The sequence below is a fragment of the Spinacia oleracea genome, chromosome 4, assembly GCF_020520425.1.
Source record: "Spinacia oleracea cultivar Varoflay chromosome 4, BTI_SOV_V1, whole genome shotgun sequence".
NCBI lineage: Eukaryota > Viridiplantae > Streptophyta > Magnoliopsida > Caryophyllales > Amaranthaceae > Spinacia > Spinacia oleracea.
In genome coordinates, this window is record NC_079490.1 from 160,608,246 (window position 1) to 160,664,820 (window position 56,575).

Genomic DNA, 56,575 nt, shown 5'->3' on the forward strand with positions numbered 1-56,575 from the left:
TTATGGCACTTAAAGTTTGGTTGAAGTTATCTGCATTATCCTGTACTCTACTCCAGCTTCTGAGAGTGACAAGTCATAGCAGATTGACAAAATTCAGGAAGCAAGTTGTCTATGCAGCCTTAGCAGCAGCAGTGTACTTCATTTGGCAAAGTAGAAATAGCAGTTTCTGGAATGCTTCTGTCCCAACTGTGCAGCATGTGGTTGAAGGAAATAATGCCCTTGGTCCAAGTATGCATTCTATGTTAAGTCTAATAAATGCGGTTCAGTATTAATTAACAAGTTAATAATTCAGTGAGATCAAGTGAGCTGAATGCCTAGCTAGAGGCCGCTTCAGTTCAAGTGGAATTAATGATATTAATCCACAGCTTACTCTTCACTAGTGGAAAAACAATCATTTGCATCACCACATTTGCCTCGCACATTTAAACATGTGACGCAATTGACAGTTTTAAGCATTAAAATTAGTCATTTGCGTCGCAGAATTACTAATCTGCGACGCAGATGACTCTAAGATGATCTTAGAGTCATTTGCGTCGCAGATTAGTAATAATGCGACGCAAAATATTACCTCATTTGCGTCGCAGATTAGTAATTCTGCGACGCAAATGAGGTAAAAAAAATTCGGACGTGTCAATGGGTTTCTACCTCTCTCCTCAAACACACTCTCTCCTAATTCTACCTCTCTCCTCAAATACTCTCTCTCTCCTAAACTCCCTGCTTCTTCCTCTCTCCTCAAACCCGATCCAGTTTCTGCCTCTCTCTCCTCAACCTCACCGCTCAAATTTTCCTCCGGCAAGGTTCTTGCAAAAAAATTCGGTTTGTAAATGAGGTAAGTCTTCCATCTCTTTCCTCCTTTCTTCAATTCTTTTAGGTTTTAGAACTTTCACTTTTGTTTAAGTTTTTGATTCTTCAATTCTTTATGATAGGTTTCGACAACGGAAGAGGGAGAATCGGGGTCGTAGAAGAGGTGGAGGAGGGTGTCGGAGGTGGAAGCGTCATTGAAACCGCCGGCGTCGCACCCTTGCTACTGTCGCAATCGAAGCATCTATTTCGAAATCCTTGGAAAGGGAAGCTTGACGGCGGAGGTTTCTGGAGAAACTAAATTGACGGCGGCGAGGTGGAGGAAGGAGGCGGGACTGTTAGTCGGAGGTGAGAATTTTGTAATGCTTCCATCTGTCTCCTTCATTCTTCATTTAGTTAGGGTTTTGAACTTCAGTTTATGTAATTTTGGATTTTCGATTGAATTCTATTGAGTTTGCTCATTTTACTTTTTGATTAATGTTCTTGATTCTGTTTTATTGTGATTGAACTTGACTTTGAGTGGAAATTGAACTGGATTTATGATGAATGGTTGACGATTGTGTCTCCATTTTCGTTCTTAAGACTAAATAGCTTGATTTATGTAAACATGGTGGAAGTTTGATTGGTGTTCCTGTTTCTGTGGAAAAATTGATTTTTCTAGGGGTTATTTTGAGCTGAGGTCCAACCTTATGAGATATGAGATACCAGACATCCAATTTATGTTATTTCTTTAATAATCGTCTGCCATGGCATGTATATCCTGATGATTGTAGTTTCTTAGTTGGAATGATTTGCTTGCTTTATATGGAAATTTCCATACAAGCACTTTGTCTTGCTGAATTGCAGTTTGTCTTGCTGCTTTATACTTCAGCACCCATGTAACTTGATGATCATTAGATTTTGACTTGCGTTTATGTAAAATTCCCAACAACATATATCAGATGATTGATTGTTTTTCCATTTAACTTGTGATTGTATTGATGGAGGTGGCAGTTCTCCTTGTTTGGATCATTGGCTAATGTGGGAGCAATGGTTGGTGCAATTGCTAGTGGTCAGATTTCTAAATACATTGGGCGCAAAGGGGTATGAAATTTTATCCCTTTCCTGCAATTTATTGATGGTTTTTAACATATAGAATTTGTGTCATTGTCACCCATTGTTGTCTCTTAAAAAGGGTCCTACTTGATATGAACATTAACAGATGTTCATAAGTCATAACAATGTCTGTTGTACTGTATTTTTTTTTTAATTATGATTTCCTGTTTTTAATTAATTGCAGTCACTGATGATTGCTTCAATCCCAAATATCATTGGATGGTTGGTCGTATCATTTTCGAGAGTAAGTGAGCTATATAAACGAGCATTGTGCTATTTGTTTATCTTCAATCCCAAATATTATTGATTGGTTGGCTGGTCGTATCATTTCTGTATTGTTGAACCATCTATAGGATACCTCATTTCTGTACATGGGGCGATTGGTTGGTTGGTTTTGGTGGTTTAGTTATGCTGTTCATTGAAATCATCAATAAGTAAGCTCTCTACTTGCTAGAAAAGTTTGTTTTCTGACCGTGTTGGATGTTTGAATTTCCATGATAATTCACAGCATATTTAAGTTTGGAGTTTGCCATCATATTTAGGTATCTCTATTTTTTGAGAAGGGAAACAACCAAATCACCGTCAATACAATCCAGGATCTAATGGAATTAATTACTACAGAGATGCAAAGTGATAATGCGGCAACAGATTCTGCTGCTGAAGCTTTCTTTGCAAGCACATTGCGGTACATCCAATTCCAGAAACAAAAAGGTGGCGCAGTTAGTGAGAAATATGAACCTAATGTTAGTTTTTTTGTTGATCTGGGTAGGTTTGAATCATTTCTTGAGACTGAAAACAAGCTGTTCAGATAATTAATGAATTTCTAAATTTTTATTGTAGGAGAACTGAAAAGTTAAAACTTGAGAAAGGGAAACAAACTCGGTAACAATTGCTCTTCAATCCGCTAAACTTGTGAGAATTGTCGCCTTTGATCTTGCTCTTGGGACTCTTGAATGGTTCCCTCATTTGTCTTTGAATACGCTGACGCTGACGCTGCGTGCTACGTGTGTCATGGGAAGTTGCTTATCCAAGCATGATCTCAACTCTCAAATTGATTTGGTAATTGAAATTTTGAAGCGTCCAGGAGAAGTCCTCCCTGTTTGTCTTAGTGTCGCACGAACGCTGTAAATTCATAATTTAGTGTGCTTCAATTTTAATTTCTCGGCTTTTTTTTTCTCGGTTCAAATTTTTATTTTTATTTCATATTGTAATTTGTTTGATTTTGGTCTGACAATGGAGTTTTTTTCATCTGCTTGAATGATATCTTGGGCCTCATTCGTTTATGGTTCACTTAAACTTTTATGTTAAAAGTGTAGTTAGGTTATCAACATGTTGGGTGATCTATGGTGAATTTGCCTTTTATTGGGTTGTAACTAAAATATTAAAAAACGAATTTTTTTTTTAAAAAAAAAGTCATTTGCAACGCACATTTAGCTAATGTGCGTGGCAAATGACTTTTTTTTTTCGCCTAAAAGTCATTTGCGTCGCACATTTAGCTAATGTGCGTTGCAAATGACTTTTTAGGCATGGTGCTGAAAAGTCATTTGCGTCGCACATTTAGCTAATGTGCGTTGCAAATAACTTTTCAGGCATGGTGCTGAAAAGTCATTTGCAACGCACATTTGCTAAATGTGCGACGCAAATAAGGTTCATTTGCGTCGCACAAATGTGCGACGCAAATGACTTTTAGTCATTTGCGTCGAGAGCTTTTGCCACGCACGATGTGCGACGCAAATGTGCTTAAAAGTGCGATGCAAATGAACCTTTTTCCACTAGTGCTTGACTGAACCCGTAGGGTCACACAAATAGTACGTGAACGGATCAAGTATTTAATGGCTATAAATACTCCATCTATGGATATTCGGAATCGACGGATCTTGGTTTCAGTGGGAGCTGAGATCGTCACAGGCAAGAAATGAATACTCCGGAAACGATGATATTGCCGGAAACGGAAATATGGATCGTATCGGAAATATAAATATTATCCAAGTCGTAGATGTTGCCGGAAACGGAAACATGGTACGTATCGGAATATATTATCGGAAATGGAAATATTGCCGGAATCGGAAATATTGCCGGAAACGGAAATATTGTCAGAATCGAAAATATTATCGGAATCGGAAAATAATTCCGGAAACGGAAATATTAAATATTTGTTCGAAACGGAAATTGATTCCGGAATCGGAAATATTAAATATTGTTCTTATCGGAAATGAATTCCGGAACCGGGAATTTAATCGGAAGCGTATCGTACGAATAAGCATCGGACGAGGCCTGCCGGACGAGGGCCCAGCACGAAGCCAGGCCATCGCCCAGCAAGCCACACGCATCCAACAACACGCCAATGCCTCGACCAGGCCCAGCGCAAGGCCAGTCCCAGCCAAGGCTGGCGCGCGCGCACAAATGGGCTGCGGGCAGTGGGCCTGTGCGCCGTGCGCACAGCGTGGGCCGCAAGGCTTGCGCATGGGCGTACGATGCTCGTGCGGTGCGTGTGTACGTGCTATACGAATCCTAAAGCTATTGGGATTCATGCATAGATTAAATCCTAATCCTAAAAGATTAAATTAATTATTTAGAGTTCTAATAGGATTCTAATTAATTAATTAGTATTCTAACAGGATTCGAAATCCTTTCCAAAGTTCTATAAATATATGCCTAGGGTCATAAATTTATACACAAGTTTTCAAGTATTCAAAGCTAGGATTTTTAAGCAGAAAAATCAGCCATAACTCTTGCCCATTTAGCCGAAAATAAGTAGTACCTTAAGGGCGATTCTAGTTGGTCAATCTTAAGGCGGATCCGGACGTGCTGTGGATTATCTACGGAGGGACGACACTTGGAGTCCTAAAGACTTGTTCTTGTTCGGTTCGGGCGCAGCTAGGGAAGGCACGCAACAAAGAGTATGCATCTAAACTATGCTAAATGATTATGTGTAAATAATATGTTTTCTTGGCTTTATGGTTTTTCCGCATGATTTATGAATTGTCATATGTATCATAACCTAACAGTGGTATCAAGAGCCTCTTATTATTTTCATAATCTAAATTGCATGAACATGGTTAAATATTACAAATTTGCAAGAATTAAAAGGGGTGATTAATTTTCGTAATTGTTAATTAATTGCAAATTGCGTTTATTTAATTATACGTACGCAGTTTTTCGGCAGTTTCTTCGTTACTCATCCAAATCGAGTGATTTTTGTGTCAATTCCGCATGTAAAAGGCATTCTAAAATTTTGACAAAATTAGTATTTTTCGGCCGAACCCAGAATTCTCAAATTCGAAGCCTAACTATGACTTTTCGGAGGTTTTAGTTTTTCGAATGCAAAATTTCGTAAATTTAAGATGTTAAATTAAATATTTGCGATTCTTGTTGATAAATCTTGAATTTTTGATTGACCTACTGTATATGTTTAACAAGTTTGAATGCCTAACCTTGTTAATTATGCAATCTAATTTGTCATTATGATTAATTTGTTGAAAATTGGAATAATTTAGAATTAATTTGATTTTCATAATTAATTATAATTTAATTAGATACCTATGATTAAAAACCACCATAAAAATTGTAAATTTATGTTAAATTTTAAATTTTTATGACCTAGACTTGAATCCATGTTAATCGGAAATCAATTGAATAATAAATTTTCGATTTTTCGCCCTAAAATTATGAAATTAATATTATTTATTAATTTGTCATTAATTTTGAATATAAATTTTAAATTTTTATGTGATTCGCTCATATAACTTGCACGCACAAAGCAATGGACGCTACGTGTTACCCTTAAGGGGTGTTGTATAGTGCGGGCATGTGACGACGAGCAAGGGAGCTCGTCGCCCATGCGGTACGAATGCAATGAGCAAGGCCATGGTGCACGAGCACAAGGCAGCAGCCCTGCCTTGTGTCGTGGGCTGTGTGCATTGGGCGAATGGGCGAGGGCGAGAGCAAGGCACGAGCAGTCGCGTGTGGGCAGCAAGCGAGCTGCGCCACAACGCACACTGCCTCGCGCAAGCGTGCGGAGCCTCGCGCGCAGCGAGCGTAAGCTCGCGTGCCACGAGTGCTGCGCCAAGCATCGACCGCTCGCGCGCAGCGAGCGCTATTGTGCGTGCGACAAGCGCTGCGCCCAGCGATGGCGTGTGAGTGCTTGTTGTGCGTGCGACAAGCGCTGCGCCCAGCGATGTCGTGCGGGTGCGTGTTGCGACGTGCGACGAGCGCTGCGCCCAGCGATGGGCTGCGGCAGCATGCTCGTGCGTCGAGCGCTGGCGCGCGCAGCGAGCACCATGCGTGATGCCTTGCGATGGTGAGCAGCAGCGATGCGAGGCAGCGCATGGGCTGCGCGCACATGGCCAACGATGGCTATGTGCGTGTGGCCCATGGGCGTGCGTTGCGTGGGATTGTTGCGTTGCGATTAGATCGTTTTGAAATTTTAATTTGAAATTTTCAGTTTACGTAATTTTAATTAATTTTAAAATTAATAATTTAAATTATTTTCTTGGATTTTAATTTTGAATATTGTAATTATAATAAATTTTATTTATTCTAATTATTTTACTAAAATTAAAATCATGAATTAATTTAAATACGACTGAAATTAAATTAAACTTTTTGGATTCAATTATAAATTTATATGAGCTTTAAATTTTAATTAAATTTGTATGTTTCCGGTTAGACTAGAAATACATTTTTATGTTTAAAATTAGTAAAGCATATGAATTTATTGGTTTAAGTGGGAGCCCTTTTAGTCATATACTCTTGATTAGGTCTACAAATCCTTAAGGTTAAAACAACTTGATTAGAATTAATAAGGACTGAATAATTTGTAGATTATTGGTGCCCTTGATTAATTGCTGCAAATGTTTATGTAATGCATAATGTGTTTTACTAACCAGCTCTGTGGGCCATTCATGATAATGAATGGGTGAATGGTATATATTGTATATGTACTGTTTTGCAGGTTATGAAGTGACTAGTATGGCCCAAATAGGATAGAAAATATGGTCTGCGTACCATTAATTTGAATGTAATTGGTCTAAAGTACCAAAGTTGTTTTTCAATTCAAATATGGTCTGCGTACCATCAAATAGTTGTAATTAGTTTTAAATATAGCTTATTCTATTTGAAGAAAATGGTGCCTCCCACGGAGATTTTCAAGACGGACTTTGAAGTTAAAGCTTCAAGATGAAGTCGGGCCATACTAGATCACATTTATCTTATGCATGTTTTAAGTTATTTATTGTTTTTAAATATGTCTTAAAATGCATGAGATCAAAAGCTTGATTATGTTGCATGATTAAGGATTTTAGTTCACTTAAAATCTAACCAACATAGTAAGAGCCTTAAGTTCCAAACTTAAAAAAAAATTGAGTTAAAAGGTGCCATGCCAAAATATACACTTGCTTGGATATCCTTTACATCAATCTAGTAATAGTTTTCGCTCAGCGAGGTGTTACTTATTGGTCCTAAAGGGGCAAGGTACACAAATAATTGTGAGTACATGTTAGTTTTGGTAAAACTCAACGATATAAGTAAGGAGTCCTTTTATGTCGTGGAAAAATCGATAGGTTTACCTAATAAGTTCTTAGACGTACCTATCAACCAAGAATAGTTTCTAGACTATTAGCAAAAGGCTTTTCCTTACCTAAGATGTTTTAGGATTAAGTCGACAAACTGTGCTTAGTTCTTCAATGATTTTAGGATCTTGGAATCATTTTATTCACACCTGCCGGAACACATAACTTGAATAAAATGCTTAATAAACATTGAATTATGCATGTATGCTAGAATTTAAGTTTATTAAGAGAAACTGTGAATGGTTATTTATTTGTTTATTCTTTTCAATTGTAGTTTTAAATATGGCAAACAACAATTCATTCAACATTCGATCAATTCTCGAAAAGGAGAAGTTGAACGGGAAAAACTTCCTTGACTGGCAAAGGAACTTGCAAATAGTTCTTATGCAGGAAGGAAAGGAGTATGTCCTTGAAGAGGCAATGCCCGAAGCCACAGGCGACGGGGTCACTCAGGCAGCCCTCAATCGTTGGATTGATGCCAACAAGGATGTGAAATGTCTAATGCTCGCCACCATGAGTGCAGATCTGCAGAAAACGTTCATTAACTCAGATGCTTTCACAATCATCAGTGAGTTGAAGAACATGTTCCAAGATCTGGCTCGAGTCGAAAGATTCGAGACTCATAGGCAAATTCTTGAGACCAAGCTTAAGAAAGGCGAGCCCGTAAGTCCACATGTTCTCAAAATGATTGGACTCATTGAGAATATGAGTCGGCTGGATCAGCAATTTTCTCAGGAAATGGCTATAGACACCATCCTCCATTCTCTTCATAGCGGTTATGATCAGTTCAAACTGAACTACAGTATGAATAGTCTGGACAAAGCGCTCACTGAGCTTCACGGTATGCTGAAGACCGCTGAAAAGACGCTCAAAAGTGATAAGCAGGATGTGCTTATGGTGCGTGGGGGCAAGTTCAAGAAATCTGGAAAGAAGAGGAATGCTAAGAAAGGTGGCAACAAGGCCAGCCCAACTAAGCAAACTGGTGCCAAATCTGTAAAGAGGAAGGTCAGTCAACCCACTTCTGAATCCGAATGCTTCTACTGCAAGAAGAAGGGGCATTGGAAGAGAGATTGCTTGAAGCTAAAGGAAGATCAGAAGAACGAAACAGTCGTTCCATCTTCAGGTATTTTCGTTATAGACTGTATACTTGCTAATTCAACTTCTTGGGTATTAGATACAGGTTGTGGCTCACACTTATGTTCCAATCCACAGGGACTAAGAAGAAGTAGAAAGTTAAGCAAGGGTGAAGTCGACCTACGAGTGGGAAATGGAGCACGGATTGCTGCATTAGCTGTAGGAACTTATTATTTGTCGTTGCCCTCCGGGCTAGTTTTGGAACTGGAAGAATGTTTCCATGTTCCAAGTCTTACTAAAAACATCATTTCAGTTTCTTGCTTAGATGCTAAGGGATTTTCCTTTTTAATAAAAGACAATAGTTGTTCGTTTTATTTTAAAGAGATGTTTTATGGATCTGCTAGATTAGTCAGTGGACTTTATTTATTAGATCACGACAAACAAGTTTATAACATAAATACCAAAAGGGCCAAAAAGGATGATTCAGATCTCACCTATCTGTGGCATTGTCGATTAGGCCATATAAACTTGAAACGCTTAGAAAGACTTCAAAAGGAAGGAATTCTAGAACCATTTGACTTAGAGGATTATGGTAAATGCGAATCATGTTTACTTGGCAAAATGACAAAGCAACCTTTCTCTAAAGTTGGAGAAAGAGCAAATGAACTATTGGGTTTAATCCATACAGATGTATGTGGACTAATGAGTACAAATTCTAGAGGTGGTTTCAGCTACTTTATCACTTTCACTGATGACTTCAGTAGATATGGTTATGTCTACCTAATGAAGCATAAGTCTGAATCCTTTGACAAATTCAAGGAATTTCAGAGTGAAGTAGAGAATCAATTAGGCAAGAAGATTAAGGCACTACGGTCTGATAGAGGCGGTGAATATCTGAGCTATGAATTTGATGACCATCTGAAAGAATGTGGAATTCTATCAGAATTGACTCCTCCTGGAACACCACAATGGAACGGTGTGTCGGAACGGAGGAACAGAACCTTGCTAGACATGGTCAGGTCAATGATGGGTCAGGCCAAACTTCCATTAGAATTTTGGGGACATGCACTAAATACAGCTGCACTCACTATAAATAGAGCTCCGTCTAAAGCTGTCGAAAAGACTCCATATGAATTATGGTTTGGAAAGCCTCCAAATGTGTCTTTTCTGAAGATTTGGGGATGTGAGGTATACGTCAAACGATTAATTTCAGACAAACTTCATCCAAAATCTGACAAATGTATCCTTGTGGGCTATCCAAAGGAAACAAAGGGGTATTACTTCTACATACATCTGAGAACAAGGTGTTTGTTGCTCGAGATGGTGTCTTTTTGGAGAAAGATCACATTTCCAAAATGACAAGTGGGAGAAAAGTAGACCTCGAAGAAATTCGAGTCGAACAACAAACTCTAGAGAATGCTCAAGATGACATTCAGGATGAAACTCAGAGATCTTTAGAAGAATCTGGTGAGAATCATGGTCAATCTAGAAATGTTACCCCCCGTAGATCGCAAAGATATAGATCTCAACCGGAAAGGTACTTAGGTATTTTGACGAACGAGAGCTATGCCGTTCTATTACTTGAAAGTGATGAACCTGCGACTTACAAACAAGCTATGACGAGCCCCTAGCTCCAAGCAATGGCAAGAAGCCATGCAATCTGAATTAGACTCCATGTCTGAAAACCAAGTATGGGATTTGGTCGATTTGCCAGATGGCTACCAAGCCATTGGAAGCAAATGGGTTTTCAAACTGAAAAAGGACAAGGATGGGAAACTTGAAGTTTTCAAAGCTAGAATGATTGGAAAAGGTTACAGGCAAGTCCACGGTGTGGATTACGATGAAACCTTTTCACCAGTTGCAATGCTAAAGTCTATTCGGATAATGTTAGCAATCGCTGCATATTACGATTACGAAATATGGCAGATGGATGTCAAAACTGCTTTCTTAAACGGCGTTTTAACAGAAACTATGTTTATGACACAACCTGAAGGTTTTGAGGATCCAAAGAATGCTAAAAAGGTATGCAAGCTAAAGAAGTCAATCTACGGATTGAAGCAGGCATCCAGGAGCTGGAATATACGTTTTGATGAAGCAGTAAGTGACTTTGGTTTCATCAAGAACGCAGACGAATCTTGTGTATACAAGAAGGTCAGTGGAAGCAAAATTGCTTTCCTAGTATTATATGTCGACGACATATTACTTATCGGAAATGACATTCCTATGTTGAACTCTGTCAAGATTTGGCTTGGGAAATGTTTTTCGATGAAAGATCTAGGAGAAGCACAGTACATATTGGGCATCAAGATTTACAGAGATAGATCTAAAAAGATGATTGGACTTAGTCAAAGCACTTATATCAATAAGGTGCTAGATAGGTTCAAGATGGCGGACTCCAAGCGAGGCTACCTACCCATGTCTCATGGAATAACTCTAAGCAAGTCTCAGTGCCCAAAAACACTTGATGAGCGTAGACGAATGAATGGGATTCCATATGCATCATTGATTGGTTCAATAATGTATGCTATGATATGTACACGCCCGGATGTTGCGTACGCACTCAGTGCTACGAGCAGATACCAGTCAGACCCAGGAGAGGCACATTGGACTGCTGCCAAGAATATTCTGAAGTACCTGAAAAGGCACAAAGATGACTTCCTGGTCTATGGTGGAGATGATGAATTAGTTGTTAAAGGCTATACGGACGCAAATTTCCAAACCGACAAAGATGATTTCAGATCACAGTCTGGGTTTGTCTTCTGCCTCAACGGGGGTGCAGTAAGCTGGAAAAGTGCTAAGCAAAGCACCATTGCGGATTCTACAACTGAAGCGGAGTACATTGCTGCACATGAAGCAGCAAAGGAAGCTATATGGCTAAGGAAGTTCATAGGTGAACTTGGTGTAGTCCCCTCCATTAAAGGACCAATAGCCCTGTATTGTGATAATAACGGAGCTATTGCACGGGCAAAGGAGCCTAGACACCACCAGAGAGTCAAGCATGTACTTCGTAGATTTCACCTTCTACGAGAGTTCGTTGAGAGAAAAGAAGTCGAGATAAACAAAATTGGAACTGATGACAACATATCAGATCCATTGACTAAACCTCTGCCGCAGGCGAAGCACAACTCGCACACTGCAGCTATGGGAATCAAGCATATTGGAGAATGGCTTTGATATCCCTGTTTAATGTTTTAAAGTTTTAGAGTTTAAATCTTTGTAAAACATTATTGGTTAATCATTCACAATAAATGAAGAGAATTCATTTTTCCATTTAATTTGTGGTTTATTAAATGATGAGTCCCTTCAATTTGACAATATATTCAAGATAGACTGTCAGGACCAGTCCTGTGACTAAGAAATGTATATCAAGTGAACTTGAATGTCAAAGGTTGAAAATGGTCCCTAGTCGGAGTTTTCTATAAAATTGGACGCATAGAAAACGTTAGACGATTAGAATGCAAGATGACTAGTAGTTCTGTTTCTTGAACTATGTGGACATGGCAATGTCATAATCATTTGCATAGATACTTACTTCGGGAAGACTAGTATCGGACAAGACCTATGAAACTTTACTGTAAGAGATGAAAATCTGTCATAAGTAAATTTCATTAAAATTATTAGACACTAAATCCTCAATACCTGAGTGATTTGAGATTACTTCTTTGAGAACTGGTTGCTTTGACGTTGACCAACTGTCGCACCGTAAAAGGAGGCTATAAAGGCAACGCTCAGGTAATCACCTATCAAACGAAGTCTAATCTCAAGATCGCAAGATTGGGATTGTCCTTCCATAAATCGGGATGAGATGCTTAAAAGTTGTACAAGGCCACTCGGAGAGCTAGAAACTGTGAAATGCATGGCCGTGCTCGGATGAATCATAGGCTATGATTATCTGTTTATTTGATCAGTTGAACTCTGAAACCGAGGAACACCTCTGGACATAATAAGGATGAAAACTCTTACATTATGTTCAAGAGCAAGCATCAAGCGACAAAGGAATTAGGTAATGCACACTTTTCCCTAAGGACAAGTGGGAGACTGAAGGAAATAATGCCCTTGGTCCAAGTATGCATTCTATGTTAAGTCTAATAAATGCGGTTCAGTATTAATTAACAAGTTAATAATTCAGTGAGATCAAGTGAGCTGAATGCCTAGCTAGAGGCCGCTTCAGTTCAAGTGGAATTAATGATATTAATCCACAACTTACTCTTGACTGAACCCGTAGGGTCACACAAATAGTACGTGAACGGATCAAGTATTTAATGGCATTAAATACTCCATCTATGGATATTCGGAATCGACGGATCTTGGTTTCAGTGGGAGCTGAGATCGTCACAGGCAAGAAATGAATACTCCGGAAACGATGATATTGCCGGAAACGGAAATATGGATCGTATCGGAAATATAAATATTATCCAAGTCGTAGATGTTGCCGGAAACGGAAACATGGTACGTATCGGAAAATATTATCGGAAATGGAAATATTGCCGGAATCGAAAATATTGCCGGAAACGGAAATATTGTCAGAATCGGAAATATTATCGGAATCGGAAAATAATTCGGGAAACGGAAATATTAAATATTTGTTCGAAACGGAAATTGATTCCGGAATCGGAAATATTAAATATTGTTCGTATCGGAAATGAATTCCGGAACCGGGAATTTAATCAGATGCATATCGTACGAATAAGCATCGGACGAGGCCTGCCGGACGAGGGCCCAGCACGAAGCCAGGCCATCGCCCAGCAAGCCACACGCATCCAACAACACGCCAATGCCTCGACCAGGCCCAGCGCAAGGCCAGTCCCAGCCAAGGCTGGCGCGCGCGCACAAATGGGCTGCGGGCAGTGGGCCTGTGCGCCGTGCGCACAGCGTGGGCCGCAAGGCTTGCGCATGGGCGTACGATGCTCGTGCGGTGCGTGTGTACGTGCTATACGAATCCTAAAGCTATCGGGATTCGTTCATAGATTAAATCCTAATCCTAAAAGATTAAATTAATTATTTAGAGTTCTAATAGGATTCTAATTAATTAATTAGTATTCTAAGAGGATTCGAAATCCTTTCCAAGGTTCTATAAATATATGCCTAGGGTCATAAATTTATACACAAGTTTTCAAGTATTCAAAGCTAGGATTTTTAAGCAGAAAAATCAGCCATAACTCTTGCCCATTTAGCCGAAAATAAGTAGTACCTTAAGGGCGATTCTAGTTGGTCAATCTTAAGGCGGATCCGGTCGTGTTGTGGACTATCTACGGAGGGACGAAACTTGGAGTCCTAAAGACTTGTTCTTGTTCGGTTCGGGCGCAGCTAGGGAAGGCACGCAACAAAGAGTATGCATCTAAACTATGCTAAATGATTATGTGTAAATAATATGTTTTCTTGGCTTTATGGTTTTTCCGCATGATTTATGAATTGTCATATGTATCATAACCTAACAGTGGTGAGTAAGATCAAGCAATCTGTAAAGGAGAGAATCTTGTATGTAATGCCTAAGAAAGTAAGTAGAAGAGATAGCTTATGGTTTATGAGCTTGTAATGTCTTAGTTCTTTTCCTAGCTCTTTGGTGAAGGAGTCCAACCTAGTTGGTTTGCTTCCCATTGAGCTAGTGTAGGTTGTAATTTGGTTGAGCATTAATATATTTCCTTACTTGCCGAGCAAAAAAAAAAAAGACACTAATAAAAAAAAGGAACACCATTCTTAACAGTTATGGGGCATCATGTTATTATATACGTACGAGGGAATTATGAAGCCTCTAAGTCTTAGAAACATGCAACTATAAGTCTATACAAGTGGAGTATAAAAATACATTACTAGAAGTATATATCTTATGAAAAGTACAAAAAAAAAATTGAAGTAAAAATAACATTACTAATTTTTTTGTGTTTCTGTAAAATGAAAATTATGAACCATAGGGAAAAAAGAAAAAGAGATGAAGAAAAAAGGATTTGCAAAGGGAAAAGGGAAAAAAAATAAACATGAACAATTTAGATGATCAACGAAGGACAAGTAAAAAGCAAAAGGAAAAAAATAAACATGAAGAAATAAGGGGTTAAAAAATCATATTTAACATCCTTTTAGGAGGATTCGAACCCAGACAAAACGTGTAAAATAGTATTCCAACAACCATTATGCTACAAGTATATTTCATTATAATTAATGTAAGATTATTATACATAAATTAACTATTTCAAGTGCAATAAATTACCCCAATATCAATTTTACAATTTTTTTCCAAAAATAATGGGGGTCCCTTTGAACCCCTCCGGGTATACATAGGTCCGCCCTTGTACTCCATAGTAAGTAGGGGTGAGCAAAAAGTTAGGGTACCCTGAATTGGAACCGGAACCTGTTAGGAACCTGCGGTTCCGGTTCTCAATAATTCTAATATGGAGTACCCAAAATAAAGAATCGGGACATATAAAAATGTCTCATAAGCCCAAAATATAAAACAATCCAAGCTAATTTTTGAAAAATATAAATACGGAATTACAACTTAAGCCCAAACTATAAAAAAAATCAAAGCTCAGACCATAAAGTAGATAGTTTTTCAATAAAATTTCAATGATATATTTAAATTTTTAAAATAACAGGGTAGCCTGAATCGGAACCTGTTGAAACAGGTTCCGGTTCTCATTTCCAGGAACCTGTTGCAACAGGTTCTGATTCCGGTTCCCATTTTAAGAAACTTGTTGCAACAGGTTCCGGTTCCTGTAATTTTTACAGGGTACCCTGCAGTGCTCACCCCTAGTAGTAAGGTAAGACATGGTTAATAAATTTACTTTGTAAAGAAAATATTCAGTGAAAATGAATATAAGTTAGTACTTCTTATATATCAATTCTAATAAGAATAAGTAGTTAATTAAAATTTACCCAAGATGAGATAAAAAAAATTATGGCCGTCAAAACCTAGCCTGGCTCTCGAACCGAGCTGAACTGACCTGTATTTGTAAGGACCGTAAATCAGAACCCGAAATGTTGTTAAAACATGAAACATGTAACATGACCGTATCCGACCCGTTAAAATCGGGAACCGACTTTGACCCGTTAATGCATGATCCGGATCTGAACCCGAACGAACAATTACCCTAACTCAATTCAACACCATACCCAATGTCAACTCTGTTAGGGATAGTACGAGATAACAATCTAGACAAAGCACACACAATATTAATAACGTGATATACCCACGTCCCAACTTGTATTATTAATCAAAAACTGTTATTAATAATACAATCAATCAACCTCACAGGTGTTTCTCTCAAACTTTGCTCAAGCTCAGGATCTCAAGCATATCAAACATAATGGTATATAAATCCCTATTTATATACCCCAACTTCCTAACCCTAGCCCTAGTATTAGGAAACACAATATTACTAGAATATTACAATTTAGGAAAAACCAATATACTAACAAATCTATCCCTAAAATACAACTCGTAAAATAGGAATACAATAACATAATATATCTCCTAAATAAATATCTAGTAATATACCATAACTGAAACTCATTGCCATATTGGGTTTAATATTAACAATTCCTCCCCTTCAACCCAATATGGACACAACCAATTTAACTGTCACTATTGAAACACCGTCGTCCATCCGACAATGCCTCCCCTCGAACAAGAACATCTCCATCTAACACAAATAGATTTCTTTTATTCTTCCATCCTTTGAGTATCACCACACCCTTTTTAGTGACCTCCAAACTACTGTTTTTCACCATAACAGTATAACCCAAACCATCTAATCTACCCAATGAAATTAGATTCCGTTCTAACTTTGGTACGTACCTCACTTCTGCTAACTTTCGAACACGACCATTGCAAAGTTTTACCACAACCTCACCAATGCCGTCAACTTTTACCTTCTTACCATCCGGCAAAGTAACCATCTTCCCTTCACAGACCTTCTTACCTTCTTACTTTGCCGGATCTGTGCAGATCAGAACTGATCTGTGCAGATCAGAATGGTCTGCTCAGGCCAGAAGTGATATGTGCAGATCAGTTCTGATCTGCACAGATCAGTTCTGATCTGTGCAGATCAGTTCTGGTCTGTTCAGTTTTGCATATTTAGGTTATATTAAACTTGTAAATGGTTATGAATGAGTCCTTAGGTTCATTTTGGGAAAATCAGGAGCGGAAATGCCATTTTTCTAACATGTTATTTTTTTCAAATAAGGAACCTACCTCCTGCTGGCTATACTTGTTGATAAATTCGGAGAAAGTCTTTGTTGCCTTTGGTACTATACATCCGGATTTGACTCTTTATCACCATAACAACCTCGTTGCCAATAACATGAAGGTGAGCGTTGATGAATTTGAGCCCGCGTATAAAGAAGTTTCAGTCCCCGTGCCTTCTCAATATATAAAGAAACTTGGACAAGCTCATGGTACTTTCACTCAGTGGCCAAAAAATTTGGTTTCCCTTGTGACGAGTGATGAGGTAACTTATCATTATTGCATCAAATTTGACTCGAAAATAATATATCTATACACTTATGTTCACTAATATGTATATGGTTATTTGAAATTCATAATTCAGGTAATGAGCCTGCAAGAAAAGAGCCTAATGAGAAAAGGGCTACAAGCAAAGAGCCTAAAGGGAAAGAGGTAATGGTTGGAAGTCGACGCGAGACAAAAGGGTCCAACACTAAGGCAAACAAACAATTTCCTCCCAAATTTAGCTCGCAAAATTTGGGAGTTAAGTGCAATTGTATGAAAACTATGGTTTCTAAATTAAAAGAAGGGGAGGATGTTAAGTTGCAAGCTAGTAAAGGGGCATTCAATTTTGACAACGACCGTGAACTTGTTATCGCCGTTGAAGACATCAATCAACTTCTCTCGGGAGCATGACTCAATATATCGATATTGCAAGTTCTTATATTGTGAGTTTCCTAAATTAAATTTTCTCTCCTAATTATTATATTTTCAATTCTCTTAACGTTATTGAGCTATGTAGGGCTTTATATGAGTCGTGGGATGAATTTGATCATCCTACCAATGCTTTGGGATTCATGTGCCCGGAGATGATCTCGGAAACCATGTTGTATAGTGATATAAATTGTGTTCTATTATACCATGTCGCAATCCATGGCAACACTCAGTTCTAAGTCATTCATCTTATGTCCATACTACGAAAAGTAAGAACATTTTAATTTTATTTTTCATATTATATCAATCATTGTTGTTAATATTTTTTTTCTAACGAGATAATTTTATTGTTTGTACGTAGGAGGCACTGGATTCTTTTAGTTATTTGCTTGGCTAAATCTCAGGTCTACATATTTGATTCTATGCAGAAGAAGAGAAATTTGATGATTAAGAACCAATTGAACCTGTAAGTATTTTATGAATTCTTTGCATTTAAATGATACAAAAATATAATAAAGTATATAGCTATAAGTCCCCTTTTGTCAAACGTGTAGGGCTTTTCGGACTTACAAGGCACAAAATGGAAAATCTAAAGGAACTAAATTGAATTGGATTGCGGCACAGGTATAATTACCTAAAGATCAAGTTTTTCAAATTAAATTACTACGTATAATTTCATATAAATTTTACTTGTGTTGTTTTTTTAATGCATGTAGTGTCCTCAACAACCGGGATCACTAGAGTGTGGCTACTACGTCATGCGTTTTATGTATGATATATTTACAAAGCATCGTGATAGTCAAGATCTTACTACGGTATGTGATATACTTTAATAAATTGAAGTAGGCATAACTATTGATTGTCGACCTAATTATTTATATACTTGCATGTGTATTTTTAGGATTATTCAAGAACAGAGCCTTTTTCATTCGAGGAGATTATGAGGTTAAAGAATTTTGGGCTGATTACTTTTTGACCAATTCCGATGTAAATCTAGCTAGCTAGTTTGTTGTAATATTGGTTTGTTAGGTTCGTTATCAACATGTTGGTTGAACGATATGATATGATGGATTGCCTTTTAATGGGGTTGTAAAACTATATTTGACAGGTGTGTATTATAATTCCCGATTATTGGGAAGGGTTATATATATTACAAAGGAGATTATGTCGAAATTTTAAACTATATTCCACTATTTTTTTATGCCTGTATATATAGTACTGTGATCCAGATACATGAAATATGAAGTTGCTCAATAAAAAAATGAAAAAAAAAAGGTAATTTGCGTCACAGTTTAGTAAAACAGCGACGCAAATGACCACAGCAGATAAGGTCATTTGTGTCGCAGTTTTACTAAACAGCGACACAAATGACTTTTTTTTGACATCATGAAAAGTCATTTGCGTCGCAGTTTAGTAAAATAGCGACGCAAATGACTTTTCAGGATGTCAAAAAAAAGTCATTTGTGTCGCTGTTTAGTAAAACTGCGACGCAAATAACTATTATTTGCGTCGCACAAAAGTGCGACGCAAATGACTTTTTTCATTTGCGTCGCTGCCAGTTGCGTCGCACCAATTTGCGACGCAAATGGACTTAAATGAGCGACGCAAATGAGACTTTTTCCACTAGTGAAATTTCTTTCTCTTGTCACGTGCATCTACCACGAATGCTCCTCCATCCGATGAGTCATCCGATCCTTGCTTCATCAATTTTTCGTTCTCTAGAAGAACAACAATAGTCTCTTCAAAAGCCAACTTCGTTTTCCCCACCAACAAAGAAGTAATCACAGTATTATACTTCTTTGGTAGAGACACTAGTAGAAGAATAGCTTTGTCCTCATCCTTTTATTTTTCATCCAAATTATTAAGTTGGTTTATCAAGCCATTGAAACGATTCAGATGATCTCTCAAATCTCAATCTTCTTCCATCTTGAGTCCGAACAAATCTTTCTTGAGAAATAACTTGTTGGCCAAAGACTTGGACTGATATGTCTTTGTCAACTTTTCCCACAAACTTTTAGGGTTATCTTCCTCAAGAACATCATACTTAATTTCCGGTGCAAGGGCCAACCGGATTGTCGATGCCGCACGTAACTTCATGTCTTCCCACTTTGCCTTTTCTATTTCGGTAGGCTTCTTGTCTTCAAGGGTTCCATACAACCCTTGTTGGATTAGGAGATCTTTCACCGTGCTCTGCCATAAGGCAAAATTGTTCCTTCCATTGAACAATTGAATCTCGAACCTTCCACCAAATTTCTCCATCACGAACCTTAGCTCTTGATACCACTTGTTAGGAATAGTACGAGATAACAATCTAGACAAAGCACACACAATATTAATAACGTGATATACCCACGTCCCAACTTGTATTATTAATCAAAAACTGTTATTAATAATACAATCAATCAACCTCACAGGTGTTTCTCTCAAACTTTGCTCAAGCTCAGGATCTCAAGCATATCAAACATAATGGTATATAAATCCCTTTTTATATACCCCAACTTCCTAACCCTAGCCCTAGTATTAGGAAACACAATATTACTAGAATATTACAATTTAGGAAAAACCAATATACTAACAAATCTATCCCTAAAATACAACTCGTAAAATAGGAATACAATAACATAATATATCTCCTAAATAAATATCTAGTAATATACCATAACTGAAACTCATTGCCATATTGGGTTTAATATTAAAACCTAGCCTGGCTCTCGAACCGGAGCTGAACTGACCTGTATTTGTAAGGACCGTAAATCAGAACCCGAAATGTTGTTAAAACATGAAACATGTAACATGACCGTATCCGACCCGTTAAAATCGGCAATCGACTTTGACCCGTTAATGCATGATCCGGATCTGAACCCGAACGAACAATTACCCTAACACAATTCAACACCATACCCAATGTCAACTCGAAACTGATTATAACCCGTTGAAACCTATTATTGACCCAACTCGCGACAACATGTTTAATTAATAGTATAGTTATACATTTTACGCTTTAAAATGTTAAGATGACCAAATTGATTATTGTCTCGTAATCTCATATGAACTTATAATATGTATTGAATTGACAAAAATACAAGATAATAGATTTGGTTTAAACAAAACTCAAATTTAAAATAAATGAATCATTAATTTTTACTATATAAAAAAATATTATAGGTTAAAAATTAACTTGACTAGACCTAATAGTTATCAGAAACTGTGGAAGAATAGTGGTCCAAATTAAAATGAGTGATTTCACCCAATCAATAAAGTGTGGCATTATTTCACTAAATTGTCATACATCAGAACGTGTTTAGCGTTGACGATAAGGTGAAGCTAATAGTGATTTAGAATTTTGGAGCCTATATACAAATTGGCTAATAGTCCTTATCGTACGTCACATAAACTTTTAACGTAACTCTACATGTGATACACATTGCCACTGGTGGCCGTTGTCCTTGTTTTATTTTGAAGGCCATCGTCATTCGTCAGTACTCCGACAGATAAATTATTGATGGTCCATTGACGATTTTCCCCTATAATGTGATGAAGATCATATATGGATTATCGGACATGATTACTACACGATCCCTCCGTCTCTTAAGATATTGTCTTACATGTAAAGCATCACGAAAGTTGTCGATCAGAAGGCCTGAATTAGTAGTAATATGTGATGGCACTGTACCGCGTGCTAGTTTCATGAATAAAACTACGGTGAATGTGTTACCATTGACAGCCTAAGGTAGCACTATGCTCGATCGCCTAGGAAACCCAGGAGTTTTCAATCTTGTCCTACCAAGTTAAGTACGTAGTATAATATTGTTTCTTATATTTTCTTCGAAAATGATAAAGGTCGTAACATGCGACCTTTAAGCCTTGTCACAATGATGACATGGCATGCTTATGTGTCATGATTTAAATTGGAAATTAAAATATTTAACTTATATTATCTATTATACTTGTTATAAAAAAAAGGTAGGAAAATCTTAATATTCTAATTTGTTTCCTTATTCATATCGACTACCTTATTTACATATTTCATAGTAGAAATATTGTATTGATAGTAAAAATATTATAATGATGTGTATCCTACGTGGCACCTATAATTAATTAATTACTAATCTAATATATATATATATATATATATGGGTTTAGGATCACGTGAGAAGTGCTTCTAAGGTGAGAAGCGTGAGAAGTAATCTGGGCTGTCGATCAATTAAATCCTACGAACGAAAATATAACGCGCGTCATTAATGAGTTTAAAACTTCCCATCCACCTGTTCCTTCCAATTTACTCTCGACGGTTTCCAAAAAAAAGGGAAAACTCTCCTCTGTCTCATCCCTGCCAATTTGCTCCTTGTTCGAAGAGTTGATGATGATAATCTATCTAAATTGCGATCAAATTTCTGTGTAATCGATCAACAAATTTTCAGAGGCTGATTATAAGGTTCGGTTTTCACCTAGTTTTTGCAATCGCATATCCAGTAGCTGGTAATTGGTTTTTTGCAATCGCATTTTCCATTAGTTCATAATTTGCACTTTTCAGACGTTGATTTGTTTTTATGAATTCGAAATTAGAAGTTACTTGTTGTTTTAATCTGTAGTTGTTAATTATTTTCATTTTATCTCATTTATTTTTGCAAATTGTGCTAGATTTTGTCGTTAGGTGTTGTTTCTCCAGTTGTTTGTTTGCTATGATAAATTGATGCTTAATTAATTAAGTTCGTGATTTTCTCAATTTTAAATGTTCACTTTAGGTATAGAATTGGCACTGAGTTTTGATAACTTGTTGTTGTTTCTATTTTTTGTTTGATTTCCTTTTAATTTAGTTTTAATCAATGGAAAACCTATCCTAGTAGAGTATTTGCTACTGCTTACTGATGTATCTAGTTGTATATTCTTATGTATTTCCTATTGTGTACTGATGTATCTTTGCTTGAGAAATGATGAAGATGATTAGGTCTATGTAGGATTATAATCATAACAATTGAGACTGGCTTGAACTGATCTTAACTTTGCCATATTTTTATGCATATATATAACGGTAAAGGTGATTAAGTATGGTCCATTGTGCTGGAATATCATTGAACTGGTAGTATTATTTATGTCTTTGGCATATCCACAATTCTAACCCCACTGCCTCATAAAAATGATTTGTAACCTAGCCGCGTAGGCGCAAGAAGAGAGAATTTATACTAACTGGCAATCTTGTTTGCTCTAGTTGACTTTGTTGAACATAAACCTTGTTAGCAGACAGTGGAGAATGTGAACTACTAAACTATAATCAATGTTTAGTACTCTGTATAGCTGAATAAAAATGCCTAAAAGAGTAGTAGGTTAGCATGAACTACTGTTTTGTTTTTTGAGGTAGGACAAAATGAAGAGTACATAGATTTTGATAAGCTAATGAATCCTGATGCTGGTTTATGTAGAATATAGGTTTGTTGATGTTCAGAAGAAATATCCATGATTCTCCTTGACTCTTGTACAACCTTGCATCATTACCTTCCATATTATCTACTGATATATCTACAATTATATTCTAATGTATTTGCTATTGTCTACTGATGTATCTTCTACTGTTTACTGATGTTCTGAATTTGGTTTCTTATATTTCGTATTGTTATCTTAATTTAATGTTATTCACTTGAATATGATTGATTCTAATGATATGTTCTCTCACTCTATGGCATGTATCTAGTGTAGAGGATTAGAAAGATGCGTGACAAAAAGATTAACAAATTTGGCCAAGAGGATGATTCAAGGGGACTTGAATTAAGTACCTATGTTGTAAAAGCTCCAAGGAAAACACAAGTGAAAACTCTTGAAGTGTCTAAGCCGCGTGTTTGTAAAAGCACGGCAATCGAGAAAGCCGCACCAAACATCTACACACAAAGTCAAAGTACTCTTCGTACTCGAATGTCTCCCGCTAGTCTTTACAACATGATCAAAGACCTGGATCCTAATCAACGAAAAGCTGTCGAGGACATTGGGTTTGGTTCTTTACTTACTCTAGGTTTTGGAGAGTTGTACTCTAAGCTAAACCTTTTTCTTGTTCAGAATTTTGAACCATATGGCCGCACTTTGTATCTACAAGATGGGAAACTAAATATTGATGTGGAGGATGTGCATTTGACTCTTGGTCTTCCAATGGGTGCAAAAGTTGTGAAGGGAGCAACAAGTGATAATGATACTGAGGAGTTTAGTGTGTTACTGAATAAGTGGAGGGATATATGGGGTTTGAAGACCGGCAGTCCTGAAACAAGCAAAATGTGTCATAAGATTCTGAAGCTTGGATCTGGTGATGATTTTAAGAGGAGTTTTGTGGTATTTTTTGTTTCAAGTTGTTTGAATGGTCATAAAAGTGCAAAGTGCAATTATAAGATATTGTTTTCTTTGATGAGAACAAATGAGATAAGTCAGTTGAATTGGTGTCAGTATACCTTGAAAAAGTTAGTAGAGGCCGTGGTGTGTTGGAGAGAAAATCCAACTCCTAATTTCAAGGGTTCTGTGATATTTCTCATGGTAATTATTCCTACACACACTTATATAATATAGTTTCTGTTTTGGAACTCATTCTTATTATCCATCATCGTACAAAATTATCCTTTTATTATAGTTTATGTTTTGGAACTCATTCTTATTATTATGTGTGTTATGAGTTACTTCTATGTCTTATTCATGAACTATTGTAACTGTTTTTTTTTTGGGGTTTAACAGCTATTCTAGTTTGATAGAGTAGAATTTATGTCAGGCCAAGTTGATAGGAAGATTCTGTTAGGTTATGATACATATGACAATACATAAATCATGCGGAAAAACCATAAAGCCAGGAAAGCATATTATTTACACATAATCATTTAGCATAGTTTAGATGCATACACTTTGTTGCGTGCCCTCCCTAGCTGCGCCCGAACCGAACCGAACAAGTCTTTAGGACTCCAAGTGTCGTCCCTCCGTAGATAGTCCACAGCACGTCCGGATCCGCCTTAAGCTTGACCAACTAGGATCGCCCTTAAGGTACTTAGAATTTTCGGCTATTGTAGGCAATTATATGACTGAATTTTTGTCTCAAAAATCACTTTGAATACTTGAATACTCGATATAAATTATGAGCCCTTAACTCATATTTATAGACCATGGAATAAGTAATCGAATCCTACTAGGATACGAATTAATTAAATTAGAATCATAGTAGAATTCTTATTTAATTAATTTATCTTTTAGGATTAGGAATTTTAATCATTAAACAAATCCTATACTCTTTAGGTTTCGTATGTGAACACAAACTCTACACGAGCATGACCTACGAGCGTGCAGGCCATGCCCGCGCACAGCCCACACGGTCGCTCGGCCCACGCGAGTCGCAAGCCCACGCGAGCAGCAGCACAGCTCGCAGCCCATTGTTGCGCGCGCTGTGCGCGCTGCCACGGCCTACTGGGCCTGGCCTTGCGCTGGGCCTGGCGTGGCCTTGGCTGTTTGTGTGGCGCGCTTGGCTTGCTGGGCGATGGCCTGGCTTCGTGCTGGGCCTTCGTCCGGCAGGCCTCGTCCGATGCTTATTCGTACGATACGCTTCCGATTAAATTCCCTGTTCCGGAATTCATTTCCGATACGAACAATATTTAATATTTCCGATTCCGGAATTAATTTCCGTTTTCGAACAAATATTTAATATTTCCGTTACCGGAATTATTTTCCGATTCCGATAATATTTCCGATTCCGATAATATTTCCGATTCTGACAATATTTCCATTTCCGATAATATTTTCCGATACGTACCATGTTTCCGTTTCCGGCAACATCTACGACTTGGATAATATTTATATTTCCGATACGATCCATATTTCCGTTTCCGGCAATATCATTGTTTCCGGAGTATTCATTTCTTGCCTGTGACGATCTCAGCTCCCACTGAAACCAAGATCCGTCGATTCCGAATATCCATAGATGGAGTATTTAATGCCATTAAATACTTGATCCGTTTACGTACTATTTGTGTGACCCTACGGGTTCAGTCAAGAGTAAGTTGTGGATTATTATCATTAATTCCACTTGAACTGAAGCGGCCTCTAGCTAGGCATTCAGCTCACTTGATCTCACTGAATTTATTAACTTGTTAATTAATACTGAACCGCACTTATTAGACTTAACATAGAATGCATACTTGGAACAAGGGCATTATTTCCTTCAGTATCCCACTTGTCCTTAGGGACAAGTGTGCATTTCCTAATTCCTTTGTCGCTCGATGCTTGCTCTTGTACATAAGGTAATAGTTGTCATCCTTTTTATGTCCAGAGGTGTTTCTCGGTTTCAGAGTTCAACTGATCAAATAAACAGATAATCATAGCCTATGATTCATCCGAGCACGGCCATGCATTTCACAGTTTCTAGCTCTCCGAGTGGCCTTGTACAACTTTTAAGCATCTCATCCCAATTTATGGGAGGACAATCCCAATCTTGCGATCTTGAGATTAGACTTCATTTGATAGGTGATTACCTGAGCGTTGCCTTTATAGCCTCCTTTTACGGTGCGACGGTTGGTCAACGTCAAAGCAACCAGTTCTCAAACAAGTAATCTCAAATCACTCAGGTATTGAGGATTTAGTGTCTAATAATTTTAATGAAATTTACTTATGACAGATTTTCATCTCTTACAGTAAAGTTTCATAGGTCTTGTCCGATACTAGTCTTCCCAAAGTAAGTATCTATGCAAATGATTATGACATTGCCATGTCCACATAGTTCAAGAAACAGAACTACTAGTCATCTTGCATTCTAATCGTCTAACGTTTTCTATGCGTCCAATTTTATAGAAAACTCCGACCAGGGACCATTTTCAACTTTTGACATTCAAGTTCACTTGATAGACATTTCTTAGTCACAGGACTGGTCCTGACAGTCTATCTTGAATATATCGTCAAATTGAAGGGACTCATCATTTAATACTAAACCAAGATTAAATGGAATATGAAAATACATTTCATATATGATAAATGTTCAACCCCAATGTTTTACAACCATGGGCCTCAAACCCATCTTCTAAAACAGTTCATGGAATTTCAAAGCTATGCTTGATTTCCAGTGCTACAATGTAAGTGTTGCTTCTCACTTGTTGCATAGGTTTAGTTATCATGCTTTGCCAATCTTAATATCCTTTTCATCGAATGTTCTTCGAGATATGATGATAAGATCTTTTGAGTATGTTTATTTTGTGATCTAGTCTTTCTTGCTACATTAGTGGTACTACGCATTTTGCAATGAAGAACCATTAAGTCAACAGACATGTGATCTTCCCAAGTTCAATGAAGAACTCATTAATATAAACAACTCTCTTTTATTGCTTCTTAGGCAATAAGTACTTTTACTTCAACTGTTTAGGTTGCTAGTGATGCTTTGTTTGGATTTGCTTATCCAAGCAGTTCACAGATATGTGGAAGACTTTCCAGTTGTATTATAGAAATTAATATTTTAATTTCCCACGCAACAACTCATGGTCTCCAATCCATGTTGCCATTTCGAAACACGATGCTCTTTAGCTCGTCCTTGTCAATGGTTAACTCCAAAGGGTCTTTGCTTGATCCTTTGCCAGTGTTTATGCGTGTAGCATCAATATTTAGCATATCTTTATTTCCTTGAATCAAGAACTATTCCTATGTACCTTTTCAAGTACCATAAGTATTCTTGATCTCAATCTAGTTGATCTTTACTTAGATCAATAGAGATTGGTATATGTTCGTCATGCCTAAAGTCATACGATACGTTTTTGGCGATCCTCATATTATATCATACATGATAAATTCTTTTGCAGAATAATTCCCAATTGAATTCTATTCATGTAACTTTAGCTTATCTAGTTTCAGTAGATACTAAATTCAGCTAAATTCTTTGACATATAATATAGGTTAAGAATCTCATTTAGACTCTTTGATGTTTAACTTAGTAATTGCTTATACATAGTTCAAACATCCTTTACTTAGATTTATTCACATGGGTCGAATATCTCCAATGGAGACTTTCGTGTTTGATTTAGTAAATGCCATTACTTAATCCAAAACAATATCATAAGATCTTTGTAAATAGATCTTAATACCCAGTATGTACTAAGTTTCGCCATGGTCCATCATTGATGAATAATCTCAAATCTAAGTCATTAGCATTTGAATGTTATTTTACAATAGAGAGATATGTGTGTGATACACATAGGACCAATTAAGTTTTTATGTACTCCCACTAAACTTCTTATATATCTATAAGAATCATGTATATTTTATGAAACTAAAATACTTATTAGCTTCATTAAAATATAATTCCAATTCCCAATTGCTTGCTTAAATCTGTATTTAGATTTTATAAGCTAGCTTTCTCTTTCAAGCATTTATTTGGATCCACAAATCCTATGACATACCATGTACATAGTTTATTCCAACATTTGATTGAGGAATACGTTTTGTCATCCAATTGTCATATGTACCAATATGCAATCATTGCTTGAATCATAGACTTGAGCATTACGATTATGCATGAGGTTTCAACACAATCCACGCCGTGAATTTGCTTGTAATCTTTAGCAACTAATCTAGCTTTGTGTGTGAACACAATTTCATGTTTGATAGTTTTTATCCTTAAAACAAACTTGCAACCAATAGGTGTGAAACTATTCTTGCAAATCAACAAAATTTCAATTTTGTCATCAAAACATTGAGTATGTTTTATTGCCTCTAACCATGTAAAACATTTGGGTCTATATATGGCCTCTAACCATTTTAGGGAATCTGGGTTTCGTCATAGCTTTCTTACAGGTCACAAACTCATTAATAGTTTGACTGCAAGTTGTAGGTTTCTTTACTATCTAATAGAAGAATTGCATAGCTTCAGTGACCTGAACTCCATGTTTCTTCACTATCTAATAGAAGAATCTCATAGTTTCAGTGACTTGAACTCTATGCCTACTTGGGTATAGAACATCAAACAATAGAATATCAATAGCCACTTGAAAGTCCTTTGAATATTCTGTTCTCCTTGAAGCACTTGTAAAGTCTTCTAAGAGATGTCTATTCTTTAAAGCCACTTCTAAAGTCCTTAAAGAATAAGTTCGGTTTTTCTGAAGCACTTCGAAAAGCCTCCGGAATGTCCGTTTATGTTTGTTGTTCGCCTCGAAGACTTTCGAGGTCTATTTTCTCCCACTTGTCATTTTGGAAACGAATCTCCAAAAGGACATTATTTCGAGCAAACAAACATTATGTTCTCAAAAATTCGTGGTAGAAACAATACCCTTGTGTCTCATTTGAATAAATCACAGTGAAACATATATCTAGACTTGGGCCTTAGTTTGTTGAATAACAAACACTAAGCTCCCACTGAGTTTAGCAACTCTTTAGATATATATAATTGAAAAGATATCCTGAAATTACTTTTCAATAGCTTTGACGAATTTGGTTTAGTTTGGTGGTAGTTGAGCATTTTGTTTTAGAAATTATAGGAAAAGTCTTTATGATTCATCATTGATCGAATCAAGTACTAATTGACTTCGATTATTCCAACTAAGATATGCCATATCTTATGGACCTAGATTGTGAAATTACAACACACAATCATTGATGATCATATTTGGTCTCAAGTAATCATCAACATGATCTAACCTAGATCTTTATGATTTCTTGCCAAGTGGATTTTATACTTCTGAATCTTTGAACTAGCCAAACAGATTCAACTTATATCACATTGAGTAAATAAACCTATATTCACTCAAATCTGTGTGAAATAATAAAGTCATAAAATCGTTCTTTAGCTTTGAACTCTATTGTCTAGGCGTTCTAACAATAGTTCATATTCTTTGTTACTTTCAACAAGTAAGACTATCTTGTCTTAAATTGATCTAGAAATCAACCAACTTTCAAAAGTCCATTAAAATAGAGCTTTTGAATGTTAACTTGTTGATATAGTCTAAGCAACAATGCCAAAGATTAGTGGAACTCAAATCAAAGGGTTGATTTGAACCTAGTAAAGTTCTTTAAAGAGTTGTTTGTTTTAATCAAGCATATTGACTCATCCCGTAAATGACCATTTCATTCAAATAAACAAACAAACAAGCATTGTTTTTGTTCTTCTGAATGTGAGTCTTTCTGTGTTTGAAGCAGAAATTTAGGTATGCTGATTATGGAACAAAATAGCCATTTAGTTCCAGCCTTGAAAGGACTTAAAACAAACTAGATGACCCTACAGCTAATGTAGCATTGCCATGCTTCATTTCCCACTTGTAGGCCATTAGTGTAGCCTAGCTTCCATTATTTGAGTTATTACCGAAGTAAGAACCTCAAGCGGTATATGATACCAAGGAAGTTTGATTCCTAGGTCACTTCTCTTTAAACATAAACTTATAGGTAGAAACGGAATTGTAAATTCCTGTCATCTGTTCCTTTGTTTTCCTATTTCTTGTACCCTTTCTTATAGTCTTAAGAATTGAATTCTTTAGTGTTGACTTTTATACTTTGTTAGACATGTCCAATGTCACCAACAAGGTTCTTTACCATTTTAATTTATGTTGAATATTTTGTTTCAACTAGATGGTCTTACTAGAAGCTTCTAAAGTTCTCTAAGCATCGATCTACTCGAATGTCTTGGGACTAGACTCATTCGAGAATTAAATGGAAAAAATATTTTAGGTTGTTAACCATTGGTAAAGCTGAGCGTTTAAACTCAATGCTTTATGATCTCAATACTACATTGTATTTTGAATTCACAATCACCAATTGGTTCGCCATTCGACTTTGATACTCGAAAACAACCATAAAAGTCGCTAAAAGAAACGTACATTTTAAATTGCTCAGTTTCTCTCATTTCCGTGAATCGTTCTTGGATTCACTACCAATCGAGGAAATTTACTGTTACCTTTCTAAAAGGATTTATTGCAGTGCAAGATATTTAATTATAAACAATAATTAAAACATTCATTGAAGCATGCAAAGTCTAAACATTTATCATGAATAATAACTTGAAAATGAAAGCAATCATGCAATTTAAACAAGTCATTAGCATTTTATTCGAATTATGTGTTCCGGCAGGTGTGAATAAAATGATTCCAAGACCCTAAAACCATTGAATAATTAAGCACAGTTTGTCGACTCAATTCTAAAACATTTTAGGTAAGGAAAAGCCTTTTGCTAATAGTCTAGAAACTACTCTTGGTTGATAGGTACGTCTAAGAACTTATTAGGTAAACCTATCGATTTTGCCAAGACATAAAAGGAGTTTCAAACTATATCGTTGAGTTTCACCAAAACTAACATGTACTCACAATTATTTGTGTACCTTGCCCCTTTAGGACCAATAAGTAACACCTCGCTGAGCGAAAACTATTACTAGATTGATGTAAAGGATATCCAAGCAAGTGTATATTTTGGCATGGCACCTTTTAACTCAATTTTTAAGTTTGGAAGTTAAGGCTCTTACTATGTTGGTTAGATTTTAAGTGAACTAAAATCCTTAATCATGCAACATAATCAAGCTTTGATCTCATGCATTTTAAGACATATTTAAAAGCAATAAATAACTTAAAACATGTATAAGATAAATGTGATCTAGTATGACCCGACTTCATCTTGAAGCTTTAACTTCAAAGTCTGTCTTGAAAATCTCCGTGGGAGGCACCATTTTCTTCAAATAGGATAAGCTATAATTAAAATTAATTACAACTATTTGATGGTACGCAGACCATATTTGAATTGAAAAACAACTTTGGTACTTTAGACCAATTACATTCAAATTAATGGTACGCAGACCATATTTTCTATCCTATTTGGGCCATACTAGTCACTTCATAACCTGCAAAATAGTACATATACAATATATACCATTCACCCATTCATTATCATGAATGGCCCACATAGCTGGTTAGTAAAACACATTATGCATCACATAAACATTTGCAGCAATTAATCAAGGGCACCAATAATCTACAAATTATTCAGTCCTTATTAATTCTAATCAAGTTGTTTTAACCTTAAGGATTTGTAGACCTAATCAAGAGTTTATGACTAAAAAAGGGCTCCCACTTAAACCAATAAATTCATATGCTTTACTAATTTTAAACATAAAAATGTATTTCTAGTCTAACCGGAAACATACAAATTTAATTAAAATTTAAAGCTCATATAAATTTATAATTGAATCCAAAAAGTTTAATTTAATTTCAGTCGTATTTAAATTAATTCATGATTTTAATTTTAGTAAAATAATTAGAATAAATAAATTTATTATAATTACAATATTCAAAATTAAAATCCAAGAAAATAATTTAAATTATTAATTTTAAAATTAATTAAAATTACGTAAACTGAAAATTTCAAATTAAAATTTCAAAACGATCTAATCGCAACGCAACAATCCCACGCAACGCACGCCCATGGGCCACAGGCACACAGCCATCGCTGGCCATGTGCGCGCAGCCCATGCGCTGTGTCGCATCGCTGCTGCTCACCATCGCAAGGCATCAATCGAACACGCGAGCTGGTGCTCGCTGCGCGCGCCAGCGCTCGATACATGCGAGCCATCGCTCGCTGCGCTCGCTTGCCAGCGCTCGATCCATGCGAGCCATCGCTCGCTGCGCGCCTGCCTTTCCCGCACGCGAGCTTGCGCTCATCGCACGAGGCAGCAGTATGCGAGATGGCGCTCGCTGCGCGCGAGCCATCGACGTTGTGCGTAGCGCTCGTGGCACGCGAGCTTGCGCTCGCTGCGCGCGAGGCTCCGCATGCTTGCGCGAGGCAGTGCGCGCTGTGGCGCAGCACGCTTGCTGCCCACACGCGACTGCTCGTGCCTTTCTCTCGCCCCTGCCCACACGCCCATTGCTCACAGCCCACGACACAAGGCAGGGCTACTGCCTTGTGCTCGTGCACCATGCCCTTGCTCGCTGCATTCGTACCGCATGGGCGACGAGCTCCCTTGCTCGTCGTCGCATGCCCGCACTATACAACACCCCTTAAGGGTTACACGTAGCGTCCATTGCTTTGTGCGTGCAAGTTATATGAGCGAGTCGCATAAAAATTAAAAATTTATATTCAAAATTAATGACAAATTAATAAATAATATTAATTTCATAATTTTAGGGCGAAAAATCGAAAATTTATTATTTAATTGATTTCCGATTAACATGGATTCAAGTCTAGGTCATAAAAATTAAAATTTAACATAAATTTAAAATTTTTATGGTGGTTTTTAATCAGAGGTATCTAATTAAATTATAACTAATTATAAAAATCAAATTAATTCTAAAATATTCCAATTTTCAACAAATTAATCATAATTACAAATTAGATTGCATAATTAACAAGGCTAGGCATTCAAACTTGTTAAACATATACAGTAGGTCAATCAAAAATTCAAGATTTATCAACAAGAATCGCAAATATTTAATTTAACATCTTAAATTTACGAAATTTTGCATTCGAAAAACTAAAACCTCCGAAAAGTCATAGTTAGGCTTCGAATTTGAGAATTCAGGGTTCGGCCGAAAAATACAAATTTTTGTCAAAATTTTAGAATGCCTTTTACATGCGGAATTGACACAATAATCACTCGATTTGGATGAGTAACGAAGAAACTGCCGAAAAACTGCGTACGTATAATTAAATAAACGCAATTTGCAATTAATTAACAATTACGAAAATTAATCACCCCTTTTAATTCTTGCAAATTTGTAATATTTAACCATGTTCATGCAATTTAGATTATGAAAATAATAAGAGGCTCGTGATACCACTGTTAGGTTATGATACATATGACAATACATAAATCATGCGGAAAAACCATAAAGCCAGGAAAGCATATTATTTACACATAATCATTTAGCATAGTTTAGATGCATACACTTTGTTGCGTGCCCTCCCTAGCTGCGCCCGAACCGAACAAGAACAAGTCTTTAGGACTCCAAGTGTCGTCCCTCCGTAGATAGTCCACAGCACGTCCGGATCCGCCTTAAGCTTGACCAACTAGGATCGCCCTTAAGGTACTTAGAATTTTCGGCTATTGTAGGCAATTATATGACTGAATTTTTGTCTCAAAAATCACTTTGAATACTTGAATACTCGATATAAATTATGAGCCCTTAACTCATATTTATAGACCATGGAATAAGTAATCGAATCCAACTAGGATACGAATTAATTAAATTAGAATCATAGTAGAATTATTATTTAATTAATTTATCTTTTAGGATTAGGAATTTTAATCATTAAACAAATCCTATACTCTTTAGGTTTCGTATGTGAACACAAACTCTACACGAGCATGACCTACGAGCGTGCAGGCCATGCCCGCGCACAGCCTACACGGCCGCTCGGCCCACGCGAGCCGCAAGCCCACGCGAGCAGCAGCACAGCTCGCAGCCCATTGCTGCGCGCGCTGTGCGCGCTGCCACGGCCTGCTGGGCCTGGCCTTGCGCTGGGCCTGGCGTGGCCTTGGCTGTTTGTGTGGCGCGCTTGGCTTGCTGGGCGATGGCCTGGCTTCGTGCTGGGCCTTCGTCCGGCAGGCCTCGTCCGATGCTTATTCGTACGATACGCTTCCGATTAAATTCCCGGTTCCGGAATTCATTTCCGATACGAACAATATTTAATATTTCCGATTCCGGAATTAATTTCCGTTTTCGAACAAATATTTAATATTTCCGTTACCGGAATTATTTTCCGATTCCGATAATATTTCCGATTCTGACAATATTTCCGTTTCCGGCAATATTTCCGATTCCGGCAATATTTCCATTTCCGATAATATTTTCCGATACGTACCATGTTTCCGTTTCCGGCAACATCTACGACTTGGATAATATTTATATTTCCGATACGATCCATATTTCCGTTTCTGGCAATATCATTGTTTCCGGAGTATTCATTTCTTGCCTGTGACGATCTCAGCTCCCACTGAAACCAAGATCCGTCGATTCCGAATATCCATAGATGGAGTATTTAATTCCATTAAATACTTGATCCGTTTACGTACTATTTGTGTGACCCTACGGGTTCAGTCAAGAGTAAGCTGTGGATTAATATCATTAATTCCACTTGAACTGAAGCGGCCTCTAGCTAGGCATTCAGCTCACTTGATCTCACTGAATTTATTAACTTGTTAATTAATACTGAACCGCACTTATTAGACTTAACATAGAATGCATACTTGGACCAAGGGCATTATTTCCTTCAGATTCCGGTTATTTCATATTTGAATGCATCTGCGATAGGATACAGAATCACAGAGGAGTTAAAGGCAGGAAGTTTTGGTTTAGGAAGAATTGTGCCTTCTTTGAATGATCTTAAATCGAGTGACACTAAGAAAAAGAATCTCAAAAGAAAAGTTGCTCGTTTATCAAATATGCCATCTGCTGAAGAGCTTGATACTTCCCATCCATCTAAAAAGGTATGATATTCTTATAGTAAGTTTTAACAATATAGTTAGTAGTGCATTTGCCGTATTTACATTTGCTACTGCTTACTGATGTATCTACTCGTATATTCGAATGTATTTCCTATTGTCTACTGATGTATCTTATACTGTTTATTGATGTATCTTTTACTGGTTATGTAGTATGTAGTATGAACTGTCAGTGGAAATTTAATGATGGTTTCTTCAAATTATAGAATTGATTGTTGTAACTCTGTAAACTTACCCTGCAAATAAACTCCGTTCTGCTGGACCTTTTCTCTTCTTTGATAAAAGTTACTGAGAAATCTTTGTTTACTATTGTACTACATTTCTTGTTATGCATTCTCTTTATGTTTTCTTTGGGTAGTACATTTGCCGTATTTAGAGTTCTTCAACCTCCCCAATTTCAGGAATTCGCTAAGAAGATTGTCTCCATCACCAACCAGATAGCACACAATTTTGTTGAGCTAGGAGAAGTGATTGTAAAAGCTGACAAGGATTTTCCAGGCACCGAAAACATAAAGAAGATACAAAGAGATGCTACTGAGGCGTCCACTAAAATTTCTGAGATACAAGCAGATGTAAGTGACTTTGATGCTTTTCTTAGACAACCTGGAGTTCTCGATGAAATTGATCGTGTTGAAAAGTCTTATAGCAAGAGTTTGGAGCAGAAGAATTGTGAGGAAACATGTCCATTAGAGCTGCCAGAATTTGATGTTCCGACATTTAGCCTAGGACTTAATTTTGCACCACCTGATGCGGATGTGCAAACAAACAATGAAGTGGTCCAGACTAAAGGAGGCAAAACATCTGCTAACAAGAGTCCGGAGCAGAAGAATTGTGAGGAAACGTGTCCATTAGAGCTGCCAGAATTTCCGTCATTTAGCCTAGGACTTAATTTTACACCACCTGATGCGGATGTGCAAAGAAACAATAAAGTGGTCCAGAATAAAGGAGGCCACAATTTTGTTGATCCCACTGATAACACAACTACAGAATTTGAAGTGAGGAGAGATCGCCCTCGAAGAGAGAATAAAAACCTTTCTTTATATCAAAGGTCTCCTTATTATGATCGATACGTTGATGTGCTTAAAAGGATGAGTAAGATTGAGAAACAGTTGTGCAATTATGTTTTGATGGCCGGAGATTCCAAGTAAGTTATCTTCCTTTCTTTTGCATCTAATTTGGTAATAAGTTATAGCTTACACACTCGAATTCACTTATTTCACTAGTAGAAAAATATTGATTTGAGGCGTCACTTTTATATTGATTTGCGGCGTTTTAGGCATAGCAGCAAATAGAGTGGCAGCAAATGAATGGTATTGATTTGCGGCGTTTTTTAACGCCTCAAATCAATCATTCATTTGCGGCGCTATTAAAAAAAACGCCTCAAATTATATGAATTCTATAGCGGCGTTTCTACCTGAACGCCTCAAACTTTGGTAAAATTGCGGGAGTTTATACGCCGCAAATAATTTGTAATTTTTTTTTAATAAATAATATATTTTTTGTGAACTAAACAATCCCAAAAATATAAAACCTGTACTCACGCCACATTTATACAACGTTCAAAAGTGTCATCAACCACCAATAACTTCCAAGAAACTTTGATTTTTACGTATAAGTTAACCATCATATGTTTACAAAATAAACCAACTAAATAGTTTCAAGTCTATAATAAATATATCTTTTACACTTCACACGTTACAAAATTGCACCAAAAATATAATAAGGCAATCATATATGATTTTAATAGCATGAAACATCCACAAAAAGAGATCGATGAAGCGTTAATTACACACAATGTTCGGTGAAGTATGATGCCCATTTGTCTCGTATTTCATCAATTTGCTCATCGGTGAAAGGATCTCCACTCATTGATGTGCAAACCTAACAAAATAATATATACATCATAAAATTAGTTATCTTCGGTTAGATTCAATACTGATGCCCATGTCAAGTTGTCAACTTATCCAGTGTCTCTAGTAACGGGATAAAGCAGAATGTGCGACGATGTTACGCTGAAAAGCTCTAGTTTCATGCAAGAATGAAATGCTTGACATATGATTTTACCATTTGTCAGAGGATTTAGCAAAGATTCATATTTGCTGTTATAGTTTCTGTAGTTTTCCAGCCTGTTTATAGTTAGGTGTTCTGTGTGCCTTACGGTTATAAACCCTTTAAATGTTTAATATACTTAGTATTAGGTTACTTAGACTCATTCCCATCTACTTTGGTCAAGTTATGCACGTTTAAGGCTTTAATGATCATTATAGGTTATATTTTGACCGTTATAGTCGTTTTTGCTCCCAACTCTAACCCGTGAACTTAGATTGGTATTCTAAACCCTTTAAATGTTTAATATACTTAGTATTAGGTTACTTAGACTCATTCCCATCTACTTTGGTCAAGTTATGCACGTTTAAGGCTTTAATGATCATTATAGGTAATATTTTGACCGTTATAGTCGTTTTTGCTCCCAACTCTAACCAGTGAACTTAGATTGGTATTCTAAACCCTTTAAATGTTTAATATACTTAGTATTAGGTTACTTAGACTCATTCCCATCTACTTTGGTCAAGTTATGCGCGTTTAAGGCTTTATTGATCAATAAAGGTCATATTTTGACCGTTATAGTCGTTTTTGCTCCCAACTCTAACCCATGAACTTAGATTGGTATTCTAAACCCTTTAAATGTTTAATATGCTTTGTATTAGGTTACTTAGACTCATTCCCATCTACTTTGGTATAGTTATGCGCGTTTAAGGCTTTAGTGAACAATAAAGGTCATTTTTTGACCGTTATAGTCGTTTTTGCTCCCAACTCTAACCCGTGAACTTAGATTGGTATTCTAAACCCTTTAAATGTTTAATATACTTAGTATTAGGTTACTTAGACTCATTCCCATCTTCTTTGGTCAATTTATGCACGTTTAAGGCTTTAATGATCATTATAGGTCATATTTTGACCGTTATAGTCGTTTTTGCTCTCAACTCTAACCCGTGAACTTAGATTGGTATTCTAAACCCTTAAAATGTTTAATATACTTAGTATTAGGTTACTTAGAATCATTACCATCTACTTTGGTCAAGTTATGCGCGTTTAAGGCTTTAATGATCATTATAGGTCATATTTTGACCGTTATAGTCGTTTTTGCTCCCAACTCTAACCCGTGAACTTAGATTGGTATTTTAAACCAAATTAAAACATAACCAAATTAAAATCCAAAAATAAATTAAACTATATAACAAGGATAACACCCTTACCTTCTCTAAGTCTGAAACATCATTGCAGCAAGAGACTAAATCAAACATGTACCGCATTACGTAAAATCCACACTCAAGGCCTCCCTTTTGTTGAGCGCACTAGAAACAAGGGTAGAATTTAGATTAAGTAAAAATGGAATATATACAAACTATAAATATCAAATAATTTTTACGTGTGCAGTTACCTCCACATATTTCCATAAAGGCTCTTTCCTGTTGACACGGTTGCCACACATCTTGTACCTTGTAAAAAAACTAGAAATTCCCAATTAATCTTAAGTTATTGCTTGGTTATATCCTTAGATGGATACTTGATAAAAACATAATTACATAACGAAAAAACTAAAAGGACTTACTGTCTCACTATTGTCTTCATCTTTATCTTTCGACCTAAACTCAAGCAAATGGAATCGAAGTGATATATGGTGCAATTTTTTACAGATATTGCAAGGAGCATCCAATGGTCGCTGGATCCAATAACAATTCCATTACCATTTTAATAATATAAGTAAGAATATGAGCAACACAGCAGGCGCAACAACTTAGAACAACAACATATGCACTGACTTAGAACAGTAACTATCAGACAGCATCAACTTAGCATAACTGATCATGCATAGCAGCAGCAACTTAGCATAACAATAGCAGCATATAACAAGAACTTCAGAAGCAATAATACATCAGACATATCAGATAGCAACATCACAATACATCAGAACTGAAGCAACAACAACAGTGTGGCAGCAACACAATACAACAGAATTGAATGCCATTTCAAAAGAGTAGCAGCAGCAGCATAATAAAAAGAACATCAGATGTATTATTGCTGCTGAAAGTCTGGCTACTTGCAAGAGAGTTCATTGGTAAACGGTGACTGAGTAATGTAGTTTAGAGTTCATTGCCAATTTTTATTTTGTGAACACCATTTCATACAATAGAATTGAAGCAACAAACGAACTCATTTCATACTTACTTTTCAAAAATAGGTGCCAGAACAAACTCATTTCTGGATTTTACTGATTCGTTCATTGCTTTGAAAATGTATGCGTTGACTTCCTCTGTGCTTGATTTTATTTTGGTGTCAGAAGTAGTGTCTGGACATAGCCACCCAACTTTGGAAGCCTTGTCATTTGAGTTCAATTCATGTTGGAGTGCTCTGAGCGGTCGATTATTGAATAGGTTACATGATTTACGTGAAAGAAAGTTAAATCTATTACCTACTTGAGATTAAAAAAAATTACCTCATGAAAACTTGAATAATGGATATATTTAGCTTTGCTCCTCTTAAGAACTGTGAAATATCATTCTTGTCTACTTGAATTTTTCCATTTTCATTGTAATGGAACGAGGTACCATCTAGAATCACTTCAAAAGAATCACCATCTGGCATGGAGGCAACAAATGTCCGCAACCACTCACATTCTTGACTAAGGGAATCTACAATGGTATCGGGAATATCCGGGCTTTTTCGAGAAGCCGACAAGCCAGAGGCTAGTTCATTGCTAAAAATCATCTCTGGCGACATCCGCTTCAACTTCTTAACTTTCGGTGTCGCCTAAAAATTAAAATCAAAGAATATAAACTATAATCGATAACATGATTGGTGAATATGAAATACATATAATTGAATAAATACAATTAGAATCTTATTACCTCAACTGAAAACCTAATTAATGTAGTAGGCCATTGCACATATGTACCAATAGCATTCTCCATTGCCTCAATTTCGAACGCCGGAACAGGAACAGGAAGTGGCAAGCCCAAGAATTCATCTGGCACTTTCTGAATTTTCACCTTCAAATGACCGGGAAGTAACGATACAGTGTGACAAACTTCATTCTCTCGAGGTGGATATGCGGTAGCACTCGCCACATCATACATTGCTCCAGATTCCGGGTCTTTAAGTAGAAGTTGGCATGTAGTTTCTACCTGGGTAAGGATTTTTATCACATTAGACATATATATTAGAGATAAGTAAACTTCAAATAAGTTTACACAAAATAAGGCAAAACATTTGCACTTCAACACTGGTCAACTTTGACTAGATTCTTGAAAAAGTCAACTCTGGTCAACTTTGACCTGAACCTCAAAAAAGTCAACCCTGTTGACCAGAACTAACAACATAATGGCATCAGATTTGCAATGTGAATTTGATTCCTAGACACATATATTAGATTTTTTTTCTAATTAAGTCGGAATTTTGGGATATGTTTGTGTATTGGGATTCTATAACTTTAACTTGTATGATACGGCGTCTAATGCTCAATTTTTAACAGAACTTTGTGAATTGGATTAAAGTGCCACTCTCAGTGCATTGGCTGCTGAACAACTTGGTCAGTTTTCCGGACATGTGCCTCACTACACTGCTGTCCTGTAGCAGCACTGCACTGCTGTCCTGTAGCAGCACTGCACTGCTGTCCTACTGTGCACTGCACTGCTGTCCTACTGCAAGCAGTGCAATGCACAGCAGGACAGCAGTGCAATGATGCTGTGATGTAGTGGTGCAGTGCTGTTGTGCAGTAGACAAGTGGATCAGTGCTGCAGTGTAGTGGTTCTCGTATAGCTCAAAAAACCGGGCATTACTCTAGCTATGAAAATCTTGAGTCTAGGAAAAGCTAGAATCTGTATGCATAAGCTCATAATAGACATTCAGTGAGTGATAAGTTACCTCGAAGGGCGGCAGAACCTCCTCCAACTCAGATGGCAGAGCCTTCTCATGGGGTAGCTCAATTTGCCTGGGTGGTGAACGTTGAGAGTGGTTCGAAGGAGTTGTTGAAGGCAATGTGGTACCTTCTCGTGGGCCGCATATAGAAAATCACAAGAATTGAATTACTTACATATTTGTCAGCAATTGCCTTCGTTTTGGGCTTTGGGATAGATCTTTTTCCTGTTTTTTTGTCTTTCTTATGCATTGAACAATACCAATCATCACCTCGATTTTGTTCAGAATTTGGGTAAAAGCCCTCGTGGATCCATATTTTCCGAGCATCCTCATAGTTATATTGTCCCAAGTGATGAGGATTATCATTCGATTTTGCACTCTTTTGGGCCTTTTGACGCTTAAGCTAACAAACATAAATTTTTACGTTAGTTTCATACCATAGCCAATTATACACATCATACAAAATAGTGAAATATAAACTTACCACTGCTATGTCAGATGTTTTTGACTTTTTAAATGTCTCCCAATCTTCTCGTTGGATGTTTTTCCAAATCTCATATGGTTGACGATTGACCTCATTTTTGCTCAACTTTCTTGTAAAAATAATATGGCCACTCACTAGCTTTCCCTTGAAGTCCCTGAATCTCTTAGCTACACTAGAGAGGAAATTCTTTTTGATTACTGGATCATCTTCAAGGTGGAATCTTGCCTGCACGTTTAAAACAAAACAATCAAGACATGGCAGGAATACAGTCTGAAATAGCTGAAATACAGGCTGAACTACCGAACTACTGAACTAATGAACTAGCTGAAATACAGGCTGAACTACTGAACTAGCTGACCTACTGAACTAGCTGAACTACTGAACCAGGTTCACTGCTGAACCTGCTGCCCTACTAAAGCTGAACTACTGAACTAGCTGAACTACTGAACTACTCAACTAGCTGAACTACTCAACCCAGCAGGGCCTGACACAAAACAGAGTGGCCGGGCTAGGCATGGACCAGGACTGTTAAGGACCGCGACCTGCATGCTAGAATGAGGCCCTGCTGAAGAATGAGGCTGGAATACACGATATACAACTGTAGTTTCTAAACAGACCTAGAACACGAGACAAAAACTAAAACACTCAGATAATTAATTAACAGCAACCATCAGCTGTACTAAAACTAAACTACAAATCCTGATTTGTCCTAAATAATCAACCAGTAATCCAAAGCTAATGTGACACTGCTGCCCTATGTCTCAAGCCTTAAACAACACTGACAGATGAACCAGTAATACAGATGTGAGTGAACAAAACAAATAACTAAACTACTGAACTAGTTGAACCTGCTGCCCCTATATCTCAAGCCTTAAACTACACCGACAGCATTAATTGCCAAGAGCATGTCAAGTAGAAGCAAGTATGCTCACTCAACATGTAGCCCAAACATCAAAAGAATCGCTGGACAATGATCATGCCAGCTGAAACAGAAAAACCAGCTAACATATTCTAAGCAGCTCAACAGAAACCAAAGGCAAAATGAATAAAAAAATAACCCCAAACCTTCCCAACTTCTACAAAATCACACTAAATCAAGTAGAAACCAACGACCGGGCTGTTTAAAATTTCAAAAAATAAAGGCAGTAGGTATAGAAAAATGAAAAAAAAGAATAATTTTAGCACTTACCATTGTGTCCTCCCATAATTTACTCCTTAAACCTTGACTAACACTTGGCCAATCCCAATTAATATTCAACTTGCGACTACACAAACCGATCTGTTGACCATACTTCAATCTCCATTTGCCGGATGGACGCAAAAGGCTGTCAAACTGCAGGAACATGGGCCCGGTCCTTCCTAGCCCTTTTGTCGGACCCCTAGCTTTTCCTGACCCCCTTCCCCTACCCTTGCCTTTCTTGCTACCTGACTCCTCTGTAGGATGATTAGTATCAACTCCGAGAAGGGCAGCAGCATCAGCCAGCTCCTCAAACTCATCAAGTCGACGCAAATACTCGTCATTAGCTATATCTTCTGGTTCACCTTGGTCTTTCTCGTTCAAGGCATCATAGTCCTTATCTTTTTCTGGCGTTTCTTCATCAGATTCATCCCCATTTCTAGCCATAGCTCTGCAAAATTTGAATCTTTTAACTTTAGTACAATAGCGAAACTAAAAAGGATAATACAAAACAGAAAAGTACATAACCCAACACACTTAAAGTACACACTACAAAACAGTACAAAACCAAAAAAAGTTAAAGTATTTTTTGTACAGAACACTAGCACAATAAACAGAACACAACAGAATTAGTATAAAAAAATAACTGAACAGACAGAATAATACAAAATTGAACAAAAATAACAAGTACTTTAAATAAGAAATCAATCAACTACAAAACATGAGAAATATGTCTACACAGTGAGTACCTAAATCATCATCAAGGTTCATCAACAGTTATGCCTTCTGTATGATCTAAGCGCATATAATTGGTATCATTATCCGTTCCATCAAGCACATCGCTCTCTGAAATTGAGAACGGTGGTGAGTCATCAAACTGATCGTACTCTTCTTCATCATCGACATCACCAACACCAAGAATATATCTCTTCCCTTTAACAACAACAGACCAATCATGATCGACATTGTCTCTTATGTAGAAAACTTGCTTTGCTTGGGATGCGAGTATGAATGGCTCTGAAGTGTCGCGCAACCGTGTCATATTGATTATAGTCATATTATTGTCAACAAGCTTAACACCGCGCCGACTATTCTCTGCCCACTTGCATTGAAAAAGTGGTACCTTTATTTTTCCACTATAATCAAGCACCCATATTTCCTGAATGACCCCATAATATGGATGTGTTGCATCAACTGGATTCTTATCTTTAGCACTTGCATAATCTCTAGAAGAAGCAACCATTGTAACACCACTATTTTGCGTAGACCTTGACTTTTTGTCTTGACGTAGCGTATGGAAGGTATATCCATTGATGTCATACCCTTCATATGAGTGCAAAGTATCTTGTGGACCATATGATAGCCATTTTATCGTATTGGAGATTTTGTGGCCTTTAACATCCAACTCAGCCATCACTTTATTTTGAAACCAATCACTGAAAGTACGATTATGTTCCAACACCAAGGCACGTTCTGTTTTAGTCGGATTTCGAGCTCTTAACTCCTGCATATGCTTTTCTAAGTACGGACTAACCTCTGTGAGTTGTTGTAGCACACATAAGTGGGCTTGCATCTGTTTCTCTAATGGAGCACTGATATCTTTAGCACCAATTGTGCCTTTGCCTTCAAGTCTCCCCTCATGTCGAGATTTAGGAAGTCCGATTGGTTCAGCTCTGGACATATATTCAGCAATAAACGCACCAATCTCCGCCGACACAGTTCCTTGAATCATACTTGCTTCTGGTCGTGCGGGATTCCTCACCTTTCTCTGCATGCACCCCATATGCCTTTCAAAAGGATAAGCCCATCTCATGAACACTGGACCACAAAGCTTGATTTCTCGAACAAGATGGACAACTAAATGAACCATTATGTCGAAAAACGAAGGCGGAAAATACATCTCAAACTGGCACAGTGTTACAACTACATTAGCTTGTAGTTTGTCTAATTCCTCCGGATCAAGTACCTTGTTGCATATTGTATTGAAAAACGAACAAAGTCTCGTGATGGCATCTCTTACATGCTTAGGCAAAATCCCACGAATTGCAATGGGCAACAATACTTGCATCATGACATGACAATCATGGGATTTCATTGCATGTAATTTCAATTCAGTCATACACACAAGCTTTCTTATATTCGATGAGTAGCCCTTAGGAACTTTAATTCCATAAAGACACTCTAGAAATATTCTTTTCTCAACTTTAGACAATGTATAGCAAGCAGGGGGTAAATAGTAAGACTTACCTTTCCCCTTTCTGGCCTTTTCCTTAAGCTTTGGCCATAAATGAGGTCGAATCTTCAGGTGTTGCATGTCTCTCCGCACCTTAATGCCATCCTTCGATTTCTTATCCATGTTCAACAATGTACCCAAAATGGCCTCACACACATTTTTTTCTATGTGCATTACATCGAGACAATGTCTAACTGACAGATGCTTCCAATATTCCAGTTTCCAAAAGGCAGACTCCTTCTTCCAAATTCCATCTTTTTTATTTTTCCCAGATTTTCCAAAAACCGTCTCTATGCCTTTAACACGGTTGTAAACCTCTCTTCCAGATGACGGTCTACGAAATCTACGTTCTTCCACGTTGCCATCAAATATAGATTTTTTCTTTCGATAAGGATGAAACCTATTTAGCCACTTTCTATGAACTGGATACACGTGTTTTCTAGAATTTGGCAACCAGGTTGATTCCATATCATCTTCACAAACTGGGCATGGCATCTTTCCCTTTACCTTATACCCTGACAAGTTACCATAAGCCGGGTAGTCATTGATGGTACAAAATAACATTGCACGCAACGTGAAAATCTCATCACCATACGCATCTAAAACAGAAATACCTTCATCCCACATTTTTTTCAAATCATCAATGAGCGGAGCAAGGTATACATCAATATCGTTTCCTGGTTGTTTCGGCCCTTGTATAAGTAAGGATAACATAATATTCTTTGACTTCATGCACAACCAAGGAGGCAAATTATAAATTACTAACAGAACAGGCCAAGTGCTGTGTTGACTGCTTAGACTACCAAATGGGTTCATTCCGTCAGTAGAAAGCGCAAGCCTAAGATTCCTATCTTCTTTGCCGAATTCTGGAAATTCTTCATCAATATCTTTCCATTGAGGAGAATCTGCCGGATGTCTAAGCAACCCATCTTTCTTCCTCTTATCTGCATGCCACCTCAAGTTCTTTGCCTCCTTCTTTATTGAAAACAATCGTCTAAACCTTGGTATTATTGGAAGATACCAAAGCAGTTTAGCAGAGGGACCTTTCTTGCCTTCCCCGGGCATAACTCCATCTGGGAGCTTGTAACGAGACTTACCACACCGAGGACATTTATCTAAATCTGCAAACTCTTTTCGATACAAAATACAATCATTTGGACAAGCATCTATTTTCTCATATGCTAATCCAAAAGGACACATCAACTTGTTGGCATAATAAGTTGACTTAGGCAACACATTCCCTTCGGGAAACATGTCCTCTAATGCCTCCAAAAATTGTGAAAAAATTGCGTCAGTCACACCGCCCTTTATTTTCAGGTTGGTCAACACTGACACAGCCGACAACTGAGTGTACTTGACACATCCAGGATACAAAGGTTTCTCAGCAGCTTCTGACAAACGTTCAAATAAATGAGGCTTATCTTGAATTGCCTCCATCATTTCATCTATATGATCCTCCTCAATATCATCATCCACGTCTTCTTCACCTTCATCATCTTCCTCCGAAAACATATCCTCGGTCCGATCAATAGGTTCAGTGTGTACATGATGGTCAATAATTGGATTTTCACTGGAATTTCCCGTATATCCTCCGATCTCACCATGCCATATCCACACATGGTATTGTTGCCTAAACCCACGACGAATCACATGATCTCTTAATGTTTTGATACTACTAACCCTACTCACATTTTCGCAATCGACACATGGACAATAAAACCCATTATCTTGTACATTTTCTTGATGCTCCAAAGCACATCTACAAAACTCCTCTACCCCGTTCAAGAACCCCAACGAAGTTCGCTTCTCATACATCCAACTTCGACTCATACCTTCTGTTTCACCGGCTAAAGTCATGATACAACCAAACTGTCAACACATTAACACATAGCAACTCACATTGAAATTGGTGTAACACGTTGTATACATGCTTAAATGAATTTCGTGAAACATAGTTGAACTATACAAAAAGAACATACAACACCAAGAACAACAAGAGCAAAAACAGCAACAACGACAACAAAAGCAAGCAACAACAATAAGATCAACAACAAAAACTAAGCAAATCAGAACTAGCAAAACAAAAAAACAGAGAACAACATGTTACACCCAACAACATGAACAAAAAACCTGGACCCAAATAACAAATTCATGGCTTTCAGTTCCTGTGACCTGTGTCATGGTGGCATAGGATTTACCAGTGAAGGCCTACTGAGGAAAATAATCAAGGTGGCCAAGAAGAGTATTCATTTGAATTGGAGCAAACTGAGCTTAAACATGGAAAAAAGTCGGACTACAAATAATAATAGGCTAACTGTGTCAAATCGAATATGCAATTTCAGTGTAGCATTCAGTCAATCTAAGTTTTACTTTTGAAGTACAAATTGAAATCAATTTTCTGCTAGAGTATTCAACTTGACAAGCAGAGATATGCGTGAATACAACGGTATATAAGTGCTTTACATTATTTAATCAAAATAACGATGCAATCCTCAACAGTCAATTACCTCTTCAGTGAGAAATATTATCTCTAGAAAGATGAATCAGCAAGTTCCCCAATTCCAAGCACAACTGAAAATATGCAAAAAGCCATATATATAAGAGAAAATGCTAACCTGAAAGAGTTAAAGGAAATTAAAATCTGAGTACAGAGTCTAGAAACAACCTTTACGGGTTTACATATTCAAAGACGGCGAGGAAGTCGGTCCAGCTCAGGGGCTACAAGAGAAGCTGCAGTCACTAGGTAAATTTTCAAGTTTCTTAGTCTTGAGCCTGAACCAATACCAAATTTGTAGGATACAATCAGAGATAAAGTTTAGGCATTTTTAAGGTTCTATTAAGACAAAATTTGACATTGAAAATTAGGGTTAATTAATTTACAGTTTCAGGGGAGAGAGGAGAGGAGAGGACAGAGCAAGAGAGTACTAATTAGATAATTCAAACACAATTCATGTTAATTGCGAGACTGATATGAGGGGGAATAGAGCAATTAAACGAAAAAAACGGAAAGGATGAGGAGGAGCAGTGGAAGCATAATTTACCTCAATTGAGAACGGCGGCGGCGGAGATGAGTTCGAATGACCACGGCGGCGGTGGAGCTTAAGTTTTCCGGCGAAATTCGGTGGTGAAGAGAGTAGGTCAGGGTCAGTCGTATGAAGGAAGAAGAAGGTGTTGGTGTTTCTGTGAAGTGAGACAAGCCAAACGAAAGAGACGAAAGAGAGAAGCAGCTGGCTCCAAAAATATGGGGTTAATACGCGTGTCTCTGTGTGGGGGACAGGTGACAACTTTGCGGCGTTAAAAGGAGCCACGCCGCAAAACGTTTATTTTTTTATTAATTTGCTGCGTCATAATAGTAAATAACGCCGCAAAGTGTTAATTTTTAACTGATTCTTCGAATTTGTCGTTTAGTTAGAGGCGTTAAGTAATTAACGCAGCAAAATCATGGCAGCAAATGAATGTTTTTCTACTAGTGTTTCTTTCTGGTTTTTATTTGTTTTATGGTTATAGTGAAATCTTTTACAGTAATGGAAATTTTAAGGTTGAACGCCATAATCTTTCATCGCTTTTGGAGGATGGGGTGAGCATGAGTGTTATTGATATTTGGGCTCTGATATTAAATCAGAAGGACTTAGGGCGTGGGCTAGGGTCACCTAAGAGATTCTTTTGTTCAGCCACGGCTAGTGTAAGTAGTATATGTTATTCCTTATACACATAAGTTATTATTCAAAATGAAGAATGATTAACATGTTACTGTATTTCAAAATAATTGAATTCTTAGGTTGACGTGACTCAAAGTCATATGCAAAGAAAGTAGATGATTAAGGGTACCCTTGACTTTAAGATTAGATTGGTCGGTATGGTGAAATGCTCCAAAGTATCCATTTCAGATATTGATCTTGTAAGTTACCTTTCTCTAATCTATTCCTTATCTAACGTACATGCAAGTTCATGTTTATAATAATTTTAGTTTCAGATAGTATATTTAATGAATTTTGATAGTGTATCTGCTAGTTTTAGATGTTGTATCTGCTAGTTTTTGATGACGTATCTGCTAGTTTTTGATGACGTATCTACAAGATATGGTTTGTGTACCTGCTAGAATCATACAGTGGAAGTTTCCCCCCTGCCTCTAACACAAACAAAGGGAGCGAATTCGAGGGACATGGTTTAATCCTCCATGTGTTGGTACTGATTGAATAAACTGCATACATATTTCCATCTCTATCAAAATCGAAAGCAACCACCTTGTAATCATTATTAGAAGGTGAAAACCCCATAATGTAAGTCTCCCACTTAAAATCAGATGGGATTAAGGGAATTATCAGAGATTTTCTAACAGAAGGGTTTTATAATCTTAACATGACTTGTTCAGAGGAAGGGAATTCCTTGGACATGAATGACACTAACCCATTACAGTTCCCGAGGATCTTGCAGAATTTGGGGATTTGGAGAATTTGATCGATTTTCTTAAATTTGTCAGTGGGGCGAAGTGTGAATTTGCATCCCTCACAACCATTTTTCCCAATGTTTTGCATAACTAATGCATGAGCTTTGTTGTTAGGAGTGTTGTTGTTGTAAATACTAAGATGCATAGAAAAGAAATGTGGATTGTTGATTATAGAACACCAGTTTTTACAGACACACCTTAGTTTGAGCAGGGTTTTTAAAACATACTTGTAGAAGCTAGCTGCTGATTGGCAACACCTGATCAGAAATCTTCCAAGCATAGGTTCTGTAGTCAAATTTTAGGACATACCAAAAGAAAAACAGAAGGCAGAAAAGCACTTGGAATTGATGACGTATCTGCTAGTTACTGATAACGTATCTGCTAGTTTTTGGTGACGTATCTGCGAGATATGGTTTGTGTACCTGATAGTTTAAGTCCATAATACTCTGCAAGATATACTCTTCAAGATATTCCACATGCACGTCATGAGTAGAAGACATAGACACTTAGTAGACAAAATTCTTGTTAGCACAGGATAGTTAAGATCATGAATAAATCAACTGTTCAGGTAAGACTGACTTGAGCGTGGAGCACTCTATAGACAGCTTAAGGGCAGCCAAGAAGGGCATACCTGAGATTAGTTATACACGTACACACCTGTGAGTTCAAGTCCCAAAACAAGCTCTTGGAACTGGTCTTTTTGAAGGAAAGATTCACTCCCAAGTGCACAATACAACACACTAACATTTCCAAACCCTGCAAGCTTACCTGAAGGCAGTTGGTGCCACCTCTATCAAGTAGCCTGCAGAGGTTTCATCTCTGCCCTTATGAAGGGCAAGGTGCAAAGCATTATTCATTAAATTGACCAGCAACTTTAGCATATCAACCTTGCCTGATCTTGCAGCAATAATATGTAGTAAAGTCCCTCCAAATTGATTTAAGTTCCAACTCTATATGCTTTGTTTTGATGACTCCATTCGCCGAGGCCTGTAAAAAAGAACCCCTTATACCTATTGGAGTGCCTTCAATCCACTTCCCCTTATATTCTCCTGTAATTCAATGTCTGTCGTTGCTAGTCTCATTTCAATATCTGCTACTCCTGAACAATATCTCCAATTAAACAGGCCCCATCCAGCCTCTTTATCAAGTTCCCAGGGTGATATTCCATCCTTGTTCAATTCATCCACGGCAAACTCTTGTCGATCCGTAGTTCTTATGCACAAAGTCACAATAAGGCACTTCCAAACAGCATCACACTCTCGGAAAGCTACCGAAACTCTTTCCAACAATGACATCCCGTCACCTCCAAACTCAGCTTTAGATGCACTAGAAAGGCTACGAGCTTCATGGGCTAGCATCCTGATAGGAGGTAGAGGAAACCCTGGTGGTGGGTGCTTCAAATCTTCCTCTGAGAAGCAGTTGATATTCTGTAGAATCTTCATATATATTCTGTAGAAAGACAGATATTCGGACACAACAAAAATGCAATGTTAAATGATGATGATAAAGCTTTTATAGGAAAAAAAGTGTGTTAAAACAAACATCTTCCTGTCATTCTTGAGTTTGTTGGAAATTAGAAGATCTTCCCTTAAATTTCATCCCACTTTGATTGGATGATTATGATCTGATGGTACACAACCAAAGGACGACATTGCGAATATGTTTTTTATTTTTTGAAAGAAATTCCCATTTCCACTTATCGAATGAAAACGACCCACGTTTCGTGTTGTATCTGCTTGTTAATGACGTTGTATCTGCTAGTTAATGACATTGTATCTGCTAGTTAATGACGGTGTATATGCTAGTTAATGACTGTATCTGCAAGTTTTTTCAGATGTATCTGCAAGCTATTGTTCCTGTAACCATAATAGTCTGCAAAGTATGCATAACTAGGTAAAATTGGAGCAATATTTTTAGAAAAACAAAAATAAGCAGATAGCTCGGTTCCCCTGTACTATAGGCCTTAAAATAACTTGCCCACATTCATTAGTTTAAAGGCTTTTACCCTATTACACATGATAATTTTAAATGTTTGGCAGGCATTTTTCCCTATTATCCATGATGGATGTTATGTCGTTCTCTGCTTTAATTTCAAGTATTCCAAGGTTGATGTGATTGACCAGAGGATTTTGACCGGAAAAGTGAATGAAATTTATGGTGGCTACGTGACAATTCTGGTAAGATTTTAGATCGAATCTTCATCTTCCAATTTTTCTGAAATTATTGCCTGCACATCTCGTTGGTTCTATTACATTGCCTCGGATTTACTAACCATATTTTGTTGTATTATATTTTGCATTTTGTAGGCTTCGTTCTTTTCAAAGTTTTTGAAGGATATGAAGGATCCAAGAGCTAAGTTAGTAATGAATTTTGAGCCAAGGATAATCAGAATGGTATGGAAATCCAATGAGCTTGATGTTGTTGATAGTGGTGTCCTTGCAATGAGACACATGGAAACATATATGGGGCAAGCAAATTCTTGGGATCCTCTCCTAAAAAAAATTGATGTAAGAAATTAGCTTATATATGAAATTATCTTATACTTCTTATGAAAGGATTTACTTTCACATAAAAATATTATAGTTTTTCTAGACCTTTTTTTAGTGCAAAGCTAACTTAGGTTCTCCGTTCTTGTGCTTCCAGGGCCATGTTCTTAGAAATTTGAGAGCAAAATATTGTTGTGAGATTTTGAAGAATGAGTACAACGTGGTCAAAGAAGATGTGTTGAAGAAAGCAAAATTGTGAATTGAGCAAAATATTGTTGCCGGGAAGATGGAATTTTGATGTTGATCATAGACGTGTGTTCATTGTAATATTGATAGTTTGTTAATGATGTAAACTAATCGTTGGTACTGGGTTGTAGCGTTATAGGCTCTAAAACTTACCATAGCTTTATGCATTTACTATAGTATGCTGTGATGTTGATAGTTTGTTAATGATGTAAACTGACGTGTGTTGTTGGACACGATTGTGATATATCTACAATATTCTGATGTATGACAGTGGAGACTGTTGTTGCTTCTGCTTTGATTTCAAGTTCTTTTAGTTCCATTTTTATTCTGCTACAATATTGTTGCTGCTGTTGTTGAGTTCCTGTTCTGGGGTTTTGTGAGATCGGAAACTGTCCACAGACAGCTGCCTGTGGGGCTTTGGCAAGTTCAACAAGGACTAAAATAGGTGCAAAAATTAACTTGGTTGCATTGCATTGCATTAACCAGTTGTTATGGCATTTTGGGTCAAGGTTGGATTTATCGGTCTGTGATTTGGGCCTCGCAGCAGCTCAACCAGCTGGTGTACCTGATGCAACCAGCTGGTGTACCTGATGCAACCAGCTGGTGTACCTGATGCAACCAGCTGGTGTACCTGACACAATCAGCTGGTGTACCTGATATAATTTGCATTTGCATTATCTGAACTGCACCAGATTTCTATCATCCAGAATATGTTCATTTGCTACTGCTGCACCATTGCTTTTAAATTGCAATACACTCTTCAACATTCAAAATAATTACGGTTTCAATACATCACGCTTAGTTATCTGCTTCTTAGTGTTTTGTAGAAGATAAACAGATGACAGATTCTGAAACCCTGTCACAAGTCTGTTAACATGCTCCCTACAACTCCCTGGAGTAAATAAAAATGTGACAGAACGAGAACCAGTTAAAACAGGAAGTACCCTTTGATCCTTGAACAAGAAATCCTGTGATTATTGTAAGTATTATGTTAAGGGTGTTAAAAAAAAACCCCGCAAAACAAAAACAAACCAAAAAACTATTGTACAAGTAGAAAGACAAGTACTAAACCTAGAAAACAAAAAGCTAAGCATAAACTACAAAACATCAAAGTCAAGTTCATCAAACAAATGCCATAATTAACGGCACAACTCCTAAGACGTGACTCACCACATTAACTTGCTTTCTATCCTGATTGTCTGTCAGAAGCCCGACACCAACAACACAGCAGCATACTAGCAGACCCCTCCAACGCAGCAGTATAGTAGCAGACGCTTTCAACGCAGCAGCATAGTAGCAGAGCCCTCCAACGCAGCAGAAAAGTAGCAGTGACCAAGTGGGCATAAGTCAATTAGGCCAAGCCATGGAAAACCTGAAACAGACCCCTCCAACGCAGACATGAAACCAACAGCCTATCTATCACAACCAATAAGATCACCCAAAAGGGCCTGAACTGAGGATGGCATTATTGGCTAATGTTGTTGCTCCGTCACAAGCTGTGTTTGATCTGAACACTGAAAATACAAGCATTTAAAAAGAATATATCACAAGCCAATAAATAAACTTTCAGACATGTTTGCAGAACCTATGCTTGATTTTAAGAGTATGATAATAAAAAACCAACGCTGTTGTATTTACTATAGGAACACGTTGTATCTACTATAGGACTATAATGTATCTACTATAAGATTATGACGTATCTAATACAGTAATTCTGTCAAAACACTATATTAAAACTAAAATCAGCATATTTTACTTAAGGAATAAAAAAATTATGCAAATATTAAAGGAAGACATGTTACCGTATTTAATGAAGCCTTTTTGCTGGGGCAAGTGCGACTATCATGGTAATCATAAGCTCCGCAAGCTCTACAATTCCTTTTAGTTTTTTGTTGTTGTTCCATAGCCTTTTCTTTTTCTCCTTTTCTCCTCTTACCTGTCCCTTTGTTGCTAGATTGCTTCGGGTTTAGGATATTTAAATCAGATGCTGCACTAGGCCCGACAAAAATCTCCATTTCTTGAACTTTGGTAAGTTGTGTTTCACTACTATTTCTTTCCAGTACAGTCTTGCTAAAACCTTTCAGAATTTCAGCAAGATTAACCAAGTCTTCCTCATTTCTTTCAGAAAGTGCCACACAATTGTATATCTCTGACCAAATCTCACACAAAAGCTTCTTCTTACAATTTACTTGTCTACACTCTTCAAGTAGATTGTCATCCATGCCAAAAATAGGCTTTTGTTGTGCATCTTTAGTCCAACGACCTAGTACATACGAGCTTGGTAGTTCTTTAATATCTCTTGAATTTAAAACACACACTGAATGCCTACATAATATGCCTAGTCTCTCAAAAAACTTACACGAGCAAGTTATAACATCATTTTGCGCATTGAAAAGCACAATATAATTCTTACTTCTAGCAGAATCTTTCACAACAACACTCTTTGTATCATGTTCCTTTGTTATTCCAATAATCCCACAATAAAAACATGATATAGTTATTTCTCTCTGAAACATATAAAAGATAGTATGTGTGTATACCTTAGAGGCATGCCTTTCCAAAGGCAATGGCGTCTTTAGTTGGGGGAGTGAATGTTTCGAATCATAATTAAGCTTCTCTTGCCTATGTCTTTGTGAGTCCATTGCGCTTTCAAAACGCATGAAGAACTCAACAAGTGTGACATGAGGGTTTGTAAAGTTACAGAAAAAACTATTCTCACTCTCAGACCTAGAAGTTGTCCTCATGATTCCACCTAAGAAGAGATCCCTGAAATACGCCGGTATCCACTTTTTCCTGATCGAAAACATGTAGTTAAACCATTCATTACTCTCTAGGTTATATTTTCCTATAATTGATCTCCATTCAGCTTCAAATTCTGCAGGTTCATTGTCCATGTTCCACACACAACCATTTAATTCTTCAAAGAAAACTTTATCTTGGCGAAACTCTGGGGTGATTTTTTCGGATACCTTCCCCATAATGTGCCACATACAAAGTCGATGTTCGGTGTCTTTGAATACTTGCTTTATAGCAGCTTTCATCGCCGGATCTTGGTCTGTGATGATGCATGTAGGCTCATAGTTCCCCATCACTTGAAGGAAAGTCCTTAATAGCCATTCGAATGATTCTGCAGTTTCTCTTCCAATGAAACCCACGCCAAAAGTAATGCAAGACCTATGATGGTCAACTCCTGTGAATGGAACAAAATCCATCGAGTACTTGTTAGTGTCGTATGTAGCATCAAAAGAAACCATGTCACCAAACAACCTATAATTTTTCCGATAAATAGCATCTCCCCAGAATAGTCGACAAATATGATACTCGTCATCAAGTTCATAATCGAAGTAAAATCCCTCAAATACATCTCTTTTCATCAGAAAATTCTCAATCAACATCTTCCCATCTTGATCTTTGATGTACTCTTTCATATCCCTGTGGAAATTCTTGAAATCTTGAAGTGTAGCACCAATATTCCCATAGCCTCCTACTTGTTCTTTATACATCCGAAATGATTTGACTGGTCCTATATTTACTCTTGCATTGTTAACTATGAAGTTTTTCTGCATCAGTGTCATTTTCCTTGAACTTTTCATGTATTGAAAAGACATAGGACTAGCGAGACAATGGTTATGACCTTTATGAAAAACCAATACCCTATAGGTTCTATCTTCAGCATAGTATTTGAGCACGCATTTAGCTTTGCAACCAGTTCTAGTGACCTTTGTTCTACGTTGACGAGTGCCACTTTCCCTGGTTTTACCTTCCTGCTTATTGTTCCTTACTTCTTTGAACCCTGCCTTATTGCATAAACAATGCTTCAAAGAGACAATTTGTCCTGCAATCATGGTTGTTGAGGACAGTCGCATAACAAAGTGGCATATTTTAGCATAATCCTTGTAGAAATTAATTCCATCCTCTAGAGTTGGGAAAATCTTTCCCACATATGGCTTTTCCTCTTCAGGGCAGCAAGGGAACCACTCCTTGGTCCCACTCGGAGTTAGTTGTGTTTCTGGTCTAGGAGAACGCGGTAGTAGTCGTGGTGAAGTATCTAGTGTGCATTCTTCTGCCATGATAACTACAAAGGAACAAAATGTATTTATAATGTTAGATTAACTTTTCAAATAAACAATTTGCACAAATTTTATCAACACCATCTGATATAAGCATCTTCCTGTTACTAACATCTATAATACACAAATTGCACACACGATGCAGACCTTACTTGAACCATACTGCAGACAGAACATGTACAAGACCCCAGTAAACCAACTGAACCCAGGAATCCGAGCCAAACCAATGCAGCAGTACCCACCTCCCCTCCCCCCATCCCCTGCAGCAACAACACACACAACAACACTTCTGACACCATAACTACAGGCTTAGCCGTAGTATCTGCTATTACTATTTAAGGCATTCTCTTATAAGCTTGAAATCAAGAGTTTCAATATTATTGCAGTCAAAGATGTCATCTGGTATATTTCCAAACATGGCATTGTTTCCTACGGAAAAGAATGTCATGTTAGATAACTTGCCTAAACCATGTGGGAGGTCACCAGTTAACTTATGGTAACTAAGGCTTGCTATAAGAAGTTGTGTACAATTGGTTTACTAGAAGGAAGTGGGCTGCTTAGTTGGTTTTGATTTAAGGTAAGGTTCTTCAAGTTATAAAGCTTCCCAATATCAGATGGTATTTCCCCTCTTAGGAAATTGAAACTTGCTGAGAAATAAGTCAAAACCAAGTTGAACACCTCCTTTTCCTTGGAT

At 37.2% G+C, this 56,575-nt stretch overlaps 6 protein-coding genes and 1 long non-coding RNA gene across 13 annotated transcripts; 4 read left to right on the top strand and 3 right to left on the bottom strand.

Annotated features, from left to right (window-relative positions):
* The first annotated feature begins 663 nt into the window (after positions 1 to 663).
* LOC110789296 (vacuolar protein sorting-associated protein 35B-like) lies at positions 664 to 3,159 on the top strand. Of its 5 annotated transcripts, none has more exons than XR_008918602.1 (7): positions 664 to 829; positions 927 to 1,149; positions 1,795 to 1,884; positions 2,081 to 2,140; positions 2,250 to 2,330; positions 2,460 to 2,639; positions 2,737 to 3,159. XR_008918602.1 is itself a non-coding variant. In XM_056826569.1 (6 exons), the coding sequence occupies exons 3-6, from the start codon at positions 1,831 to 1,833 to the stop codon at positions 2,751 to 2,753; spliced, it is 333 nt and encodes a 110-aa protein (XP_056682547.1). In that variant the 5' UTR covers positions 664 to 829; positions 927 to 1,149; positions 1,795 to 1,830; the 3' UTR covers positions 2,754 to 3,159. The 5 variants fall into 5 exon arrangements, 2 of the variants coding, with proteins under 2 accessions (XP_056682547.1, XP_056682548.1); XR_008918603.1 differs by having other exon boundaries at positions 2,518 to 2,639; XR_008918604.1 differs by lacking the exon at positions 2,250 to 2,330 and having other exon boundaries at positions 2,518 to 2,639.
* Positions 3,160 to 17,780: 14,621 nt separating this feature from the next.
* On the top strand, positions 17,781 to 18,184 carry LOC110789297 (uncharacterized). The gene is made up of 3 exons (XR_002533563.2): positions 17,781 to 17,878; positions 17,967 to 18,036; positions 18,129 to 18,184. It is a non-coding gene; the product is annotated as an uncharacterized lncRNA (long non-coding RNA).
* A 3,416-nt stretch (positions 18,185 to 21,600) lies between these two features.
* LOC130459295 (uncharacterized) lies at positions 21,601 to 23,985 on the top strand. Of its 3 annotated transcripts, none has more exons than XM_056826560.1 (2): positions 21,601 to 21,891; positions 23,107 to 23,985. In XM_056826560.1, the coding sequence occupies exon 2, from the start codon at positions 23,119 to 23,121 to the stop codon at positions 23,956 to 23,958; it is 840 nt and encodes a 279-aa protein (XP_056682538.1). In that variant the 5' UTR covers positions 21,601 to 21,891; positions 23,107 to 23,118; the 3' UTR covers positions 23,959 to 23,985. The 3 variants fall into 3 exon arrangements, with proteins under 3 accessions (XP_056682538.1, XP_056682536.1, XP_056682537.1); XM_056826558.1 differs by having other exon boundaries at positions 21,602 to 21,847; positions 23,102 to 23,985; XM_056826559.1 differs by having other exon boundaries at positions 21,603 to 21,847.
* Positions 23,986 to 36,412: 12,427 nt separating this feature from the next.
* Positions 36,413 to 40,875, bottom strand: LOC130471276 (uncharacterized). The gene is made up of 8 exons (XM_056841315.1): positions 40,745 to 40,875; positions 39,730 to 40,005; positions 39,318 to 39,631; positions 39,050 to 39,232; positions 38,433 to 38,543; positions 38,262 to 38,331; positions 38,077 to 38,175; positions 36,413 to 36,700 (listed from the first exon to the last, which is right to left on the bottom strand). Exons 2-8 carry the CDS (start codon positions 39,955 to 39,957, stop codon positions 36,605 to 36,607), a joined length of 1,101 nt encoding a protein of 366 aa, XP_056697293.1. The 5' UTR covers positions 39,958 to 40,005; positions 40,745 to 40,875; the 3' UTR covers positions 36,413 to 36,604.
* Positions 40,876 to 43,159: 2,284 nt separating this feature from the next.
* Positions 43,160 to 48,217, bottom strand: LOC110780473 (uncharacterized). The gene is made up of 5 exons (XM_056842521.1): positions 48,153 to 48,217; positions 47,674 to 47,812; positions 46,763 to 46,840; positions 46,612 to 46,689; positions 43,160 to 46,501 (listed from the first exon to the last, which is right to left on the bottom strand). The coding sequence occupies exons 1-5, from the start codon at positions 48,215 to 48,217 to the stop codon at positions 43,160 to 43,162; spliced, it is 3,702 nt and encodes a 1,233-aa protein (XP_056698499.1).
* On the top strand, positions 48,176 to 52,086 carry LOC110779277 (uncharacterized). Its single transcript, XM_056841316.1, has 5 exons — positions 48,176 to 48,314; positions 48,411 to 48,530; positions 51,119 to 51,256; positions 51,386 to 51,586; positions 51,723 to 52,086. The coding sequence occupies exons 2-5, from the start codon at positions 48,447 to 48,449 to the stop codon at positions 51,822 to 51,824; spliced, it is 525 nt and encodes a 174-aa protein (XP_056697294.1). The 5' UTR covers positions 48,176 to 48,314; positions 48,411 to 48,446; the 3' UTR covers positions 51,825 to 52,086.
* A 1,159-nt stretch (positions 52,087 to 53,245) lies between these two features.
* LOC110779276 (protein FAR1-RELATED SEQUENCE 5-like) lies at positions 53,246 to 56,180 on the bottom strand. Its single transcript, XM_056842522.1, has 3 exons — positions 55,994 to 56,180; positions 53,748 to 55,886; positions 53,246 to 53,325 (listed from the first exon to the last, which is right to left on the bottom strand). Exons 1-3 carry the CDS (start codon positions 56,178 to 56,180, stop codon positions 53,246 to 53,248), a joined length of 2,406 nt encoding a protein of 801 aa, XP_056698500.1.
* Between the last annotated feature and the right edge of the window lie 395 nt (positions 56,181 to 56,575).

Coding starts and splice junctions, on each gene's coding strand:
- LOC110789296 (XM_056826569.1), top strand. CDS start 1,831: ATGGTTGGTGCAATTGCTAGTGGTCAGATTTCTAAATACATTGGGCGC. Junction 1,885..2,080: donor AATACATTGGGCGCAAAGGG/GTATGAAATTTT, acceptor AATTAATTGCAG/TCACTGATGATTGCTTCAAT. Junction 2,141..2,459: donor TGGTCGTATCATTTTCGAGA/GTAAGTGAGCTA, acceptor TTTTTTGAGAAG/GGAAACAACCAAATCACCGT.
- LOC130459295 (XM_056826560.1), top strand. CDS start 23,119: ATGCGTGACAAAAAGATTAACAAATTTGGCCAAGAGGATGATTCAAGG.
- LOC130471276 (XM_056841315.1), bottom strand. CDS start 39,957: ATGTATGATGTGGCGAGTGCTACCGCATATCCACCTCGAGAGAATGAA. Junction 38,544..39,049: donor CTGGCACCTATTTTTGAAAA/GTAAGTATGAAA, acceptor TATTGGATCCAG/CGACCATTGGATGCTCCTTG. Junction 38,332..38,432: donor ATGAAGACAATAGTGAGACA/GTAAGTCCTTTT, acceptor GGGAATTTCTAG/TTTTTTTACAAGGTACAAGA.
- LOC110780473 (XM_056842521.1), bottom strand. CDS start 48,217: ATGCTCACCCCATCCTCCAAAAGCGATGAAAGATTATGGCGTTCAACC. Junction 47,813..48,152: donor ACCTTAAAATTTCCATTACT/GTAAAAGATTTC, acceptor CTCACTTCACAG/AAACACCAACACCTTCTTCT. Junction 46,502..46,611: donor CTCTTGTTGTTCTTGGTGTT/GTATGTTCTTTT, acceptor ATGTGTTGACAG/TTTGGTTGTATCATGACTTT.
- LOC110779277 (XM_056841316.1), top strand. CDS start 48,447: ATGATTAAGGGTACCCTTGACTTTAAGATTAGATTGGTCGGTATGGTG. Junction 48,531..51,118: donor CCATTTCAGATATTGATCTT/GTAAGTTACCTT, acceptor AATGTTTGGCAG/GCATTTTTCCCTATTATCCA. Junction 51,257..51,385: donor GTGGCTACGTGACAATTCTG/GTAAGATTTTAG, acceptor TGCATTTTGTAG/GCTTCGTTCTTTTCAAAGTT.
- LOC110779276 (XM_056842522.1), bottom strand. CDS start 56,180: ATGGTGTCAGAAGTGTTGTTGTGTGTGTTGTTGCTGCAGGGGATGGGG. Junction 55,887..55,993: donor GCAATTTGTGTATTATAGAT/GTTAGTAACAGG, acceptor GTTCCTTTGTAG/TTATCATGGCAGAAGAATGC. Junction 53,326..53,747: donor ATCTAGCAACAAAGGGACAG/GTAAGAGGAGAA, acceptor TTGTATTTTCAG/TGTTCAGATCAAACACAGCT.